The following is a 72,089-nucleotide window of genomic DNA, read 5'->3' on the forward strand; positions in this document are numbered from 1 at the left end:
AATAATAATATATAAAAGGGGGTTTTTACCGTTTAATGACTGGTTTGTTGATTTGAAATAAAACGTAAAGATAAATGACGATGATATAAATGACAGAATTTAAATTGCGATAAAGTAAATTGAAGTAATTAAAATGACAGTAAATAAAGGTACGATGAAATATGAAATAAAAGTATTATGCTTATTTAAACTTCCGTAATCATGATGTTTGACGTTTTGATTTTAATTAATTGTTACCCGGGTTAATTGTCCTTTGTCCTGGTTTATTTGATACCTATCTGGTTTTTGTCCATAATAGTCCATCGGTCATAATTATAAAATGCTCGTCAAATTAACCTTATTCCCGAAGTCAAACATTCCAACTAATTAGGGATTCGAACTGTAACAAGGTTTTAATACTTTGTTAACAATTACACCAATTATCCTTGTATGTAATCCACCCCTGTTTTAATTAGTCCACGATATATTAATTTATCCGCTTAGCCAAAATGAATAATAAATTTCCTAATCCAGTTGATTAATTAAATGATTGTAAACGATGTCGTATAAACGTCACTAAATAGGACATTCGTAATCAATTTAATAATTATTAGTTTAAATAATTTGAAGATAGGTTTGACAGGTTCCAATGAGTTGTCGTTCAATTAGACAATACCCCCTACCTATTAATAGTCAATAGTCCAATGTTTACAAGTGTCGGTCTTTTGTCCAAACCTTAATTATGGTACAAAATCTAATAACCCCGTCTTAATATTTAGGGTAACATCACGATTACTTTGGCTCAAATAAGCATAATAATAACTTAGTTACGAGACATTAAATTAAAAAGGAAGAACATAGCTTACAGTGATGATTAATTGCGTAGCGTTGCACGGACAGAATTTTGACTTACAAAACCTTAAAACATTTCTTACATTAATCCAATTATTATTAAACTTAATTTAAACTTAATATTATAAATATATATATATATATGTTTTCGTTATAGAGAAGGAAAAGAAAAAGATGTTAAAAACTCATCGAATTCGCTGGCTTTTATAGGACCTGGCCACCATTTCCCTGCCATGCGATCACATGGGAATAAGGCAGCCAGGCCATGCAATCGCATGGCCAGCTGGATCCTGCTCAATCACTTTGTTTTCTAGTTTTACCGATGTTTTATTTAAATATATATAATATATATAATTTATATTAATTATATATATATTATATTATATTTTTGTGGATAGTTGACTTGTAATTTTAGATTCATTGCGTAGCACGTTGATAGTTGGCTCAGGTCATGGTTCCAGATTTTCGAACGTCCTTTCGTACGCGGAGATATCTTGTACTTTGCGTTTCGCGGCTTGCACTCTTATAATTTTTAGACGTTTCTCATCATTAAATTGAACCACTTGAATTATATCTTGTACATTTGAGATTTTTGGTCATTTGCGTCTTCAAATCGTCGTTTTCTTCTTTTGTCTTCGCACTTATTTATTTAAACGAATATTACATAAAAATAGAACAATTACAACTAAAAGCTTTACATATTGGAAGGATATTGTGCCTAAATATATGTTCATTAGGAGCACTATCAAATATCCCCACACTTGAGCGTTGCTTGTCCTCAAGCAATACAAAACTTAAAATAAAATCACACTTCACTCGAATCACTTTTTTTTTATTCTCACACTTTATACATCAGTGATTTTGATACGGCGGTATGAACAATGATAGTAACGATGTGGTTTACAGTCCCACATGACTATGAAAATTTAGATCCTGTAACATCCCGCATTTTTCCGTTAAATTATTTTAACGCCCGTCTTTTTATTGTAATATTATCCTCAGTATCTCGATTCATAGCCTCCATTAGCTAACCTTCTTAAATATTTTCGTTATTGGATTTTAACATCTCTCGTACTCTCGTGTAATTCAAAATAATTCGTTTGGTTAATTCACGCACCCGCACCCGAACTAGAGGGACTAAACTTGCAAAGAGGCCAAAGATTTGACTAGGTCAACTAGTCAAACCTTCAACCTCCTCCTCTCATTTTCTCTCTTTCTCTCTTTTCATACTTCCATTTTCCTCTCAAGAACTCAACCAAGATTCATCATCTAATTTCGGATTTGGAGGCTAACATCAAAACAAATTACATATTTGGAATCCTCTCTTCATCCTCTTCGACTTGATACCAATTTCATCTCATTTGGGTAACTTTCTAAAATTACTAGATTTTGTGTTCTTGATGTTTTTGAATTATAAAAGTGTTAATTAGTGTCTATGGCTCGTGTATAACATGAATATATGTTTTGTTTGTTCGATTTGTTGTTTTGAGTAACTAGTTTGAACACTTGAAAATGGGTTTGCTTAATCTTTGATTTTGGAAGATTAAATGTTGTTAAATCGTTAAAGTTCATGTTTTAATTGTGTTACTAGTATCACTAGCTTCATTTTGATGTGTAGGTTGATTTGTAAAACTTCAAAAACATGATTATTGATTTTTGTGAACTTGGATTAGGGTTTGATAAGCTTTAGATGAACTTTTGATGCACCAAATGCTATGAAATATTGTAGATAAGAATTTTGTTGCAATGTGTGTATGATTACCTTCGAAACGGCATATCATACATGTAAATTGGTTGCCCGAATCATAAAATGCGTTTTAGAACTTGAAACTTTGATTATGAACGTTTAATGCGGTTTTTGGTTGTTGTTAGTGATGAATTGCTTGATGAAATGTGCTTAGTTGTTTTCCTTGTCAAATTACCTTTCCAACGATATATAGTATGCATTTTGGATGTTTTCGGTTCATAAAATATGTTAATTTGAGTTTTGGTTCGTGACTTGGACCATTTTTCTGCAAACTGCATGTTTCCCAGGTATTGCGCGCCGCGCATATACCCGCGCGCCGCGCAGAATTAGAAATCCCAGATGTTTGCCTTCGTGGTTAAGTTCTGACCAGGATTAACACTTGGGTGCGCGCCGCGCAACCCATTGCGCGCCGCGCATATGCCCAGCTCATTTTTGTTTTTATTTTTCCTTTCACAAAATGTTTTCCGCTTAACCGTAACTCCGATTAACATGAAACTTGGCCATTCTGCTCATAAATGATTTCTCATCATGGGAAAATTGTCGGATACCCGACCCGACCCCGTTGACCTTGACTTTGACCAAGTTTGACTTTTAGTCAAACTTAACCAAACAATTATACGATCGTTCTAACATGCTTAGTTACTTGTATCGTGCATGAAACTTGACTAATTGATTCACATGCTATATTAATCGAGTCGTAACGAGCCATAGGACTAATTGAACATCTTTGACCGTTTGTGTTTACCGTTATTGATACAACCTATATGTTTAGGTCAAGACTAGCTTTGTCTTTGCACGCGTCTACTTGTTGAAGTACTTTATTAACTCTCGCGCTCAAGGTGAGATCATAGTCCCACCTTTTCAACAACTTTTATACTTTTAAATTGTGGGCTGAGAAAACATATACTTTGTTACATCTTGTACTACTTACTTTTATGTTTTGAACACAAGTGTGAAAACAAACATTCCACGTGCGAGTTAGAACAAAAATGCCTCAATTCGATTATCATTAGTTACACTTGCAGGGTGTAAGCGAGAACTTATATTGTGTGGCCATACGGGTTTAACAAACCCTCATTCGGACGGTTCGCTACCGTTATGCGGATGAAATATATTTTTGAGTTTTAGTGCGGGTTCTAGCACTGTGTGATGGGGTAACGTTGGTTAAGTTTTGATAATTGAGTGCTCGCGTATAACAACACTTTTGGAATGCAAATGATTTGGATAATCTACGTTATGGAAATACAAAATCTTGTGGTTCAAAAACAACGTTTAATACTTACTAAACCTATGATTTCACCAACGTTTTCGTTGACAGATTTCTATGTTTTTCTCAGGTCTTGCACGATATGTGATACATGCTTCCGCTCACTATTTGATACTTGCATTGGATGTCGAGTATACATGCATTACTTGGAGCGTCTTTTGACTTTACTTTAAACCGTGTCGCCTAGATTTCAAATGTACTTATAACCTTGTAACTTAACTTTTGGTTGAACAATTCTTGTAAACTTTGAAAACAATCTTTATTTTGAAATGAGGGTGACATATTTTGGTCAAACATTGTCATAAAGACTTATGACCAGGTAATGGGACCCACGTAGTCGACGCCGTCACTTGACGATTTGTCGGGGTCGCTACAAGTGGTATCAGAGCTTTGGTTGTAGGGATTTAGAGTTCATTTGTGTCCACCCCGAGTCATAGGGTACATAGGTGAATCTAGACTACAACCGGCATATAGACTGAAGTAGGAATTATTTGACTAATTGTGCATTTATACTCGAACTCTTCTATCATATCTAACTCGTATTCGATCTTGATCTTACGTTGATAAATTTTGTTGATGCGCCACCTTGACTTTATGAAGTAATGTTAAATGCACATGAGAATCAGGGTAATATAATTTCCGGGATTATATTACGGTGATTCACATGGACGTTCCGACATTATGACATAGAGAATTTAAGGCGAGTCAAGGAAAATTTTCTCTCTATCCTTATTCCATGCCACGGTTAGTATTGTTGAAAATACTAACCAACGATATTCTTGTCTCATGAAGGAACAATGGCTCACCAAGGTCAACACAACACTCCTCTCGAAACTCTAGAACAAGCTCTTCAACGAATGATAACCACCGCCGTGGGTACGGCCGTGGCCAATCACTTTTCTAACAACAACAATCATGGAGCCGGTAATTCAATCGAAGGTTGCTCCTACAAGGACTTCATGAAGTACAATCCTCCCGCTTTCGATGGAACCGGGGGACCGGTTACTCTCACCCGATGGTTTGAACAAACAGAATCTGTTTTTAACATAAGCGGTTGTCAGGACCAAGACAAAGTCAAATATTCCACCCACACTTTTGCCGGTATCGCCCTCACATGGTGGAATACGTATGTGCTGTCGGTGGGTATCGATGAAGCTTACACTCTCTTGGACCGAATTAAGAGAAAGAATGATCACCGAATACTTCCCGCGCGACGAGACTCGGAGGCTCGAACAGGGTCTAAGGAATTTAAAAACGGTCGGGAATGACCTCGAAGCTTATAATCAACGGTTTACCGAACTAGTCTTAATGTGTCCAAATCTCATGACTCCCGAATCCCTAAGAGTCGAACTTTACATGGATGGCCTCCCGAAGAGCGTTCAACACGGGTTAATGTCATCCAAACCCGCCAACCTACAAGAGGCTTTAACGATGGCCCGCCAATCTATAAAAACAGTGAATGAAATTGAAGCGCCGACACCTACGGCCGAGGACCAACCGGGTAACAACAAAAGAAAATGGGAAGCCTCTCCATCGAGCAACTACAACAACAACTTCACCAAGAAGTCCTTCACCTCCGACGGCAAGAAAGGGTATGCCGGAAACCTGCCCTACTGTAACGAATGTCGCAAACATCATTTGGGTGAATGTGGCAAACCATTTTGCATCAGGTGTCAAAGAAGTGGCCATGTGGCCCATATTTGTAAAAGTACCATTACCGTCGCTCAAAAGACGCCCAATGCGCCAAGGGCGGTTGTTTGTTTCGAATGTGGCCAACCGGGTCATTATAGGAATGCGTGCCCAAAGAAGAAAGCCAACCCCAACGCCCGCCGTTGAACTTTCAACATCAACACCTAGGATGCCCAAGACGACGATGGACTAGTCACGGGTACGTTTCTTCACAACAAACCGTATACTTCAAACTTGTTCGATTCGATTACCGCTAGACGTTTTACAACCAAGACTTTGACTTGTACTCATTACCTTCCATCTTTTCCCCTAGATACTATTTAGGCGATTTAAGCGACCAACGGAAAAATGTTGTGTGCCTATAAATATTATCGGGGGATATACGTTAAGAAATTGAACTCGACACCAATAGAACTAAGGAACTCAAAACCTATTCATTAAGGAGAAATTGTTGCCCTACATTTATGTATAGATTATTGTGAACTAAGAAATTTTCGGTTGGAAACCGATACCCTCTCCCTCGCATCCATGACCTCATGATTATTTGCACGAATCCCGTATGTTCCAAATCGACCTCCGTTCTGGTTATCATCAATTGGGGGTTAAGGGAGACGATGTCTCCTAAGCCATTTCCGAACTCGCAACGTTAGTTGTAAATCTCTCTTAGTACCGTTTGATTTATTTAGGACTCCGTCCGTATTCATGAACCTCCTAAACCACGTATGCAACTTATCTAGACAAATCTGTTATCGTATTTATAGATGACATCTTAACTTATTTAAGTAAAGAAGAAAAACGAACAACATCACCATCTTACGCTCGAACTTTTGAGAAAAGAGCAACTTTATACCAAATTCTCCGAGCGAGAATTTCTGTTAAACGAAGTCCAATTTTCTAGACCATGATGTTAATGGTCAAGGCATTACAATCAATCTCGAAATCAAGCCACATGTAATCAGGAAACTCTCCCAACTCAGACTTGTATTCGTAAAATCTTAGATCTCGTCTATTTTTACCGAAGATTCATTTCTGACTTTTCTCGTGTTGCACGACCTTTAAACTCGTTAACTCACTGAGGGAAAAATTTAAACCTCTCCGTGTCTGAACTTTGAACATGATCTTTCACACAAACCTTACTAGCTAAATTCGTTTAGCACACTGGAACTCAAATATGGAAATATTTCTACTTGAACGCCCGAAAGACATACTCTCTCGACTCGAAATCAAGGAAACTGAAATTCGTTAATTTGCTCGATAAATTTGAATACTTAATCATGGACCCGATCAACCTTCTCATCAACACGTGCCACGTTACATAGCCCTGTTATTTCACCATTTTCCACCTGATATTACTGGAACTTAAGATAACACCCAATCCAAGGATGCTTCACTCCTCTTTGACTTATCATACAACTACGTGTACTATCTCGTTATCCCACCAAGCCTCAACATTCGACCACTAAGTGCGCGACATGGTTACCTCAAGGTGTGAACTCCTCCTATTCTAAGTTCTCATTTCACTCCTGTCTTATTGCTCGCATTTCCGTGTAAGGAAACTTTTTATAAAACTTCTCAATGGAGAGAGAAACTCTTCACATTATATTAGTATTCGCCACGATGGTGAATAGTCCTAACAACCACTTTCGGGAACCGATGGATCTTCTGCGGTGCGGACCTCTTGAGAAACGAAACCTGTTCAAACGTGTATTAAAGAAAATTCTAGCTCGGCACGGCGTACCATCTCCATTAAAATTTCAGATCGGGATACTCGTCTCACTTCTAAATTCGGGATGCCTTACAAGGAACTGTAGGGACACGTTTAAACATGAATGCCGTGTATCATCCACAATCAACGGACCAAACAAACGTACGTTTCACATCTTGGAAAGACATGTTACAAACTTGTATTGTTGCCTTTAGTTGTCTCCTCTCACACAGCAATTACCATTCGTGTATTAACGCCGCACTTCCGAAACCCTATATGACCGCAAATGTCATACCCCTATTCGTTGGATCAAAGCATGTGGCAAGCATCAACCACCGAAATCTGAACTCCATCAAGAAACAACAATTGAGATCGTTCAAGTCCGAGAAGGGCTCGAGACAACCCATTGTCGCCAGAAGAGTTATACCAAACTTAGATGAAAACCTCACAAATCCCAGTGTGTAACCGCGTAATATTGAGAAACCGCACCTTGGAAAGGTGTAATCCATTTTGGGAAATTGAGAAAGGCTATAGCCGCAATATTGAACCTTTTGAAACCTTGGGGCGTATTGGAACCGCTTCCTACCGTTTAGAACTTCCGACTCAATTAAGTTTCCGTTTACCTTACATTTCGTGTAACAAACTTAGAGACGTGTCCTACGGAACAGGAACGTGCTACTCTCCTAGATAAACTTACTATTGATGGCAAACTCCCCTTCATGGGAAACTGGTTGAAATTTTGGATCGTAAAACCAAGTCTTAATACAAACTGAAATCTCGACTGTCAAAATTTGTGGGAATGCCCAAGGATGTATCTTCACTTATTCATAGCATTGGCAACGTAAGGTCTCGAGTAAGAAGCAACGACTATTGCTTCCAACTAAATTTCGGGACGAAATTTCTTTTAAGGTGTGGGTAATCTAACATCCCGCATTTTTCCGTTAAATTATTTTAACGCCCGTCTTTTTATTGTAATATTATCCTCAGTATCTCGATTCATAGCCTCCATTAGCTAACCTTCTTAAAATATTTTCGTTATTGGATTTTAACATCTCTCGTACTCTCGTGTAATTCAAAATAATTCGTTTGGTTAATTCACGCACCCGCACCCGAACTAGAGGGACTAAACTTGCAAAGAGGCCAAAGATTTGACTAGGTCAACTAGTCAAACCTTCAACCTCCTCCTCTCATTTTCTCTCTTTCTCTCTTTTCATACTTCCATTTTCCTCTCAAGAACTCAACCAAGATTCATCATCTAATTTCGGATTTGGAGGCTAACATCAAAACAAATTACATATTTGGAATCCTCTCTTCATCCTCTTCGACTTGATACCAATTTCATCTCATTTAGGTAACTTTCTAAAATTACTAGATTTTGTGTTCTTGATGTTTTTGAATTATAAAAGTGTTAATTAGTGTCTATGGCTCGTGTATAACATGAATATATGTTTTGTTTGTTCGATTTGTTGTTTTGAGTAACTAGTTTGAACACTTGAAAATGGGTTTGCTTAATCTTTGATTTTGGAAGATTAAATGTTGTTAAATCGTTAAAGTTCATGTTTTAATTGTGTTACTAGTATCACTAGCTTCATTTTGATGTGTAGGTTGATTTGTAAAACTTCAAAAACATGATTATTGATTTTTGTGAACTTGGATTAGGGTTTGATAAGCTTTAGATGAACTTTTGATGCACCAAATGCTATGAAATATTGTAGATAAGAATTTTGTTGCAATGTGTGTATGATTACCTTCGAAACGGCATATCATACATGTAAATTGGTTGCCCGAATCATAAAATGCGTTTTAGAACTTGAAACTTTGATTATGAACGTTTAATGCGGTTTTTGGTTGTTGTTAGTGATGAATTGCTTGATGAAATGTGCTTAGTTGTTTTCCTTGTCAAATTACCTTTCCAACGATATATAGTATGCATTTTGGATGTTTTCGGTTCATAAAATATGTTAATTTGAGTTTTGGTTCGTGACTTGGACCATTTTTCTGCAAACTGCATGTTTCCCAGGTATTGCGCGCCGCGCATATACCCGCGCGCCGCGCAGAATTAGAAATCCCAGATGTTTGCCTTCGTGGTTAAGTTCTGACCAGGATTAACACTTGGGTGCGCGCCGCGCAACCCATTGCGCGCCGCGCATATGCCCAGCTCATTTTTGTTTTTATTTTTCCTTTCACAAAATGTTTCCCGCTTAACCGTAACTCCGATTAACATGAAACTTGGCCATTCTGCTCATAAATGATTTCTCATCATGGGAAAATTGTCGGATACCCGACCCGACCCCGTTGACCTTGACTTTGACCAAGTTTGACTTTTAGTCAAACTTAACCAAACAATTATACGATCGTTCTAACATGCTTAGTTACTTGTATCGTGCATGAAACTTGACTAATTGATTCACATGCTATATTAATCGAGTCGTAACGAGCCATAGGACTAATTGAACATCTTTGACCGTTTGTGTTTACCGTTATTGATACAACCTATATGTTTAGGTCAAGACTAGCTTTGTCTTTGCACGCGTCTACTTGTTGAAGTACTTTATTAACTCTCGCGCTCAAGGTGAGATCATAGTCCCACCTTTTCAACAACTTTTATACTTTTAAATTGTGGGCTGAGAAAACATATACTTTGTTACATCTTGTACTACTTACTTTTATGTTTTGAACACAAGTGTGAAAACAAACATTCCACGTGCGAGTTAGAACAAAAATGCCTCAATTCGATTATCATTAGTTACACTTGCAGGGTGTTAGCGAGAACTTATATTGTGTGGCCATACGGGTTTAACAAACCCTCATTCGGACGGTTCACTACCGTTATGCGGATGAAATATATTTTTGAGTTTTAGTGCGGGTTCTAGCACTGTGTGATGGGGTAACATTGGTTAAGTTTTGATAATTGAGTGCTCGCGTATAACAACACTTTTGGAATGCAAATGATTTGGATAATCTACGTTATGGAAATACAAAATCTTGTGGTTCAAAAACAACGTTTAATACTTACTAAACCTATGATTTCACCAACGTTTTCGTTGACAGATTTCTATGTTTTTCTCAGGTCTTGCACGATATGTGATACATGCTTCCGCTCACTATTTGATACTTGCATTGGATGTCGAGTATACATGCATTACTTGGAGCGTCTTTTGACTTTACTTTAAACCGTGTCGCCTAGATTTCAAATGTACTTATAACCTTGTAACTTAACTTTTGGTTGAACAATTCTTGTAAACTTTGAAAACAATCTTTATTTTGAAATGAGGGTGACATATTTTGGTCAAACATTGTCATAAAGACTTATGACCAGGTAATGGGACCCACGTAGTCGACGCCGTCACTTGACGATTTGTCGGGGTCGCTACAAGGAAATTGGATCTTTATGAAAACATTTGATCTTTTGAAAATTCATTCTAGCTTTTACCCTAGATAAGTTTTCCGGAATAACCCTTCACCGGTGTTTGCAAATTATTTTTGTGGGTTTTGTGGGTTTCAGTTTTGAAAATTTTAGCTCAAAAACTTGTGGTTTTGTGTCACCCACTTGCTAATCCTTGTATTAGGAAAGCAACACGTCCAGTATACTTGTTCCGTATATTACCTTTTGGTAAACTACCATTCGGTTGTAAAGGAAAGCGTTGAACAAGCAACTGTTAAGGCAATGTCCCGTGACATGCTTTTGATTATGGTCTATAAAGTGTTGGATGCAATTACTATCCTTTGTAGGAGCAATAGTAAAGATCACCCTATAGTTTTTTGGTCTGGCACAAGGTCCTGTCTTCGACCATGCTATGCAACCACCGTTCTTACGGTTGACACCCGATTTGGTTAAGGTGACCTAATGTATTCTGGTGAATTCTTAGGATTTTACGTTCAATGGTAATGAACGCATTGAAAATAGGTTTTCAGAAAACAAATTGGTTTGTAATTTTGATCAAAATACTTTCTCGTTCAAGCTCGAGTTTAGATATCATCGAATTCCATGAGTTTGTAATTCTCAATCTTTAAAGTCAATCTCAAGGATTGAGTAATATCAGGCTTAAAAGCTGATTTTTAATCTTTAAGGAGATTATCCTTTCTGGGGGTCTGAGTCATTAGTCTTATCAAGCTAATTTGCACGGCGCCCTCCCCATTTTACGAGACAGATCCTCTCATGGTTAGGATAAGTCTGACCACTTGGCGACCCTGTTTGATGCTGAGGTCCGTGGATTTCCTGCTGATTTTAGAGATGACTTTTCTAGATTTTTTGTCAACCTACAGCTGGTCTGGATGACAACTTTCTGACCTAAATCAAGAAGCGCGTGTCTTTTTTGGAAGACTTTACTTCTTTTTAATGATGGAATTGATTCATCGTGTAGATTCATCTATTCTTTCAAAGGTATTACAATAAATTGGGTAAAACCGATTAGTTTAGTCCAAAGCAAAAGTTCCTGCAATAATCTGTACCAAATATGTGATATGTGTTTTAAAGAACTTGGTAAATTCTTCCCACACTTAGCTTTTATTTATTCTTTTCTTTGCCATTTTATTTTCTTCTATTCCATTTTAAATGAATTCAAGCGTTTTGGGCTGTTTCTCCATTTATGTTCTCTCCGAGGTAACAATAATTTCGGTATTAACACCTAATTTTATCGTTCATAAATATGTATAAACATGATTTTGAATTCATTTAGTTGAAATTTTTTCAAATTTTCACAAAATTTGGCAAATAAACTAAGTGTAAACTCGAGAGAATTTATAACCCTTCCCCACACTTGAGATCATGTAATGCCCTTATTTGCAAGAAATCATAATATAATTATAAATTCATGAGGGTGATTAGTGTAGAAAAGTGATTAAAAATACCGAGTTTGCAAACATATTATTTTATATCACATTTGATATTTTACATCTTGTCGTCAAAATTAGTAGCTTTTGCTGAACTTTAATGTCAGTCTTTGAAAGTGCGCTGTTTTACCCTGTTTTATACATAAGATAAACTACAAACATACATAATATTTTTATTATATATATATATATATATATATATATATATATATATATATATATATATATATATATATATATGTATTTGTTTCCTTTTACTTTAGGTAGTTTCGGTATGTTTACCTAGTCCGTCCCTCGACAAAATTTTAAAATTTTTCGTTTTAAAGCTATTGTTTTAAAAGCAAAGATTTTTGGGTTTTTTAAATTTTTTTTGGTATACTTTAGATCAATAAAATTAAAAATAATGATAACAAAATTTTTCGCCCCGCCCTCGGGTAAAGTAATTTCGGTTCCATGACATAGTCTTTAACTTACGATGAATTTTAGAAATCATTTTTTAAACTTAATGAAATAAAGTAAATTTTGTTTTTAAATTCACACAAATTTATTTTTAAAAGCGTATTAATTTCTTACAAAACCTACAAAATAAAAAATTCAGAATGTGGTGAGAAAACTAGTTCTTTAGTGTCTGCTAGTGGAAAAGACCAATCAGATTCCATTCTCGGAACTACACGAGAACAGGACAACTAACCCTAGACAGCATTATTTCTTAGAACATTTGAATCTCCCCACACTTAGATAGTTGTGGTGTCGAATTTGTGATTAACTTCATTGTCAATTTCTCTTGGACCATAAGCAACTTGCATATCTGTGACTTTTGCTTTAAGCCATTGGTCGAATTCCTGTGTAATATCTACAAATTCAACTAGTTTCGCCTTTTCTTTAGGCGATAGATTGGATACTAACCGGTTACATAACTTAAAATTTCCCTTGGTTCTAGCATCGCGAATTCGTTTAATAAGTTTCTTCATTGAACTATTAGTAACGGGGTCATTTATTTTTGTATCAACAACGGGGTTCTTTGTTATCAGGTCATCATTAGGTTTTACTTCATCTTCCCCACACTTAGGCGTTTTATTATTGTTAAGCACTACCGTTGGAGTTGGTAAAACAATGTGGTTTTTACCAATCGTCTTTGTTGGTTCAACGGTTTTGGTTGGTGGAGATTTAGTCTTTCGACAAACAAAGGTGACCGATTTTTCACCATCACTAAGTGTAGTGACCCGAACTTTTCCATGTTTATATATATTAATTGAGATTGATATTTACATGATTAAATGTTTCCAACATGTTAAGCAATCAAACTTGTTAAGACTTGATTAATTGAAATATGTTTCATATAGACAATTGACCACCCAAGTTGACCGGTGATTCACGAACGTTAAAACTTGTAAAAACTATATGATGACATATATATGGATATATATATAGTTAACATGATACTTTGATAAGTAAACATATCATTAAGTATATTAACAATGAACTACATATGTAAAAACAAGACTACTAACTTAATGATTTTTAAACGAGATATATATGTAACGATTATCGTTGTAAAGACATTTAATGTATATATATCATATTAAGAGATATTCATACATGATAATATCATGTCATGATAATATAATAATTTAAAATCTCATTTGATATTATAAACATTGGGTTAACAACATTTAACAAGATCGTTAACCTAAAGGTTTCAAAACAACACTTACATGTAACGACTAACGATGACTTAACGACTCAGTTAAAATGTATATACATGTAGTGTTTTAATATGTATTTATACACTTTTGAAAGACTTCAATACACTTATCAAAATACTTCTACTTAACAAAAATGCTTACAATTACATCCTCGTTCAGTTTCATCAACAATTCTACTCGTATGCACCCGTATTCATACTCGTACAATACACAGCTTTTAGATGTATGTACTATTGGTATATACACTCCAATAATCAGCTCTTAGCAGCCCATGTGAGTCACCTAACACATGTGAGAACCATCATTTGGCAACTAGCATGAAATATCTCATAAAATTACAAAAATATGAGTAATCATTCATGACTTATTTACATGAAAACAAAATTACATATCCTTTATATCTAATCCATACACCAACGACCAAAAACACCTACAAACACTTTCATTCTTCAATTTTCTTCATCTACTTGATCTCTCTCAAGTTCTATCTTCAAGTTCTAAGTGTTCTTCATAAATTCTACAAGTTCTAGTTACATAAAATCAAGAATACTTTCAAGTTTGCTAGCTCACTTCCAATATTGTAAGGTGATCATCCAACCTCAAGAAATCTTTGTTTCTTATAGTAGGTTATGATTCTAATACAAGGTAATAATCATATTCAAACTTTGGTTCAATTTCTATAACTATAACAATCTTATTTCAAGTGATGATCTTACTTGAACTTGTTTTCGTGTCATGATTCTGCTTCAAGAACTTCGAGCCATCCAAGGATCCGTTGAAGCTAGATCCATTTTTCTCTTTTCCAGTAGGTTTATCCAAGGAACTTAAGGTAGTAATGATGTTCATAACATCATTCGATTCATACATATAAAGCTATCTTATTCGAAGGTTTAAACTTGTAATCACTAGAACATAGTTTAGTTAATTCTAAACTTGTTCGCAAACAAAAGTTAATCCTTTAACTTGACTTTTAAAATCAACTAAACACATGTTCTATATCTATATGATATGCTAACTTAATGATTTAAAACCTGGAAACACGAAAAACACCGTAAAACCGGATTTACGCCGTCGTAGTAACACCGCGGGCTGTTTTGGGTTAGTTAATTAAAAACTATGATAAACTTTGATTTAAAAGTTGTTATTCTGAGAAAATGATTTTTATTATGAACATGAAACTATATTCAAAAATTATGGTTAAACTCAAAGTGGAAGTATGTTTTCTAAAATGGTCATCTAGACGTCGTTCTTTCGACTGAAATGACTACCTTTACAAAAATGACTTGTAACTTATTTTTTTGACTATAAACCTATACTTTTTCTGTTTAGATTCATAAAATAGAGTTCAATATGAAACCATAGCAATTTGATTCACTCAAAACGGATTTAAAATGAAGAAGTTATGGGTAAAACAAGATTGGATAATTTTTCTCATTTTAGCTACGTGAAAATTGGTAGCAAATCTATTCCAACCATAACTTAATCAACTTGTATTGTATATTATGTAATCTTGAGATACCATAGACACGTATACAATGTTTCGACCTATCATGTCGACACATCTATATATATTTCGGAACAACCATATACACTCTATATGTGAATGTTGGAGTTAGCTATACAGGGTTGAGGTTGATTCCAAAATATATATAGTTTGAGTTGTGATCAATACTGAGATACGTATACACTGGGTCGTGGATTGATTCAAGATAATATTTATCGATTTATTTCTGTACATCTAACTATGGACAACTAGTTGTAGGTTACTAACGAGGACAGCTGACTTAATAAACTTAAAACATCCAAATATATTAAAAGTGTTGTAAATATATTTTGAACATACTTTGATATATATGTATATATTGTTATAGATTCGTGAATCAACCAGTGGCCAAGTCTTACTTCCTGACGAAGTAAAAATCTGTGAAAGTGAGTTATAGTCCCACTTTTAAAATCTAATATTTTGGGATGAGAATACATGCAGGTTTTATAAATGATTTACAAAATAGACACAAGTACGTGAAACTACATTCTATGGTTGAATTATCGAAATCGAATATGCCCCTTTTTTTTAAGTCTGGTAATCTAAGAATTAAGGAACATACACCCTAATTGACGCGAATCCTAAAGATAGATCTATTGGGCCTAACAAACCCCATCCAAAGTACCTGATGCTTTAGTACTTCGAAATTTATATCATATCCGAAGGGTGTCCCGGAATGATGGGGATATTCATATATATGCATCTTGTTAATGTCGGTTACCAGGTGTTCACCATATGAATGATTTTTATCTCTATGTATGGGATGTGTATTGAAATATGAAATCTTGTGGTCTATTATTATGATTTGATATATATAGGTTAAACCTATAACTCACCAACATTTTTGTTGACGTTTTAAGCATGTTTATTCTCAGGTGATTATTAAGAGCTTCCGCTGTCGCATACTTAAATAAGGACGAGATTTGGAGTCCATGCTTGTATTATATTGTGTAAAAACTGCATTCAAGAAACTTATTTTGTTGTAACATATTTGTATTGTAAACCATTATGTAATGGTCGTGTGTAAACAGTATATTTTAGATTATCATTATTTGATAATCTACGTAAAGCTTTTTAAACCTTTATTGATGAAATAAAGGTTATGGTTTGTTTTAAAATGAATGCAGTCTTTGAAAAACGTCTCATATAGAGGTCAAAACCTCACAACGAAATCAATTAATATGGAACGTTTTTAATCAATAAGAACGGGACATTTCAGTTGGTATCCGAGCGTTGGTCTTAGAGAACCAGAATTTTGCATTAGTGTGTCTTATCGAGTTTGTTAGGATGCATTAGTGAGTCTGGACTTCGACCGTGTTTACTTGAAAAATGATTGCTTAACAAATTTTGTTGGAAATTATATATTTTTAACATGTGAATATTATGTGATATATTAATCTCTTAACGCGTTTGATATTATGTGATAGATGTCTACCTCTAGAACAAGTCCCATTGACTCACCTAATAATAATGAAGAGTCAAATGTAAATTGGAATGATTCGTGGACTGATTCACAAGTTTCCGAAGAGGAACCGGAAGAAGAGTTGGAACCGGAAGAAGAGTTGGAACCGGAAGAAGAGTTGGAACCGGAAGAAGAATCGAAACCGGATGAAGAAATAGAACCGGTGGGGGAAATAATAAAATGGTTAAGTAAAAGAAAATCCTCAACCAACCGACCAAGGTTAATTATGGTCAATGGTGTTTCCGCCAAGGAAGCAAAATATTGGGAGGATTACCAATTCTCCGATGAATCGGATTTTGACGAGAATTCCGATGATGTTATAGAAATTACCCCAACTGAATTTAAAAAGGCAAAAGAAAATAATAAGGGAAAGGGCATAAAAATAGAGAAATCTAATTCCAACCCCGATGAACTTTATATGTATCGTCAACCCCCGAAGTCCTTAAGTTGTAACAATGACCCGGGAACCTCTAAACCACCAGGTTTTTCTAAACCAATGTGGAAAACGACGGCTCGTATTAGGGGAACATCATATATCCCTAGAAACTTGGCAAAATGAACCAAAACGGAAGAAGAAGAAACAAGCGAGTCGGAATAAGATAGTTGTATTCGTGTGGTGTAATATATGTAATATAGTGTGCTTATGCTTTATGATATATGTAAAAATTGCTTGTATTAATAAGTATTTTTTTTATGAATCTAACTCTTGTCTATTTTACAGTATAAAAACACAAAATGGATAGACAATCCAATATTTTAAGAGACCTACCCGGAGACATGATTGATGAAATCTTGTCTAGAGTCGGTCAGAATTCTTCGGCACAACTATGTAAGGCGAGATCAGTTTGTAAGACATTCGAAGAACGTTCCAAGAATGCCTTGGTTTATAAAAGGCTTTCGTTCGAAAGATGGGGGATATCACATTGGGAAATCCATAAGTTACGATGTGTTTACTTTGACGCATATATTGCGGGGAACCCAAATGCTATTTTACGCAATGGGTTAAGAAATTATTTTGACTTAATATATCCGAATATTGGACTTCGTGATTTAGAAAAAGCGGCTAACATGCAACATAAAGAAGCATGTTATGCTTACGGATTAGTAATGTTCGCTTCTCACCAAAGTGAGAACAAGAACATCGGGCTACAACTATTAAACAAAACATTTCCACAAGTGACGGAGTCGGTAATTGGGGTAAGAAATGAGGTTTTTAGATTGTTACGGGACTGTTGGACATTACGTAACCCTCGTCCCTTTGACGACGTTACAACACGCTGTCTTATCAACGGCCATAGCGGTTATGTTCCACAAAACCAAGGATGGGAAGTAATCCTAGTAAAACCAGAATGCATGACTTGTTTCTGGACGTATGAATTACGTGTCTTTATTGCCTTTACCGAACGACTTGTGTACTAGCTAGAATTATCTTCACAACCATCTTGTATCAAATTTATTGTGTGCTATATTTCATGCTATATGTAAAATAAGCGGTATTGTAAGTTTGTAAAATATTGTGTAAAAGTTTGAACGCGAAATATTATTATAATCAGTTTTTCATATAGAATTGTAGTAGTTGAATTGTATATTAGCTACTAAGTATGAAATTAACGGGTAGGTACTACCCAAATTTAAACTTATAAAACGCTAATATGAAGAAAAAGCTTTTATAAATGAGTTCATATTATGCTACGAAATACTATTAACTACTCTTAATATTCTGTATGATTAACTTGTTCCATTTGACTCTTTTGAAGGAAATGGCACCGACTACTCGACACACCGTAAATATGAATGAAGAGGAATTCCGTACTTTTCTAGCTTCAAACATAGCCGCAGTACAGGCTGCGCTACATACCAACAATAACTTTGGATCTAGCAGTACAGGAAATCGTGTAAGATGCACCTACAAAGAATTCACTGCCTGCAAACCTTTGGAATTTGATGGAACCGAAGGACCGATCGGATTGAAACGGTGGACCGAGAAGGTCGAATCGGTGTTTGCCATAAGTAAGTGTACTGAAGAGGACAAAGTGAAGTACGCTACGCATACCTTCACAGGTTTTGTGTTAACATAGTGGAATACCTATCTAGAGCAAGTGGGACAAGACGATGCGTACGCACTACCGTGGTCAGCATTCAAGCACTTGATGAACGAGAAGTACCATCCCAGAACTGAGGTCAATAAGCTCAAGACAGAACTTAGAGGGTTACGAACCCAAGGATTTGATATTACCACGTATGAAAGACGATTCACAGAATTGTGCCTATTGTGTCCGGGAGCATTCGAAGATGAGGAAGAGAAGATCGACGCGTTTGTGAAAGGATTACCGGAAAGAATCCAAGAAGATATAAGTTCACACGAGCCCTCCTCCATACAACAGGCATGTAGAATGGCTCACAAACTAGTGAACCAGATTGAAGAAAGAATTAAAGAACAGACTGCTGAAGAGGCCAATGTGAAGCAAGTCAAAAGAAAGTGGGAGGAAAACGGTGATAAGAATCACCAATACAACAACAACAGCAATTACAACAATAATCGCAACAATTATCCCAACAATCGCAACATCAATCGCAACTACAACAAACGGCCCAACAACAACAACAACAGCAACTATAACAATCATCCCAACAACAATAATAACCGCAACAACAACAACAATCAGAAGCAGCTATGCCAAAGGTGTGAAAAGTATCACTCGGGGTTCTGCACCAAATTTTGCAACAAGTGTAAAAGAAATGGTCATAGCGCGGCGAAGTGTGAGGTCTACGGACCAGGGGTTAATAGAACAAAAGGAACAAATGGTGTCGGAACGAGTAATGGCGGAGCAAGTAGTGTCGGAGCAAGTTATGCCAATGTAGTTTGTTATAAATGTGGAAAACCGGGCCACATTATTAGAAATTGCCTGAACCAGGAGAACACGAATGGACAAGGCCGCGGAAGAGTTTTCAATATTAATACGGCAGAGGTACAGGAAGACCCGGAGCTTGTTACGGGTACGTTTCTTATTGACAATAAATCTGCTTACATTTTATTTGATTCGGGTGCAGATAGAAGCTATATGAGTAGAGATTTTTGTGCTAAATTAAGTTGTCCATTGACGCCTTTGGATAGTAAATTTTTACTCGAATTAGCAAATGGTAAATTAATTTCAGCAGATAATATATGTCGGAATCGAGAAATTAAACTGGTTAGCTAAACATTTAAGATTGATTTGATACCAGTAGAGTTAGGGAGTTTTGATGTGATAATTGGTATGGACTGGTTGAAAGAAGTGAATGCAGAGATCGTTTGTTACAAAAATGTAATTCGCATTATACGAGAAAAAGGAAAACCCTTAATGGTGTACGGAGAAAAGGGCAACACGAAGCTACATCTTATTAGTAATTTGAAGGCACAAAAACTAATAAGAAAAGGTTGCTATGCTGTTCTAGCACACGTCGAGAAAGTACAAACTGAAGAAAAGAGCATCAATGATGTTCCCATTGCAAAAGAATTTCCCGATGTATTTCCGAAAGAATTACCGGGATTACCCCCACATCGATCCGTTGAATTTCAAATAGATCTTGTACCAGGAGCTGCACCAATAGCTCGTGCTCCTTACAGACTCGCACCCAGCGAGATGAAAGAACTGCAAAGCCAATTACAATAACTTTTAGAGCGTGGTTTCATTCGACCAAGCACATCACCGTGGGGAGCTCCTGTTTTGTTTGTCAAGAAGAAAGATGGTACATTCAGGTTGTGTATCGACTACCGAGAGTTGAACAAACTTACCATCAAGAACCGCTACCCACTACCGAGAATCGACGACTTATTTGATCAACTACAAGGCTCATCTGTTTATTCAAAGATTAACTTACGTTCCGGGTATCATCAAATGCGGGTGAAAGAAGATGATATTCCAAAGACTGCTTTCAGAACATGTTACGGTCATTACAAGTTTATGGTCATGCTGTTTGGTTTAACTAATGCACCAGCCATGTTCATGGACCTTATGAACCGAGTGTGTGGACCATACCTTGACAAGTTTGTCATTGTTTTCATTGATGACATACTTATTTACTCAAAGAATGACCAAGAACACGATGAACATTTGAGAAAGGTGTTAGAAGTATTGAGGAAGGAAGAATTGTACGCTAAGTTTTCAAAATGTGCATTTTGGTTGGAAGAAGTTCAATTCCTCGGTCACATAGTGAACAAAGAAGGTATTAAGGTGGATCCGGCAAAGATAGAAACTGTTGAAAAGTGGGAAACCCCGAAAACTCCGAAACACATACGCCAGTTTTTAGGACTAGCTGGTTACTACAGAAGGTTCATCCAAGACTTTTCCAGAATAGCAAAACCCTTGACTGCATTAACGCATAAAGGGAAGAAATTTGAATGGAATGATGAACAAGAGAAAGCGTTTCAGTTATTGAAGAAAAAGCTAACTACGGCACCTATATTGTCATTGCCTGAAGGGAATGATGATTTTGTGATTTATTGTGACGCATCAAAGCAAGGTCTCGGTTGTGTATTAATGCAATGAATGAAGGTGATTGCTTATGCGTCTAGACAATTGAAGATTCACGAACAAAATTATACGAAGCATGATTTGGAATTAGGCGCGGTTGTTTTGGCATTAAAGACTTGGAGGCACTACTTATATGGGGTCAAAAGTATTATATATACCGACCACAAAAGTCTTCAACACATATTTAATCAGAAACAACTGAATATGAGGCAGCGTAGGTGGATTGAATTATTGAATGATTACGACTTTGAGATTCGTTACCACCCGGGGAAGGCAAATGTGGTAGCCGATGCCTTGAGCAGGAAGGACAGAGAACCCATTCGAGTAAAATCTATGAATATAATGATTCATAATAACCTTACTACTCAAATAAAGGAGGCGCAACAAGGAGTTTTAAAAAAGGAAAATTTAAAGGATGAAATACCCAAAGGATCGGAGAAGCATCTTAATATTCGGGAAGACGGAACCCGGTATAGGGCTGAAAGGATTTGGGTACCAAAATTTGGAGATATGAGAGAAATGGTACTTAGAGAAGCTCATAAAACCAGATACTCAATACATCCTGGAACGGGGAAGATGTACAAGGATCTCAAGAAACATTTTTGGTGGCCGGGTATGAAAGCCGATGTTGCTAAATATGTAGGAGAATGTTTGACGTGTTCTAAGGTCAAAGCTGAGCATCAGAAACCATCAGGTCTACTTCAACAACCCGAAATCCCAGAATGGAAATGGGAAAACATTACCATGGATTTCATCACTAAATTGCCAAGGACTGCAAGTGGTTTTGATACTATTTGGGTAATAGTTGATCGTCTCACCAAATCAGCACACTTCCTGCCAATAAGAGAAGATGACAAGATGGAGAAGTTAGCACGACTGTATTTGAAGGAAGTCGTCTCCAGACATGGAATACCAATCTCTATTATCTCTGATAGGGATGTCAGATTTATTTCAAGATTCTGGCAGACATTACAGCAAGCATTAGCAACTCGTCTAGACTTGAGTACTGCCTATCATCCACAAACTGATGGGCAGAGTGAAAGGACGATACAAACGCTTGAAGACATGCTACGAGCATGTGTTATTGATTTCGGAAACAGTTGGGATCGACATCTACCGTTAGTAGAATTTTCCTACAACAACAGCTACCATTCAAGCATTGAGATGGCGCCGTTTGAAGCACTTTATGGTAGAAAGTGCAGGTCTCCGATTTGTTGGAGTGAAGTGGGGGATAGACAGATTACGGGTCCGGAGATTATACAAGAAACTACCGAGAAGATCATCCAAATTCAACAACGGTTGAAAACCGCCCAAAGTCGACAAAAGAGCTACGCTGATATTAAAAGAAAAGATATAGAATTTGAAATTAGAGAGATGGTCATGCTTAAAGTTGCACCTTGGAAAGGCGTTGTTCGATTTGGTAAACGAGGGAAATTAAATCCAAGGTATATTGGACCATTCAAGATTATTGATCGTGTCGGACCAGTAGCTTACCGACTTGAGTTACCTCAACAACTCGCGGCTGTACATAACACTTTCCACGTCTTGAATTTGAAGAAATGTTTTGCTAAAGAAGATCTCACTATTCCGTTAGATGAAATCCAAATCAACGAAAAACTTCAATTCATCGACGAACCCGTCAAAATAATGGATCGTGAGGTTAAAAGACTTAAGCAAAACAAGATACCAATTGTTAAGGTTCGATGGAATGCTCATAGAGGACCCGAGTTCACCTGGGAGCGTGAAGATCAGATGAAGAAGAAATACCAGCATCTATTTCCAGAAGATTCGTCAACACCTTCAACAGCTTAAAATTTCGGGACGAAATTTATTTAACGGGTAGGTACTGTAGTGACCCGAACTTTTCCATGTTTATATATATTAGTTGAGATTGATATTTACATGATTAAATGTTTCCAACATGTTAAGCAATCAAACTTGTTAAGACTTGATTAATTGAAATATGTTTCATATAGACAATTGACCACCCAAGTTGACCGGTGATTCACGAACGTTAAAACTTGTAAAAACTATATGATGACATATATATGGATATATATATAGTTAACATGATACTTTGATAAGTAAACATATCATTAAGTATATTAACAATGAACAACATATGTAAAAACAAGACTACTAACTTAATGATTTTTAAACGAGACATATATGTAACTATTATCGTTGTAAAGACATTTAATGTATATATATCATATTAAGAGATATTCATACATGATAATATCATGATAATATAATAATTTAAAATCTCATTTGATATTATAAACATTGGGTTAACAACATTTAACAAGATCGTTAACCTAAAGGTTTCAAAACAACACTTACATGTAACGACTAACGATGACTTAACGACTCAGATAAAATGTATATACATGTAGTGTTTTAATATGTATTTATACACTTTTGAAAGACTTCAATACACTTATCAAAATACTTCTACTTAACAAAAATGCTTACAATTACATCCTCGTTCAGTTTCATCAACAATTCTACTTGTATGCACCCGTATTCGTACTCGTACAATACACAGCTTTTAGATGTATGTACTATTGGTATATACACTCTAATGATCAGCTCTTAGCAGCCCATGTGAGTCACCTAACACATGTGGGAACCATCATTTGGCAACTAGCATGAAATATCTCATAAAATTACAAAAATATGAGTAATCATTCATGACTTATTTACATGAAAACAAAATAACATATCCTTTATATCTAATCCATACACCAACGACCAAAAACACCTACAAACACTTTCATTCTTCAATTTTATTCATCTAATTGATCTCTCTCAAGTTCTATCTTCAAGTGCTAAGTGTTCTTCATAAATTCTACAAGTTCTAGTTACATAAAATCAAGAATACTTTCAAGTTTGCTAGATCACTTCCAATCTTGTAAGGTGATCATCCAACCTCAAGAAATCTTTGTTTCTTACAGTAGGTTATCATTCTAATACAAGGTAATAATCATATTCAAACTTTGATTCAATTTCTATAACTATAACAATCTTATTTCAAGTGATGATCCTACTTGAACTTGTTTTCGTGTCATGATTCTGCTTCAAGAACTTCGAGCCATCCAAGGATCCGTTGAAGCTAGATCCATTTTTCTATTTTCCAGTAGGTTTATCCAAGGAACTTAAGGTAGTAATGATGTTCATAACATCATTCGATACATACATATAAAGCTATCTTATTCGAAGGTTTAAACTTGTAATCACTAGAACATAGTTTAGTTAATTCTAAACTTGTTCGCAAACAAAAGTTAATCCTTCTAACTTGAATTTTAAAATCAACTAAACACATGTTCTATATCTATATGATATGCTAACTTAATGATTTAAAACCTGGAAACACGAAAAACACCGTAAAACCGGATTTACGCCGTCGTAGTAACACCGCGGGCTGTTTTGGGTTAGTTAATTAAAAACTATGATAAACTTTGATTTAAAAGTTGTTATTCTGAGAAAATGATTTTTATTATGAACATGAAACTATATCCAAAAATTATGGTTAAACTCAAAGTGGAAGTATGTTTTCTAAAATGGTCATCTAGACGTCGTTCTTTCGACTGAAATGACAACCTTTACAAAAATGACTTGTAATTTATTTTTCTGACTATAAAACTATACTTTTTTTGTTTAGATTCATAAAATAGAGTTCAATATGAAACCATAGCAATTTGATTCACTCAAAACGTATTTAAAATGAAGAAGTTATGGGTAAAACAAGATTGGATAATTTTTCTCATTTTAGCTACGTGAAAATTGGTAACAAATCTATTCCAACCATAACTTAATCAACTTGTATTGTATATTATATAATCTTGAGATACCATAGACACGTATACAATGTTTCAACCTATCATGTCGACACATCTATATATATTTCAGAACAACCATAAACACTCTATATGTGAATGTTGGAGTTAGCTATACAGGGTTGAGGTTGATTCCAAAATATATATAGTTTGAGTTGTGATCAATACGAGATACGTATACACTGGGTCATGGATTGATTCAAGATAATATTTATCGATTTATTTCTGTACATCTAACTGTGGACAACTAGTTGTAGGTTACTAACGAGGACAGCTGACTTAATAAACTTAAAACATCAAAATATATTAAAAGTGTTGTAAATATATTTTGAACATACTTTGATATATATGTATATATTGTTATAGGTTCGTGAATCAACCAGTGGCCAAGTCTTACTTCCCGACGAAGTAAAAATCTGTGAAAGTGAGTTATAGTCCCGCTTTTAAAATCTAATATTTTGGGATGAGAATACATGCAGGTTTTATAAATGATTTACAAAATAGACACAAGTACGTGAAACTACATTCTATGGTTGAATTATCGAAATCGAATATGCCCCTTTTTATTAAGTCTGGTAATCTAAGAATTAGGGAACAGACACCCTAATTGACGCGAATCCTAAAGATAGATCTATTGGGCCTAACAAACCCCATCCAAAGTACCAGATGCTTTAGTACTTCGAAATTTATATCATATCCGAAGGGTGTCCCAGAATGATGGAGATATTCTTATATATGCATCTTGTTAATGTCGGTTACCAGGTGTTCACCATATGAATGATTTTTATCTCTATGTATGGGATGTGTATTGAAATATGAAATCTTGTGGTCTATTATTATGATTTGATATATATAGGTTAAACCTATAACTCACCAACATTTTTGTTGACGTTTTAAGCATGTTTATTCTCAGGTGATTATTAAGAGCTTCCGCTGTCGCATACTTAAATAAGGACGGGATTTGGAGTCCATGCTTGTATGATATTGTGTAAAAACTGCATTCAAGAAACTTATTTTGTTGTAACATATTTGTATTGTAAACCATTATGTAATGGTCGTGTGTAAACAGGATATTTTAGATTATCATTATTTGATAATCTACGTAAAGCTTTTTAAACCTTTATTGATGAAATAAAGGTTATGGTTTGTTTTAAAATGAATGCAGTCTTTGAAAAACGTCTCATATAGAGGTCAAAACCTCGCAACGAAATCAATTAATATGGAACGTTTTTAATCAATAAGAACGGGACATTTCAGTTGGTATCCGAGCGTTGGTCTTAGAGAACCAGAATTTTGCATTAGTGTGTCTTATCGAGTTTGTTAGGATGCATTAACGAGTCTGGACTTCGACCGTGTTTACTTAAAAAATGATTTCTTAACAAATTTTGTTGGAAACTATATATTTTTAACATGTGAATATTATGTGATATATTAATCTCTTAACGCGTTTGATATTATGTGATAGATGTCTACCTCTAGAACAAGTCCCATTGACTCACCTAATAATAAGGAAGAGTCAAATGTAAATTGGAATGATTCGTGGACTGATTCACAAGTTCCCGAAGAGGAACCGGAAGAAGAGTCGGAACCGGAAGAAGAATCGGAACCGGAAGAAGAATCAGAACCGGATGAAGAAATAGAACCGGTGGGGGAAATAATAAAACGGTTAAGTAAAAGAAAATCCTCAACCAACCGACCAAGGTTAATTATGGTCAATGGTGTTTCCGCCAAGGAAGCAAAATATTGGGAGGATTACCAATTCTCCGATGAATCTGATTCCGACGAGAATTCCGATGATGTTATAGAAATTACCCCAACTGAATTTAAAAAGGCAAAAGAAAATAATAAGGGAAAGGGCATAAAAATAGAGAAATCTAATTCCAACCCCGATGAACTTTATATGTATCGTCAACCCCCGAAGTCCTTAAGTTGTAACAATGACCCGGGAACCTCTAAACCACCAGGTTTTTCTAAACCAATGTGGAAAACGACGACTCGTATTAGGGGAACATCATATATCCCTAGAAACTTGGCAAAACGAACCAAAACCGAAGAAGAAGAAACAAGCGAGTCGGAATAAGATAGTTGTATTCGCGTGGTGTAATATATGTAATATAGTGTGCTTATGCTTTATAATATATGTAAAAATTGCTTGTATTAATAAGTATTTTTTTTATGAATCTAACTCTTGTCTATTTTACAGTATAAAAACACAAAATGGATAGACAACCCAATATTTTAAGAGACCTACCCGGAGACATGATTGATGAAATCTTGTCTAGAGTCGGTCAGAATTCTTCGGCACAACTATTTAAGGCGAGATCAGTTTGTAAGACATTCGAAGAACGTTCCAAGAATGCCTTGGTTTATAAAAGGCTTTCGTTCGAAAGATGGGGGATATCACATTGGGAAATCCATAAGTTACGATGTGTTTACTTTGACGCATATATTGCGGGGAACCCAAATGCTATTTTACGCAATGGGTTAAGAAATTATTTTGACTCAATATATCCGAATATTGGACTTTGTGATTTAGAAAAAGCGGCTAACATGCAACATAAAGAAGCATGTTATGCTTACGGATTAGTAATGTTCGCTTCTCACCAAAGTGAGAACAAGAACATCGGGCTACAACTATTAAACAAAACGTTTCCACAAGTGACGGAGTCGGTAATTGGGGTAAGAAATGAGGTTTTTAGATTGTTACGGGACTGTTGGACATTACGTAACCCTCGTCCCTTTGACGACGTTACAACACGCTGTCTTATCAACGGCCATAGCGGTTATGTTCCACAAGACCAAGGATGGGAAGTAATCCTAGTAAAACCAGAATGCATGACTTGTTTCTGGACGTATGAATTACGTGTCTTTATTGCCTTTACTGAACGACTTGTGTACTAGCTAGAATTATCTTCACAACCATCTTGTATCAAATTTATTGTGTGCTATATTTCATGCTATATGTAAAATAAGCGGTATTGTAACTTTGTAAAATATTGTGTAAAAGTTTGAACGCGAAATATTATTATAATCAGTTTTTCATATAGAATTGTAGTAGTTGAATTGTATATTAGCTACTAAGTATGAACTTAACGGGTAGGTACTACCCGAATTTAAACTTATAAAACGCTAATATGAAGAAAAAGCTTTTATAAATGAGTTCATATTATGCTACGAAATACTATTAACTACTCTTAATATTCTGTATGGTTAACTTGTTCCATTTGACTCTTTTGAAGGAAATGGCACCGACTACTCGACACACCGTGAATATGAATGAAGAGGAATTCCGTACTTTTCTAGCTTCAAACATAGCCGCAGTACAGGCTGCGCTACATACCAACAATAACCTTGGATCTAGCAGGACAGGAAATCGTGTAGGATGCACCTACAAAGAATTCACTGCCTGCAAACCTTTGGAATTTGATGGAACCAAAGGACCGATCGGATTGAAACGGTGGACCGAGAAGGTCGAATCGGTGTTTGCCATAAGTAAGTGTACTGAAGAGGACAAAGTGAAGTACGCTACGCATACCTTCACAGGTTTTGCGTTAACATGGTGGAATACCTATCTAGAGCAAGTGGGACAAGACGATGCGTACGCACTACCGTGGTCAGCATTCAAGCACTTGATGAACGAGAAGTACCGTCCCAGAACTGAGGTCAATAAGCTCAGGACAGAACTTAGAGGGTTACGAACCTAAGGATTTGATATTACCACGTACGAAAGACGATTCACAGAATTGTGCCTATTGTGTCCGGGAGCATTCGAAGATGAGGAAGAGAAGATCGACGCATTTGTGAAAGGATTACCGAAAAGAATCCAAGAAGATATAAGTTCACATGAGCCCGCCTCCATACAACAGGCATGTAGAATGGCTTACAAACTAGTGAACCAGATTGAAGAAAGAATTAAAGAATAGACTGCTGAAGAGGCCAATGTGAAGCAAGTCAAAAGAAAGTGGGAGGAAAACGGTGATAAGAATCACCAATACAACAACAACAGCAATTACAACAATAATCGCAACAATTATCCCAACAATCGCAACATCAATCGCAACTACAACAAACGGTCCAACAACAACAACAACAACAACAACAACAACAACAGCAACTACAACAATCATTCCAACAACAATAATAACCACAATAACAACAACAATCAGAAGCAGCTATGCCAAAGGTGTGAAAAGTATCACTCGGGGTTCTGCACCAAATTTTGCAACAAGTGTAAAAGAAATGGTCATAGCGCGGCGAAGTGTGAGGTCTACGGACCAGGGGTTAATAGAACGAAAGGAACAAATGGTGTCGGAACGAGTAATGGCGGAGCAAGTAGTGTCGGAGCAAGTTATGCCAATGTAGTTTATTATAAATGTGGAAAACTGGGCCACATTATTAGAAATTGCCCGAACCAGGAGAACACGAATGGACAAGGCCGCGGAAGAGTTTTCAATATTAATGCGGCAGAGGCACAGGAAGACCCGGAGCTTGTTACGAGTACGTTTCTTATTGACCATAAATCTGCTTACGTTTTATTTGATTCGGGTGCGGATAGAAGCTATATGAGTAGAGATTTTTGTGCTAAATTAAGTTGTCTATTGACGCCTTTGGATAGTAAATTTTTACTCGAATTAGCAAATGGTAAATTAATTTCAGCAGATAATATATATCGGAATCGAGAAATTAAACTGGTTAGCGAAACATTTAAGATTAATTTGATACCAGTAGAATTAGGGAGTTTTGATGTGATAATCGGTATGGACTGGTTGAAAGAAGTGAAAGCAGAGATCGTTTGTTACAAAAATGCAATTCGCATTATACGAGAAAAAGGAAAACCCTTAATGGTGTACGGAGAAAAGGGCAACACGAAGATACATCTTATTAGTAATTTGAAGGCACAAAAACTAATAAGAAAAGGTTGCTATGCTGTTCTAGCACACGTCGAGAAAGTACAAACTGAAGAAAAGAGCATCAATGATGTTCCCATTGCAAAAGAATTTCCCGATGTATTTCCGAAAGAATTACCGGGATTACCCCCACATCGATCCGTTGAATTTCAAATAGATCTTGTACCAGGATTTGCACCAATAGCTCGTGCTCCTTACAGACTCGCACCCAGCGAGATGAAAGAACTGCAAAGCCAATTACAAGAACTTTTAGAGCGTGGTTTCATTCGACCAAGCACATCACCGTGGGGAGCTCCTGTTTTGTTTGCCAAGAAGAAAGATGGTACATTCAGGTTGTGTATCGACTACCAATAGTTGAACAAACTTACCATCAAGAACCGCTACCCACTACCGAGAATCGACGACTTATTTGATCAACTACAAGGCTCGTCTGTTTATTCAAAGATTGACTTACGTTCCGGGTATCATCAAATGCGGGTGAAAGAAGATGATATTCCAAAGACTGCTTTCAGAACACGTTACGGTCATTACGAGTTTATGGTCATGCCGTTTGGTTTAACTAATGCACCAGCTATGTTCATGGAATTTATGAACCGAGTGTGTGGACCATACCTTGACAAGTTTGTCATTGTTTTCATTGATGACATACTTATTTACTCAAAGAATGACCAAGAACACGATGAACATTTGAGAAAGGTGTTAGAAGTATTGAGGAAGGAAGAATTGTACGCTAAGTTTTCAAAGTGTGCATTTTGGTTGGAAGAAGTTCAATTCCTCGGTCACATAGTGAACAAAGAAGGTATTAAGGTGGATCCGGCAAAGATAGAAACTGTTGAAAAGTGGAAAACCCCGAAAACTCCGAAACACATACGCCAGTTTTTAGGACTAGCTGGTTACTACAGAAGGTTCATCCATGACTTTTCCAGAATAGCAAAACCCTTGACTGCATTAACGCATAAAGGGAAGAAATTTGAATGGAATGATGAACAAGAGAAAGCGTTTCAGTTATTGAAGAAAAAGCTAACTACGGCACCTATATTGTCATTGCCTGAAGGGAATGATGATTTTGTGATTTATTGTGACGCATCAAAGCAAGGTCTCGGTTGTATATTAATGCAACGAACGAAGGTGATTGCTTATGCGTCTAGACAATTGAAGATTCGCGAACAAAATTATACGACGCATGATTTGGAATTAGGCGCGGTTGTTTTTGCATTAAAGACTTGGAGGCACTACTTATATGGGGTCAAAAGTATTATATATACCGACCACAAAAGTCTTCAACACATATTTAATCATAAACAACTGAATATGAGGCAGCGTAGGTGGATTGAATTATTGAATGATTACGACTTTGAGATTCGTTACCACCCGGGGAAGGAAATGTGGTAGCCGATGCCTTGAGCAGGAAGGACAGAGAACCCATTCCAGTAAAATCTATGAATATAATGATTCATAATAACCTTACTACTCAAATAAAGGAGGCGCAACAAGGAGTTTTAAAAAAGGGAAATTTAAAGGATGAAATACCCAAAGGATCGGAGAAGCATCTTAATATTCGGGAAGACGGAACCCGGTATAGGGCTGAAAGGATTTGGGTACCAAAATTTGGAGATATGAGAGAAATGGTACTTAGAGAAGCTCATAAAACCAGATACTCAATACATCCTGGAACGGGGAAGATGTACAAGGATCTCAAGAAACATTTTTGGTGGCCGGGTATGAAAGCCGATGTTGCTAAATACGTAGGAGAATGTTTGACGTGTTCTAAGGTCAAAGCTGAGCATCAGAAACCATCAGGTCTACTTCAACAACCCGAAATCCCGGAATGGAAATGGGAAAACATTACTATGGATTTCATCACTAAATTGCCAAGGACTGCAAGTGGTTTTGATACTATTTGGGTAATAGTTGATCGTCTCACCAAATCAGCACACTTCCTGCCAATAAGAGAAGATGACAAGATGGAGAATTTAGCGCGACTGTATTTGAAGGAAGTCGTCTCCAGACATGGAATACCAATCTCTATTATCTCTGATAGGGATGGCAGATTTATTTCAAGATTCTGGCAGACATTACAGCAAGCATTAGGAACTCGTCTAGACATGAGTACTGCCTATCATCCACAAACTGATGGGCAAAGTGAAAGGACGATACAAACGCTTGAAGACATGCTACGAGCATGTGTTATTGATTTCGGAAACAGTTGGGATCGACATCTACCGTTAGCAGAATTTTCCTACAACAACAGCTACCATTCAAGCATTGAGATGGCGCCGTTTGAAGCACTTTATGGTAGAAAGTGCAGGTCTCCGATTTGTTGGAGTGAAGTGGGGGATAGACAGATTACGGGTCCGGAGATTATACAAGAAACTACCGAGAAGATCATCCAAATTCAACAACGGTTGAAAACCGCCCAAAGTCGACAAAAGAGCTACGCTGACATTAAAAGAAAAGATATAGAATTTGAAATTGGAGAGATGGTCATGCTTAAAGTTGCACCTTGGAAAGGCGTTGTTCGATTTGGTAAACAAGGGAAATTAAATTCAAGGTATATTGGACCATTCAAGATTATTGATCGTGTCGGACCAGTAGCTTACCGACTTGAGTTACCTCAACAACTCGCGGCTGTACATAACACTTTCCACGTCTCGAATTTGAAGAAATGTTTTGCTAAAGAAGATCTCACTATTCCGTTAGATGAAATCCAAATCAACAAAAAACTTCAATTCATCGACGAACCCGTCGAAATAATGGATCGTGAGGTTAAAAGACTTAAGCAAAACAAGATACCAATTGTTAAGGTTCGATGGAATGCTCGTAGAGGACCCGAGTTCACCTGGGAGCGTGAAGATCAGATGAAGAAGAAATACCCGCATCTATTTCCAGAAGATTCGTCAACACCTTCAACAGCTTAAAATTTCGGGACGAAATTTATTTAACGGGTAGGTACTGTAGTGACCCGAACTTTTCCATGTTTATATATATTAATTGAGATTGATATTTACATGATTAAATGTTTCCAACATGTTAAGCAATCAAACTTTTTAAGACTTGATTAATTGAAATATGTTTCATATAGACAATTGACCACCCAAGTTGACCGGTGATTCACGAACGTTAAAACTTGTAAAAACTATATGATGACATATATATGGATATATATATATATATAGTTAACATGATACTTTGATAAGTAAACATATCATTAAGTATATTAATAATGAACTACATAGGTAAAAACAAGACTACTAACTTAATGATTTTTAAACGAGACATATATGTAACGATTATCGTTGTAAAGACATTTAATGTATATATATCATATTAAGAGATATTCATATATGATAATATCTTGATAATATAATAATTTAAAATCTCATTTGATATTATAAACATTGGGTTAACAACATTTAACAAGATCGTTAACCTAAAGGTTTCAAAACAACACTTACATGTAACGACTAACGATGACTTAACGACTCAGTTAAAATGTATATACATGTAGTGTTTTAATATGTATTTATACACTTTTGAAAGACTTCAATACACTTATCAAAATACTTCTACTTAACAAAAATGCTTACAATTACATCCTCGTTTAGTTTCATCAACAATTCTACTCGTATGCACCCGTATTTGTACTCGTACAATACACAGCTTTTAGATGTATGTACTATTGGTATATACACTCCAATGATCAGCTCTTAGCAGCCTATGTGAGTCACCTAACACATGTGGGAACCATCATTTGGCAACTAGCATGAAATATCTCATAAAATTAAAAAAATATGAGTAATCATTCATGACTTATTTACATGAAAACAAAATTACATATCCTTTATATCTAATCCATACACCAACGACCAAAAACACCTACAAACACTTTCATTCTTCAATTTTCTTCATCTAATTGATCTCTCTCAAGTTCTATCTTCAAGTTCTAAGTGTTCTTCATAAATTCTACAAGTTCTAGTTACATAAAATCAAGAATACTTTCAAGTTTGCTAGCTCACTTCCAATCTTGTAAGGTTATCATCCAACCTCAAGAAATATTTGTTTCTTACAGTAGGTTATCATTCTAATACAAGGTAATAATCATATTCAAACTTTGGTTCAATTTCTATAACTATAACAATCTTATTTCAAGTGATGATCTTACTTGAACTTGTTTTCGTGTCATGATTCTGCTTCAAGAACTTCGAGCCATCCAAGGATCCGTTGAAGCTAGATCCATTTTTCTCTTTTCCAGTAGGTTTATCCAAGGAACTTAAGGTAGTAATGATGTTCATAACATCATTCGATTCATACATATAAAGCTATCTTATTCGAAGATTTAAACTTGTAATCACTAGAACATAGTTTAGTTAATTCTAAACTTGTTCGCAAACAAAAGTTAATCCTTTAACTTGACTTTTAAAATCAACTAAAAACATGTTCTATATCTATATGATATGCTAACTTAATGATTTAAAACCTGGAAACACAAAAAATACCGTAAAACCGGATTTACGCCGTCGTAGTAACACTGCGGGCTGTTTTGGGTTAGTTAATTAAAAACTATGATAAACTTTGATTTAAAAGTTGTTATTCTGAGAAAATGATTTTTATTATGAACATGAAACTATATCCAAAAATTATGGTTAAACTCAAAGTGGAAGTATGTTTTCTAAAATGGTCATCTAGACGTCGTTCTTTCGACTGAAATGACTACCTTTACAAAAACGACTTGTAACTTATTTGTTTGGCTATAAACCTATACTTTTTCTGTTTAGATTCATAAAATAGAGTTCAATATGAAACCATAGCAATTTGATTCACTCAAAACGGATTTAAAATGAAGAAGTTATGGGTAAAACAAGATTGGATAATTTTTCTCATTTTAGCTACGTGAAAATTGGTAACAAATCTATTCCAACCATAACTTAATCAACTTGTATTGTATATTATGTAATCTTGAGATACCATAGACACCTATACAATGTTTTGACCTATCATGTCGACACATCTATATATATTTCGGAACAACCATATACACTCTATATGTGAATGTTGGAGTTAGCTATACAGGGTTGAGGTTGATTCCAAAATATATATAGTTTGAGTTGTGATCAATACTGAGATACGTATACACTGGGTCGTGGATTGATTCAAGATAATATTTATCGATTTATTTCTGTACATCTAACTGTGGACAACTAGTTGTAGGTTACTAACGAGGACAGCTGACTTAATAAACTTAAAACATCAAAATATATTAAAAGTGTTGTAAATATATTTTGAACATACTTTGATATATATGTATATATTGTTATAGGTTCGTGAATCAACCAGTGGCCAAGTCTTACTTCCCGACGAAGTAAAAATCTGTGAAAGTGAGTTATAGTCCCACTTTTAAAATCTAATATTTTGGGATGAGAATACATGCAGGTTTTATAAATGATTTACAAAATAGACACAAGTACGTGAAACTACATTCTATGGTTGAATTATCGAAATCGAATATGCCCCTTTTTATTAAGTCTGATAATCTAAGAATTAGGGAACAGACACCCTAATTGACGCGAATCCTAAAGATAGATCTATTGGGCCTAACAAACCTCATCCAAAGTACCAGATGCTTTAGTACTTCGAAATTTATATCATATCCGAAGGGTGTCCCGGAATGATGGGGATATTCTTATATATGCATCTTGTTAATGTCGGTTACCAGGTGTTCACCATATGAATGATTTTTATCTCTATGTATGGGATGTGTATTGAAATATGAAATCTTGTGGTCTATTATTATGATTTGATATATATAGGTTAAACCTATAACTCAACAACATTTTTGTTGACGTTTTAAGCATGTTTATTCTCAGGTGATTATTAAGAGCTTCCGCTGTCGCATACTTAAATAAGGACGGGATTTGGAGTCCATGCTTGTATGATATTGTGTAAAAACTGCATTCAAGAAACTTATTTTATTGTAACATATTTGTATTGTAAACCATTATGTAATGGTCGTGTGTAAACAGGGTATTTTAGATTATCATTATTTGATAATCTACGTAAAGCTTTTTAAACCTTTATTGATGAAATAAAGGTTATGGTTTGTTTTAAAATGAATGCAGTCTTTGAAAAACGTCTCATATAGAGGTCAAAACCTCGCAACGAAATCAATTAATATGGAACGTTTTTAATCAATAAGAACGGGACATTTCACTAAGTGTCATTCTACCCTCTCTTACATCAAATAAAGCCCTGGTGGATGCTAAGAATGGTCGACCTAAAATTAGAGGAATGCTTGAGTCCTCTTCTATGTCAATGACAATAAATTCGACTAAAAAGGTTAAATTACTCACTTGAACGGGTAGGTTGTCAGCGATTCCAACTGGGTGCCTAATGGTTTGATCAAAGAGCCGAACACTCATCTCCGTTGGGCTTAACTCACCTACCCCTAAGCTCTTATATAATGAAAGAGGAATAACACTCACACTCGCACCTAAATCTGCTAGTGCATCATACATGACACAATCACTAAGTAGACAAGGAACAATAAATTCATCCGGATCACCCAACCTTGGTGGAAGTTTTGGTGGAACTGTCTTCACCGGGTTTATTTTTACGGTTTTTGTTTCTTGCACTTTCTTATTCTTCTTCTTCTTTCTAGAGGTATCACAAACTTTATTACCTATTACTTGCTCATACCCAACTCTTTTTCTTGGAAACGGGATAGGTGGTCTGTAGGGTGCCACCACTGGCTTTACATACTCGGGTGGTGGTGGTGTTGTAACTTCTTTATTGTTACGCACATCTAAAACCTTCCCATCTTCTGGTGTTGTTTTTTCAGAATTCGTTGAAACCATATTAACATTCTCATTTTGAGGATTTACTTCAGTATTACTCGGTAGCTTTCCTTGTTCCCTCTCACTCATCATGCTAGCAAGAGTACCTACGTGTTTTTCTAGATTAAAAATGGAAGCTTGTTGAGTTCTTAATGACTGATCAGACCTCTCATTTGTTTGGGTTTGAGATGTAATAAATTGTGTTTGAGATTCCATTAGTTTTGCCATCATTTCTTCCAGATTTGGCTTTTTTCTTCGGTTTGTTGTGGTGGTTTATACAAGCTAGGTTTTTGTTGATTGAAAGTGTTGTTTTGAGTTGGTTGGTTATTCGGACCTTGTTGGTTGTATGAGTTATTGTTAGGTCCATTTGGATTGTAAAGAATGTTTTGATTTCGATTGAAGTTTGGCCTTGGAGGTTGATAATTATTTCCCGGCCTTTGGTTCATGTAGAAAACATTCTCACGTTGTTCCATCGTTTGCTCAATGTGACAATCTTTCATTAAGTGTGGTCCACCGCATTGCTCACAACTGATTCGTATTGCGTGAATATCTTTAGTCATCTTTTCCATTCGTCTCTCGAAAGCATCTATTTTTGCATAAATGGAATCAAAGTCATGGCTAGAATCGGCTCTAGCTGCTTTAGATGAACGAAAGATATCTTTTTCCTGATGCCACTCATGTGAGTGGGAGGCTGTGTTATCAATAATTTTGTGAGCTTCGGTTGCAGTTTTCTTCATAATGGAATCACCAGCTGCTGTGTCGATGTCTTTTCGTGTAGCAACGTCGCATCCTTGGTAGAATATTTGTACTATTTGATAAGTATCTAAACCGTGTTGAGGACATCCTCTCAACAATTTTCCAAATCTTGTCCACGCCTCATATAGAGTTTCATTTGGCTTTTGTGTGAACGTAACAATTTCTCCTTGAAGTCTCACGGCTTTAGATGCCGGAAAGAATTGTTTAAAAAAATTTTCAACTAAAACATCCCATGTTTCAATCGCCCCTTCAGGTAATGATTCTAGCCAATATTTGGCTTCTCCCTTTAAAGTCCAGGAAAATAACATGAGATATATCTGTTCATCCTCAACTTCTCTTATTTTGAATAGAGTACAAATCCTATTAAAGGTTCGAAGATGTTCGTTTGGATCTTCTTTTGGCGTACCACTATAATGGCATTGATTAGTTACATGTGTAGGATTTGTCCTTTGATTAAATGTCCCGTTCATATTGATTATAAACGTTCCATATTAATTAATTTCGTTGCGAGGTTTTGACCTCTATATGAGACGTTTTTCAAAGACTCCATTCATTTTTAAAACAACCATAACCTTTATTTTATCAATAAAGGTTTTAAAAACATTACGTAGATTATCAAATAATGATAATTTAAAATATACTGTTTACACACGACCATTACATAATGGTTTACAATAGAAATATATTACATCGACATATGTTTCTTGAATGCAGTTTTTACACAATATCATACAAACATGGACTCCAAATCTTGTCCTTATTTTAGTATGCAACATCGGAAGCTCTTAGTATTCACCTGAGAATAAACATGCTTTAAACGTCAACAAAAATATTGGTGAGTTATAGGTTTAACCTATATATATCAAATCGTAACAATAGACCACAAGATTTCATATTTCAATACACATCCCATACATAGAGATAAAAATCATTCATATGGTGAACACCTGGTAACCGACATTAACAAGATGCATATATAAGAATATCCCCATCATTCCGTGACACCCTTCGGATATGATATAAATTTCTTAGTACTAAAGCATCCGGTACTTTGGATGAGGTTTGTTAGGCCCAATAGATCTATCTTTAGGATTCGCGTCAATTAGGGTGTCTGTTCCCTAATTCTTAGATTACCAGACTTAATAAAAAGGGGCATATTCGATTTCGATAATTCAACCATAGAATGTAGTTTCACGTACTTGTGTCTATATTGTAAATCATTTATAAAACCTGCATGTATTCTCATCCCAAAAATATTAGATTTTAAAAGTGGGACTATAACTCACCAACATTTTTGTTGACGTTTAAAGCATGTTTATTCTCAGGTGAATACTAAGAGCTTCCGATGTTGCATACTAAAATAAGGACAAGATTTGGAGTCCATGTTTGTATGATATTGTGTAAAAACTGCATTCAAGAAACATATATCGATGTAATATATTTCTATTGTAAACCATTATGTAATGGTCGTGTGTAAACAATATATTCTAGATTATCATTATTTGATAATCTACGTAATGTTTTTAAAACCTTTATTGATAAGATAAAGGTTATGGTTGTTTTAAAAATGAATGCAGCCTTTGAAAAACGTCTCATATAGAGGTCAAAACCTCGCAACGAAATCAATTAATATGGAACGTTTATAATCAATATGAACGGGAAATTTCAGTTGGTATCCGAGCGTTGGTCTTAGAGAACCAGAAAATTTGCATTAGTGTGTCTTATCGAGTTTGTTAGGATGCATTAGTGAGTCTGGACTTCGACCGTGTTTTCTTTAAAAATGATTGCTTAACATTTTTGTTGGAAACTATATATTATTAACATGTAAATATTATGTGATATATTAATCTCTTAACATGTTTGATATTGTGTGATAGATGTCTACCTCTAGCACAAATCCCATTGACTCACCTAATAATAACGAAGAGTCGAATATATATTGGCAAGATTCACAAGTTCCCGAAGAACCGGAAGAAGAGGAAACGGAACCGGAAGAAGAGGAACCGGAAGAAGAGGAACCAGAAGAAGAGGAACCGGAAGAAGAAGAGGTTCCGGAGGGGGAATAGTAGGAACCACAGAAAACCGGTCAAATAAAAGAAAATCCTCAACCAATGGACCAAAGTTAATAATGGCCAATGGTGTTTCCGCTAAGGAAGCAAAATATTGGGAAAATTACCAATTTTCCGATGAATCGGATCCTGATGAGGATTCCGATGATGTTATAGAAATTACCCCGACCCAATTTAATGAGGCAAAAGAAAATAATAAGGGAAAAGGCATCAAAATAGAGAAATCTGATTCCGACCCCGATGAACTTTATATGTACCGTCAACACCCGTATTTTCAATATCGTGACAATAACCCGGGAACCTCTAAACCACCAGGTTTTTCTAAACCAATGTGGAAAATGATGACTCGTATTAGAGGAACATCATATATCCCTAGAAGATTAGGAAAAAGAACCAAGTCTGAAGAAGAAGAAACCAGTGATTCAGATTAGAGGGGTGTGAGCATGTTGTGTAATAAATGTATTGTAGTGTGCTTGTACTTTTATGTTCTATGTATAAATTGCTTGTATTGTTTGTTATTACGAATCTAATCCTTGTCTATTTTACAGTATAAAAACAAAATGGACGTTAAGGGTAGACAACAGAATATTTTAGAAGACCTACCAGAGGATATGATTGAGGAAATCTTGTCTAGAGTCGGTCAAAATTCATCAGCACATTTAGTTATGGCGAAATTAACTTGTCAAACATTTGAAAGACTTTCCAGAAATGCCTTAGTTTATAAAAGGATTTCCTTTGATAGGTGGGGTATATCACATTGGGGAGACCGTAAGTTACGCCGTGTTTTCTTTAAAGAATTAAATACGGGGATCCCAAATGCAATTTTACGCTACGGGTTAAGAACCTATTTTGACTCAACATATCCCAACATAGAATTTCGTGAATTAGAAAGAGCTTCTAACATGCAACATAAAGAAGCATGTTATGCTTACGGGTTAGTGATGTTCGCTTCTTACCAAGGTGAGAAAAAGAACATCGGATTGCAGCTTTTAAATAAAACTTTCCCACAAGTGACGGATTCAGTAGTTGGGGTGAGAAACAAGGTTTTTAGATTATTACGGGGCTGTTGGACATTACGAAACCCTCGTCCTTTTGACGACATTACAACATGCTGCCTAGCTAATGGTCATAACGGTTATTTTTCACAAGACCAAGGATGGGAAGTCGTCTTAGTAAAACCAGAATGCAAGACTTGTTTCTGGACTTATGAATTACGTGTCCTTATTTCCTTTGCTGAACAACTTGCGTATTAACTAGATTTATCTTCAAAACCGTCCTGTATCATAGTGTACTATATTTCATGTTATATGTAATATAGCGAAGTTGTAAGTTTGAAGAATATTTGTATGTGATATATTATTATAATCAGTTTTTCATATGGAATTGTAGTAGTTGAATTGTATATTAGCTACTAAGTATGAACTTAACGGGTAGGTAGTACCCGAATTTAAACTTATAAAACGCTAATATGAAGAAAAAGCTTTTATAAATGAGTTCATATTATGCTACGAGATACTATTGACTACTCTTAATATTCTGTATGATTAAATTGTTTCATTTAACTATTTTGAAGGAAATGGCACCGACTACTCGACACACCTTGAATATGAGCGAAGACGAATTTCGTGCCTTTCTTGCTTCAAACATAGCCGCAGTACAGGCCGCGCTACATACCAACAATAACTCTGAATCTAGCAATACAGCTAACGGCGCAAGAAATCGTGTAGGATGCTCCTACAAGGAATTCACTGCCTGCAAACCTTCAGAATTTGATGGGACCGAAGGACCAATCGGATTGAAACGATGGACCGAGAAAGTTGAATCGGTGTTTGCCATAAGTAAGTGTGCTGAAGGATACAAAGTGAAGTACGCTACGCATACCTTCACAGGTATTGCGTTAACATGGTGGAATACCTATCTAGAGCAAGTGGGACAAGATGCTGCTTACGCGCTACCGTGGTCAGCATTCAAGCACTTGATGAACGAGAAGTACCGTCCGAGAACCGAGGTCAATAAGATCAAGTCAGAACTTAGAGGGTTACGAACACAGGGATTCGATATTACTTCGTTCGAAAGACGATTCACAGAATTGTGCCTATTGTGTCCGAGAGCGTTCGAAGATGAGGAAGAGAAGATCGACGCATTTGTGAAAGGGTTACCGGAGAGAATCCAAGAAGATATAAGTTCACACGAGCCTGCCTCCATACAAAAGGCATGTAGAATGGCTCACAAACTAGTAAACTAGATTGAGGGAAGAATTAAAGAACAGGCGGCCGAAGAGGCCAACGTGAAGCTAGTCAAAAGAAAGTGGGAGGAAAACGGTGATAAGAGTCACCAAAACAACACCAACTATCCCAAAAATCGCAACATCAATCGCAACTACAACAAAAGGCAAAACAACAACAACAACAACAACAACAACAACAACAACAACAACTACAACAATCATCACAACAACAATAACAATCGCAACAACAACAACAATCAGAAGCAGCTATGCCAAAGTTGTGAAAAGTATCACTCGGGGTTCTGCACTAAATTTTGCAACAAGTGTAAAAGAAATGGTCATAGCGCGGCGAAGTGTGAGGTCTACGGACCAGGGGTTAACAGAACGAAAGGAACAAATGGTGTCGGAACGAGTAATGACGGAGCAAGTAGTGTCGGATCAAGTTATGCCAATCTAGTTTGTTATAAATGTGGAAAACCGGGCCACATTATTAGAAATTGCCCGAACCAGGAGAACACGAATGGACAAGGCCGCGGAAGAGTTTTCAATATTAATGCGGCAGAGGCACAGGAAGACCCGGAGCTTGTTACGGGTACGTTTCTTATTGACAATAAATCTGCTTACGTTTTATTTGATTCGGGTGCGGATAGAAGCTATATGAGTAGAGATTTTTGTGCTAAATTAAGTTGTCCATTGACACCGTTGGATAGTAAATTTTTACTTGAATTAGCAAACGGTAAATTAATTTCAGCAGATTATATATGCCGGAATCGAGAAATTAAACTGGGTAGCGAAATATTTAAGATTGATTTGATACCAGTAGAGTTAGGGAGTTTTGATGTAATAGTTGGCATGGACTGGCTGAAGGAGATGAAAGCAGAGATCGTATGTTTCAAAAATGCAATTCGCATTGTACGAGAAGAAGGAGAACCCTTAATGGTGTACGGAGAAAAGGGCAACACGAAGCTACATCTTATTAGTAATTTGAAGGCACAAAAACTAATAAGAAAAGGTTGCTATGCTGTTCTAGCACACGTCGAGAAAGTACAAACTGAAGAAAAGAGCATCAATGATGTTCCCGTCGCAAAAGAATTTCCCGATGTATTTCCGAAAGAATTACCGGGACTACCTCCACATCGATCTGTTGAATTTCAAATAGATCTTGTACTAGGAGCTGCACCAATAGCTCGTGCTCCTTACAGACTCGCACCCAGCGAGATGAAAGAACTGTAAAGCCAACTGCAAGAACTATTAGAACGTGGTTTCATTCGACCAAGCACATCACCATGGGGAGCTCCTGTTTTGTTTGTCAAGAAGAAGGATGGTACATTTAGGTTGTGTATTAACTACAGAGAGTTGAATAAACTTACCATCAAAAACCGTTGTCCACTGCCAAGAATTGACGACTTATTTGATCAACTACAAGGCTCGTCGGTTTATTCGAAAATCGATTTATGTTCTGGATATCATCAAATGCAAGTAAAGGAGGATGATATTCCAAAAACTGCTTTTAGGACGCGTTATGGTCATTACGAGTTTATGGTTATGCCGTTTGGATTGACTAACGCACCAGCTGTGTTCATGGACCTTATGAACCGAGTGTGTGGGCCATATCTTGACAAGTTTGTCATTGTTTTCATCGATGACATACTTATTTACTCAAAGAATGATCAAGAGCACGAAGAACATTTGAGAAAAGTGCTAGAAGTATTGAGGAAAGAAAAACTATACGCTAAGTTTTCAAAGTGTGCATTTTGGTTGGAAGAAGTTCAATTCCTCAGTCACATAGTGAACAAAGAAGGTATCCAGGTAGACCCGGCAAAGATCGAAACCGTTGAAAAGTGGGAAACCCCAAAAACTCTGAAGCATATACGTCAATTTTTAGGATTGGCTGGTTACTACAGAAGATTCATCTAAGATTTCTTTAAAATAGCAAAACCCTTGACTGCATTAACGCATAAAGGGAAGAAATTTGAATGGAAGGATGAACAAGAGAAGGCATTTCAGTTATTGAAGCAAAAGCTAACTACGGCACCTATATTGTCATTGCCTGAAGGGAATGATGATTTTGTGATTTATTGTGACGCATCAAAGCAAGGTCTCGGTTGTGTATTAATGCAACAAACGAAGGTGATTGCTTATCTGTCTAGACAATTGAAGATTTACGAGCAAAATTATACGACTAACGATTTGGAATTGGGTGCTGTTGTTTTTGCATTAAAGACTTGGAGGCATTATTTGTATGGGGTCAAAAGTACTATATATACCGACCACAAAAGTCTCCAACATATATTTAATCAGAAGCAACTGAATATGAGACAACGCAGGTGGATTGAACTGTTGAATGATTATGATTTTGAGTTTCGATACCACCCGGGGAAGGCGAATGTGGTAGCCGACGCTTTTAGTAGAAAGGACAGAGAACCTATACGGGTAAAAGCTATGAATATAATTATTCGTACTAACCTTACTACTCAAATAAAGGAGGCGCAGCAGGGGGTTGTAAAAGAAGGAAAGTTGAAGAATGAGATACCCAAAGGATCAGAGAAACATCTTAATATTCGGGAAGACGGAACCCGATATAGGGCTGATAGAATTTGGGTACCAAGGTTTGGAGATGTGAGAGAAATGGTACTTAAAGAAGCACATAAAACCAGATATTCAATACATCCCGGAGCGGGGAAGATGTATAAAGATCTCCAGAAACACTTTTGGTGGCCGGGTATGAAAGCCGATATTGCTAAATATGTAGGAGAATGTTTGACGTGTTCTAAGGTCAAAGCTGAACATCTGAAACCATCAGGTCTACTACAACAACTTGAAATCCCAGAATGGTAATGGGAAAACATTACCATGGATTTCATTACTAAATTGCCAAGGACTGCAAGTGGTTATGATACTATTTGGGTTATAGTTGATCGTCTCACCAAGTCAGCATACTTCCTGCCAATGTGAGAAGATGACAAAATGGAGAAATTGGCGGGATTGTATTTGAAGGAGGTTGTCTCCAGACATGGAATACCTGTCTCTATTATCTCTGATAGGGATGGTAGATTTGTTTCAAGGTTCTGGCAGACATTGCAACAAGCATTGGGGACTCGTCTAGACATGAGTACTGCCTATCATCCACAAACTGATGGGCAGAGCGAAAGGACGATACAAACACTTGAATACATGCTACGAGCATGTGTTATTAATTTCGGAAACAGTTAGGATCGACACCTACCGTTAGCAGAATTTTCCTACAACAACAGTTATCATTCTAGTATTGAGATGGCGCCGTTTGAGGCACTTTATGGTAGAAAGTGCAGGTCTCCGATTTGTTGGAATGAAGTGGGGGATAGACAGATTACGGGTCCGGAGATAATACAAGAAACTACCGAGAAAATCATCCAAATTCAACAACGATTGAAAACCGTCCAGAGTCGACAAAAAAAGCTACGCGGACAGTAAAAGAAAAGATATAGAGTTTGAAATTGGAGAAATGGTAATGCTTAAGGTTTCACCTTGGAAAGGCGTTGTTCGATTTGGTAAACGGGGGAAACTAAATCCAAGGTACATTGGACCATTCAAGATTATAGATCGTGTCGGACCAGTAGCTTACCAACTGGAGCTACCTCAACAACTCGCGGCTGTACATAACACTTTCCACGTCTCAAATTTGAAGAAATGTTTTGCTAAAGAAGATCTCACTATTCCGTTGGACGAAATCAAAATCAATGAAAAACTTCAGTTCATTGAAGAACCCGTCGAAATAATGGATCGTGAGGTTAAGAGACTTAAGCAAAACAAGATACCGATTGTTAAGGTTCGATAGAATGCTCGTAGAGGACCCGAGTTCACCTGGGAGCGTGAAGATCAGATGAAGAAGAAATACCCGCATTTATTTCCAGAAGATACGTCAACACCTTCAACAGCTTAAAATTTCGGGACGAAATTTATTTAACGGGTAGGTACTGTAGTGACCCGAACTTTTCCATGTTTATATATATTAATTGAGATTGATATTTACATGACTAAATGTTTCCAACATGTTAAGCAATCAAACTTGTTAAGACTTGATTAATTGAAATAGGTTTCATATAGACAATTGACCACCCAAGTTGACCGTTGATTCACGAACGTTAAAACTTGTAAAAAACTATACGATGACATATATGTGGTTATATATATAGTTAACATGATTTTATTATAAGTAAGTATCTCATTTGGTATTTTAACAATGAGTTATATACATAAAAATGAGACTATTAAATTAAGAAACTCGAAAACAATATATATAACGATTATCGTTATAACAACGTCTTACTAGGTACATATGAATCATATTAAGATATTGATACACTTGGTTAATTATGTTAAATGATAACTAAATATATCATTAAGTGTATTAACAATGAACTACATATGTAAAAATAAGACTACTAACTTAATGATTTCGAAACGAGACATATATGTAACGATTATCGTTGTAACGACATTTAACTGTATATATATCATACTAAGATATATTATATATCATAATATCATGATAATGTAATAATTTAACATCTCATTTGATATAATAAACAATGGGTTAACAACATTTAACAAGATCGTTAACCTAAAGGATTCAAAACAACATTTACATGTAACGACTAATGATGACTTAACGACTCAGTTAAAATGTATATACATGTAGTGTTTTAATATGTACTCATACACTTTTTAAAGACTTCAAGACACTTATCAAAATACTTCTACTTAATGAAAATGCTTACAATTACATCCTCGTTCAGTTTCATCAACAATTCTACTCGTATGCACCCGTATTCGTACTCGTACAATACACAGCTTTTAGATGTATGTACTATTGGTATATACACTCCAATAATCAGCTGTTAGCAGACCATGTGAGTCACCTAACACATGTGGGAACCATCATTTGGCAACTAGCATGAAATATCTCATAAAATTACAAAAATATGAGTAATCATTCATGACTTATTTACATGAAAATAAAATTACATATCCTTTATATCTAATCCATATATCAACGACCAAAAACACCTACAAACACTTTCATTCTTCAATTTTCTTCATCTAATTGATCTCTTTCAAGTTCCATCTTCAAGTTCTAAGTGTTCTTCATAAATTCCATAAGTATAGTTTCATAAAAATCAAGAATACTTTCAAGTTTGCAAGTCTACTTCCAAGCTTTCTAATCCATTCCAAGTAATCATCTAAGATTAAGGAACATTTGTTATTTATAGTAGGTTATCTTTCTAATTCAAGGTAATATTTATATTCAAACTTTGATTTAATTTCTACAACTATAACAATCTTATTTCGAGTGAAAATCTTACTTGAACTGTTTTCGTGTCATGATTCTGCTTCAAGAACTTTCAAGCCATCCAAGGATCCTTTGAAGCTAGATCCATTTTTCTCATTTCCAGTAGTTTTATCCAGAAAACTTGAGGTAGTAATGATGTTCATAACATCATTCGATTCATACATATAAAGCTATCTTATTCGAAGGTTTAAACTTGTAATCACTAGAACATAGTTTAGTTAATTCTAAACTTGTTCGCAAATAAAAGTTAATCCTTCTAACTTGACTTTTAAAATCAACTAAACACATGTTCTATATCTATATTATATGCTAACTTAATGATTTAAAACCTGGAAACACGATGAACACCATCAAATCGGATATACGCTGTCGTAGTGAAACCGGGGGCTGTTTTGGTTTGGATAATTAAAAACTATGATAAACTTTGATTTAAAAGTTGTTCTTCTGGGAAAATGAATTTTCATATGAACATGAAATTATATCCAAAAATCTTGGTTAAACTCAAAGTGAAAGTATGTTTTTCAAAATGGTCATCAAGATGTCGTTCTTTCGACGGAAATGACTACCTCTTTAGTAATTGACATGTAACTTAAATTTCTGACTATAAACCTATACTTTTTCTGTTTGGATTCTTAAATTATAGTTCAATATAAAACCATAGCAATTTGATTCACTCAAAACGGATTTAAAATGAAGAAGTTATGGGTAAAACAAGATTGGATATTTTTGATCTTTTTAGCTACGGGAAATGTTTAACAAATCTATACAAATCATATCCTAGCTAACTTATATTATATTATACATGTATTCTAATATATTATGTAATCTTGGGATACCATAGACACGTATGCAAATGTTTTGACATATCATATCGACCCATGTATATATACACTCAAATCTTTAAAACATAATAAAAATGATTGTAATTATATTTTGATCATACTTTGATATATATGTACATATTTGTATAGGTTCGTGAATCGATCCGTGGCCAAGTCTTATTTTCGAGGAAGGAAATATCTGTGAAAGTGAGTTATAGTCCCACTTTTAAAATCTAATATTTTTGGGATGAGAATACATGCAGGTTTTATAAATAATTTACAAAATAGACACAAGTACGTGAAACTACATACTATGGTTGAATTATCAAAATCGAATATGCCCCTTTTTATTAAGTCTGGTAATCTAAGAATTAGGGAACAGACACCCTAATTGACGCGAATCCTAAAGATAGATCTATTGGGCCTAACAAACCTCATCCAAAGTACCGGATGCTTTAGTACTTCGAAATTTATATCATATCCGAAGGGTGTCCCGGAATGATGCGGATATTCTTATATATGCATCTTGTTAATGTAGGTTACCAGGTGTTCACCATATGAATGATTTTTATCTCTATGTATGGGATGTGTATTGAAATATGAAATCTTGTGGTCTATTGTTACGATTTGATATATATAGGTTAAACCTATAACTCACCAACATTTTTGTTAACGTTTAAAGCATGTTTATTCTCAGGTGAATAATAAGAGCTTCCGATGTTGCATACTAAAATAAGGACAAGATTTGGAGTCTATGTTTGTATGATATTGTGTAAAAACTGCATTCGAGAAACATATGTCGATGTAATATATTTCTATTGTAAACCATTATGTAATGGTCGTGTGTAAACAGTATATTTTAGATTATCATTATTTGATAATCTACGTAATGTTTTTAAAACCTTTATTGATAAAATAAAGGTTATGGTTGTTTTAAAAATGAATGCAGTCTTTGAAAAACGTCTCATATAGAGGTCAAAACCTCGTAACGAAATCAATTAATATGGAACGTTTATAATCAATATGAACGGGACATTTCATTTGATTTCATAATCTGGCACATTAATGTCTGGCTTAATAATGGCGTGTCCTTGGCCAGTGCGTTTAGCCCTCATTCGATCTTCCATACTTAGAGGTTCCGGATTTTCTATGATTGAATTTGTTGAATCTGAATCACTAGAGGAATCTGACTTAATGGTTTCTTCCTCGACAATTTCTGGATGAGTAATTTGTGGTTCAGGAGGAATGATTAGTGGTTCAGGATCTCTGAATTGTCCCTGAATATCCTTCGGATTCTCAATTGTGAGGTCGGGTTCAAAAAATGGATTATCGGAAATTTGAATTGGAGTACTTGGTTGTCTAGATGATGATTCTAAAGAAAAATCAACGGCGACAATGTTGGCTAGATGTCTTGATCGAGTTACATGTGGTGAACGTATGAAAGGCGGTGAACGTTTTGCTCGGTGCATTCACTGAATATCCTATTAGTTATAAAAGATAAAAATTATATAAGTTATCAAATTAATAGACTTTTCTGATTTTGCCCACGTTTCGAATAGCCAATAGATGCAGCAGGTAGCCAGGACCCTTTAAATCGGAAGCCCACAACTCGCGACTAACAAATCCAACTATTACTACGAACCAGAAAATTTTGATGTCTATCAATTTAACCGCTTAAAATAATTTTTCGTCAAAATTTAAAGAAAAAAAAGAAAATTCTATGTCCTATAAACTAGAGCGTAGAAATGAGAAAGAAAAAGAGCGCGCCGAAAAACGTCAAAAAATAAAAATAGGAAAGAAAAATGTCGAAACATTCTCACGTTGGATTCGATTGAAGTTTGGCCTTGGAGGTTGATAATTATTTTGATAATTATTTCCCGGCCTTTGGTTCATGTAGGAAACATTCTCACGTTGTTCCATCATTTGCTCAATGTGACAATCTTTCGTTAAGTGTGGTCCACCGCATTGCTCACAACTGATTCGTATTGCGTGAATATCTTTAGTCATCTTTTCCATTCGTCTCTCGAAAGCATCTATTTTTGCGGAAACGGAATCAAAGTCATGGCTAGAATCGGCTCTAGCTGCTTTAGATGAACAAAAGATATCTTTTTCTTGATGCCACTCATGTGAGTGGGAGGCTGTGTTATCAATAATTTTGTGAGCTTCGGTTGCGGTTTTCTTCATAATGGAACCACCAGCTGATGTGTCGATGTCTTTTCGTGTAGCAACGTCGCATCCTTGGTAGAATATTTGTACTATTTGATAAGTATCTAAACCGTGTTGAGGACATCCTCTCAAAAATTTTCCAAATCTTGTCCACGCCTCATATAGAGTTTCATTTGGCTTTTGCGTGAACGTAACAATTTCTCCTTGAAGTCTCACGGCTTTAGATGCCGGAAAGAATTGTTTAAGAAATTTTTCAACTAAAACATCCCATGTATCAATCGCCCCTTCAGGTAATGATTCTAACCAATCTTTGGCTTCTCCCTTTAAAGTCCAGGGAAATAACATGAGATAGATCTGTTCATCCTCAACTTCTCTTATTTTGAATAGAGTACAAATCCTATTAAAAGTTCGAAGATGTTTGTTTGGATCTTCTTTTGGCGTACCACTATATTGGCATTGATTAGTTACCATGTATTGGATTTTTCCTTTGATTTCATAATCTGGCACATTAATGTCTGGCTTAATAATGGCGTGTCCCTGGCCAGTGCGTTTAGCCCTCATTCGGTCTTCCATACTTAGAGGTTCCGGATTTTCCATGATTGAATTTGTTGAATCTGAATCACTAGAGGGTTCTGACTTAATGGTTTCTTCCTCGACAATTTCTGGATGAGTAATTTGTCAGGAGGAATGATTAGTGGTTCAGGATCTCTGAATTGTCCCTGAATATCCTCCGGATTCTCAATTGTGAGGTCGGTTTCAAAAAATGGATTATCGGAAATTTGAATTGGAGTACTTGGTCATCTAGACGATGATTCTAAAGAAAAATCAACGGCGACAATATTGGCTAGATGTCTTGATCGAGTTACAGGTGGTGAAAGTATGAAAGGTGGTGAACGTTTTGCTCGGTGCATTCACTGAATATCCTATTAGTTATAAAAGATAAAAATTATATAGGTTATCAAATTAATAGACTTTTCTGATTTTGCCCACGTTTCGAATAGCCAATAGATGCAGCAGGTAGCCAGGACCCTTTAAATCAGAAGCCCACAACTCGCCACTAACAAATCCAACTATTACTACGAACCAGAAAATTTGGATGTCTATCAATTTAAACGTTTAAAATAACTTTTCGTCAAAATTTAAAGAAAAAAAAAGAAAATTCTATGTCCTATAAACTAGAGCGTAGAAATGAGAAAGAAAAAGAGCGCGTCAAAAAATGTCGAAAAATAAAAATAGGAAAGAAAAATGTCGATAACTTAATTAGGCATTAAAATCTATTTAAAACTAAAGCGATAAGCGACGTCGTAAAATTCTATAGCGCCTAAATCTTAATCTAAAGAAAAAGCACTTAAGGGAATTTACGACAAAGCCTAAAAATCTAGAAATAAAAATTAACTACGGCAAAATACTAAACATAAAACTAATTACGAACGATAAATATACAATTTAGGAATTAAACGATTAAAATATATAATTTATAAAAAGATATAAAAAGTGACAAAATTACTTATTTTTATAAAAATATTATTTTTATATTATTATTTTATAAAAGTATTAATTTATATATTAATAAAACTAATTAAAATTTAAAAATACAAAATTAATTTAAAACTAAAACTAATTATTATTAAATTAAACCCTAACTATAATTAATAATAATAATAATAATAATAATTAAAACCTAACCCTAATCCGTACGACTAAGGTACCAGATCTGTCACCTCACCTCATGCGATCGCATGAGGTTGAGGTTAAACAGCCATGCGGTCGCATGGCCTGCAATTCCAGAAGTGGTTTTGGGCTGCTACAGTTCGGACCGATTTATATATATATATATATATATATATATATATATATATATATATATATATATATATATATATATATATATATATATATATATATATATATATTAGTTTTACAAAATTAATATATAGGTTATATTTAAAATTATATTTTTAAAAATACTTCCATTCTATAAATAAATAAAAAAATATAAAATTTTTAAACACTTAAATACATAAATATACTTTTTTTTTATATTTTTGTATTTTAAAACTTATATAAAATTATATTTTTACAAAAATAGCTTAAAAACTAATATATATATATATATATATATATATATATATATATATATATATATATATATATATATATATATATATATTTTAGAATATAGCATAAAAATATAGCGTTTTGCTTTCGCTTCCCCGGCAGCGGAGCCAAAAACTGATGTGTGCGAGGTGTAGTACGAAATACTATTATTTTTATTGCGAAATACTATTAAATACGATACAATTTTACAAAAGTTATTTATTTATTTATAGAGTGGATATACCTAAACCTTGCTAGAACATTTATAGGCAGTGTACCTAATTGTAGAGTAGTGTAGTTTTTAGTAAGTCTGGTTCGTTCCACAGGGAGCTAGCGATTACGTACTATATTTTTAACAACTATATTTGTATAAAATATATATAATTATATATAGTAAAAATAATATATAAAAGGGGGTTTTTACAGTTTAATGACTGGTTTGTCGATTTTAAATAAAGCGTAAAGATAAATGACGATAATATAAATGACAGAATTTAAATTGCGCTAAAGTAAATTGCAGTAACTAAAATGACAGTAAATAAAGGTAAGATTAAATATGAAATAAAAGTATTATGCTTATTTAAACTTCCGTAATCATGATGTTTGACGTTTTGATTTTAATTAATTGTTACCCGAGTTAATTGTCCTTTGTCCTGGTTTATTTGATACCTATCTGGTTTTTGTCCATAATAGTCCATCGGTCATAATTATAAAATGCTCGTCAAATTAACCTTATTCCCGAAGTCAAATATTCCAACTAATTAGGGATTCGAACTGTAACAAGGTTTTAATACTTTGTTAACAATTACACCAATTATCCTTGTATGTAATCCACCCCTGTTTTAATTAGTCCACGATATATTAATCATCCACTTGGCCAAAATGAATAATAAATTACCTAATCCAATTGATTAATTAAATGATTGTAAACGATGTCGTATAAACGTCACTAAATAGAACATTCGTAATCAATTTAATAATTATTAGTTTAACTAATTTGAAGATAGGTTTGATAGGTTCCAATGAGTTGTCGTTCAATTAGACAATACCCCCTACCTATTAATAGTCAATAGTCCAATGTTCACAAGTGTCGGTCTTTTGTCCAAACCTTAATTATGGTACAAAATCTAATAACCCCGTCTTAATATTTAGTCTAATATCACGATTACTTTGGCTCAAATAAGCATAATAATAACTTAGTTACGAGACCTTAAATTAAAAAGGAAGAACATAGCTTACAGTGGTGATTAATTGCGTAGCGTTGCACGGACAGAATTTCGACTTACAAAACCTTAAAACATTTCTTACATTAACCCAATTATTATTAAACTTAATTTAAACTTAATATTGTAAATATATATATATATATATATATATATATATATATATATATATATATATATATATATATATATATATATATGTTTTCGTTACAGAGAAGAAAAAGAAAAAGATGTTAAAAACTCGTCGAATTCGCTGGATTTTATAGGACCTGGCCACTATTTCCCTGCCATGCGATCGCATGGGAATAAGGTAGCCAGGCCATGCGATCGCATGGCCAGCTGAATCCAGCTCAATCACTTTGTTTTCTAGTTTTGCCGACGTTTTATTTAAATATATATAATATATATAATTTATATTAATTATATATATTATATTATATTCTTGTGCATAGTTGACTTGTAATTTTAGGTCTGTTGCGTCGCGCGTTGATAGTTGGCTCAGGTCCCGGTTCTGAATTTTCGAACGTCCTTTCGTACGCGAAGATATCTTGTACTTTGCGTTTCGCGGCTTGCACTCTTGTAATTTTTAGACGTTTCTCATCATTAAATTAAACCACTTGAATTATATCTTGTACATTTGAGCTTTTTGGTCATTTGCGTCTTCAAATCGTCATTTTCTTCTTTTGTCTTCACACTTATTTATTTAAACGAATATTACATAAAAATAGAACAATTACAACTAAAAGCTTTACATATTGGAAGGATATTGTGCCTAAATATATGTTCATTTGGAGTACTATCACCTAGGGTCGTGTTTTTGAATGGTTTAATGAATTGAATTTCAAAGGGATAACTGTTCTTGGTTAAATTATCTAGATAAAAGAGTAGTTGAGTTTTTATCTAGCAGGTTCCTAAATACTGGAAAAGTAAAAAGACGGAGGAATACCAGAGTGTGCAGATCAAGGAAATGATGTCCATGATATACGTTTAGGCTAGGGAAAGGTAGCCATGAGGATGAGCCTCTAAATAGGATAGTATGGATCCGATCTAATGAGCCAATCGTACAGACCTACCAGTCTTCAAACTCTCGGATTTCTCTTTGAGTGAAGGCCGGTATGTCACTAGGGTTGCACTATCGGAGTGTGTCTAAACCTAGGGGGTTATCCTTAGTTAAGCACTATGTCATGTCAGAAGTTGAGCTCTAATCCTAACCCTAGTTATCTGTTAGGAAACAGAATAACGACATGCCGTGTCGAGTGGACACAGTCACAATAGGAGGGGACCTACCGGGCTAAGTTGGCAACAACAGTAGAAACTAACTAACCTATCATCATTCTACAAAGATCCTACTATACTACTTATTATACAGTATTACAGTGTTATTCTGAAAATGATACAGATAGAAATCTGCCAGATGCACTCAATAGATAGTAAGACCAGTCCTAAAGCAACAATCAAACAAGAACATGCAATGGGGGATGGAACATATAATTGGGTACAACTAAGTGGATCATAACAGGCCCTAAGATGTCTCCTTGGGTCAGTTATCAGGCATACTAGGTCATTCATGTCTCAATTCCTAGGTTCCGTGTCCCATAAGGCCGAGCCTCTCGGGAACACCGGCCATACCGAGTTCATAGATGCTTCAGGTATAGAATAAATGAGGTTCTTAGTCCTATGAAGTAGCTAATTCGATATATGGGGACAAGTCTCATTCACAACCCAGGTTGGTCAATCCCTAAGATACTAGCATACAAGCCTTACTATAATCAGAGGTTCAACGTAACAACGGTAAACATACTAAAAAGTCATAACTACTCTAGCCTAGGTTTCTATCATGGCAACATACGAATACTCCAAGCTATCATGGTAATATCATAACGCATATTCAAACATGGATAATAATAACACATATTTAAATATAAAAGAAAAGCGTTTAGATTAAAACCTGAAATGTGATTACAGATTCGCCCGAGATCGCTACAACTCCGAAAGTTCCTCCGTAAAAACTAACTAACTAACTACTAACTAAACTACTACTAAAAAGTAAAATTGAGTGTGTCTTCAATGTGTGAAAGTTGAAGTCTGTTCAAATGGAGAGAAATGGCTCCTATTTATAGGGCCTTCTGGCCTGGCTGGCCGTCCAGAATCATGGCAGGCATTTCAATTTATGGTCAGCCGTTTAATTAGCCCGTGTAATTGGTTGTTGGGCCGTCCAATTTGGTGGTGGCCCGTTTAATTAGCCCGTGTAAATGGCAGGCCGTTTTCAATCAGGCAGGCCGTCCACATACAGTAGCAGGCCGTTTTTCTTAAACTTTGGCAGGCCATTTTTCTTGTGTCTTCTGTCATTTTACTGTTTTCACTGTGGATTCTTCGTTTTAAGTCAGTTTTCTTCGATTCTTTTTGCATTGCCTTCGTAATTACTAAACCAACAAAATGAAGCAAATACTTGCCACTTTTGGCGATAAAGTTTGAACCTTTATGGTTTTCGTGCTTAATATCGGGGGTAAAAACGTAACTTTTTGAGCGATATCAAATTATCCCACACTTAGGCTTTGCCTGTCCTCAAACAATAAAGCCGGAAAAATGGGTTTATTCTACTAGATTATATATCCCATAATACATCAACCTCTTTTATTTATGCCTAAAATTAGAAATTTGGAACATTGTTCAAACGTATTTGAAAAAGTTTTCAACTTTAAGTTTTAAACGCAAGATTTTAGATTGTTTTCATGTTTGAAAAAGGCGTACTTCACAACTCTCTTAGCAAAGTAGAGTATACATGACCATGCTTCTCACAACGGATCACTCATATCACTCAAGTGTTTAGGGTGTCCTATTCTAGTTGTATTGTCGCTCAGAAGCCAGTCGTATAACGGTCGTCATCATTAGGCTTGTCTGAGAATCGATATCTCAACCAGTTAAATGAGGACGACACTGATTTCCTTGCTAATCAATCTTTCAAGAGAAGATGGGTTTAAAAGGTAGGATGATGGAGAAAGGTGAAGATTTATGAGGTAGGGAATTTCATCGAATCTTTTAGATATTCGATAGATTTAAATTTTTTGGGAATAACCTGTTTCTATAATAAGATGGAACTCTATTTTTGGTGAAGAGTTTCCGAAGAGGAGCGCGATTTTCACGAAGAATTTGTCTAGAATTTTTCCTTGCTAGATGGCTCTTCTGGGTCACAACTTCTTTTTCGGGATTTCTATGTCTTTATTATAGACTTTACTCTTTCACAAATATATATATATATATATATATATATATATATATATATATATATATATATATATATATATATATATATATATATATATATATATATATATATATTTGGCATCCCTTTTTCATGACTTTTGTCTAATTTTCTTGTGCCCAGAGAGACGATGGTATTTTTACTAAAAATAGGCCTTTGGCCTATCAAAAACAATCCGGAATTCGAAATTTTCAGAAAGTATTTTGAAGTAAACTTGATCTATCTTCGTGAATTTCTAAGATTTTTAGAAATGAGAAAGGAATGAAAGTGATTGGGTTACGTATTTTGGGGGTGAAAATTTTATGATTCATCGACTCTTTTGAGTTGGTCAAGTTTAAGCATTTGGGAGTGGAAACGAAAATGGAAGGTTTTTGTCTTTTCTATCCAGAATGGTTTTGGAAAGGGAATCACACCTACACTACGTATGGCGCTCATTAACCATTGGTTTTGAAATGTATATCAAGGACAAGTTCTAATTCGAACCGTATACCGGCACGCTCATCAAACGAAATAGCAAAGTATTGTAAATTTGATGGTTCTTACAATAACTTTGGGTGTAAGGCAATCCTCACTATTTGTTGGTGGGGGTCGTGCTTGATTATGCGTAGACTTTCTACAAAATTTTTCAAAATAAAATCCTTTGTTTGAAAACATAGGTTTTGACTGATTCGTTGTGTTTTTAATAGATGCGAAAAGATCTGATTTATACAATATTTATTAAGGTGTTTTTGGTAAAATGGGGTAATAATTCTTTCATATTTACCCATACTTCCTTTGCTAAATCTTTTGAAGACAGAGAATTTTTGAAAACTTGAGCGTTTTTCAGTAACTTTTTCTTAATATCCCTTAACCCTAATTACATCTCACACTTAGAAGAACATTGTCCCTAATGTTCTCTTTTAAAGAAAGTTTTAAAAATTTTATATATTAAGGACAATAATTTTCTAAAATTCTCTAAGGTCGGAATTGGTATCCCACACTTAGAGCTTTTATTGTGTTTGTAATATTGTATATCTAAAAGTGATGGGGTAATCCCACACTTAGAGATTTTAACAGTTTTTAAATATGAGAAAAGGTTACTAAGGATAAGTCACTCCCCTATGGTCAGGTCTCTTTTGAGAAGTTCCTAGGGCTGTGATATCTGTCAAAAAGTCACATTTTTACCCCCAATATTAAGCCCTAGAACAATAAAGATTCAAACTTTGTCGTCAAAATTATCACTTTTTTGGTTGATTTTGTAGATTAAGTAATTACGAAGTCGATGCAAAAAGAATCAAGTAAAACGGAGCTAAAACGATGATTCTAGAGCGAAAATGGTGAAAGACAAGAAATCAAGTTACGATTCAGTGAATATCAGCTGACCAGACAGACCAAATGGCTTGGCAAATGGCCTGCCAGGCTCACAAACGGCCTGCCAAACGGCCAGGATAAACGGCTCCTGTAAAAGGCTTGACTTGCCAAACGGCCCCTGCAAACGGCCTGCCAAACGGCTTGCCAAACGGCCTGCTAGTCGTTTGCAGGCAAAATCCAAGTCTATTTAAAGGGCTTTCTCCATCCATTTCAACATACACTCAATTTGCAATTCACTTTATATTTTCAAGATTTTAGTTAGTTTTTAGTAGTAGTTATCTTAGCTTTTATTTTTCGGAGGATATCCCGGCGAGTCCCTGCGATCTAGGGCAGATTTCTTCGGCCTTTTCAGGTTTTTATCCGAAACGCTTGTCTTTTGTATTAATCATGTGTTCTTACTTTTTATGTTTGATAATGCGTTCCGATATTACCATGATAGCTTAATTAATCTGTATGTTGCCATGATAGAAGTTTGGGTTAGCATAATTATGTTAATTTAGTACGATTACTGTCGTAATACTGAGCTAGGAAGTCTGATAGATTTGTATGCTAGCATCTTAAGGATTGACCAACCTAGGTTGTGATCAGGACTTTTCCACCTATATGAAATAAACTACTTCATAGTATTAAGACCCCTAGTTATACTGTATCTGAAGATTCTATGAACTCGGTATGGCCGGAGTTCCCGAGAGGTATCTAATGCGCTTTTAAGACACGGAACTTAGGAATTGAGACATGAAAGACCTAGTATGCCTATTGACTGTTCTGAAGAGACTTCTTAGGAGCTGTTAAGATCTAGTTAGTGCCTTCACTGTGTGGCCCAAGCTTATTGCATGTTCTTGTTTGATTGTTTCCTTAGGACTTAGTCATATCAACTGTTTAGGTATTTATTAGGTTTCTATCTGCTTTACTTTAAGTATATCAACTGTAATGTTGTATAATGCTTGAACTGATATGATCTCATTAGTATGATGGAAAGGTTGTTAGTTTTCATTTAAGGTTTTGCCAACTTAAACCGACGGACTCCTTCCGTTTGTGATCAGTGTTCAATCAACACAGCACGTTGTTATTCAGTTAACCAAGCTGATAACGAGGGTTAGGATTAGAGCTCAACTCACTAATAAACCTAGTACTTTACTGAGGATAACCTCCGAGGTATAGCTACCTTTTAATTATACAACGAAGTCACATACTTCTCACTGCTCAAAGAGAACTCCGAGAGTTCAGAGACAAGTAGGTCTGTGTAATTGGCTCATCCAACCAGATCTACATCATTCCAAGCATAGTCTTAAAATAAGCATAATTACCTTTCCCTAACCCAACACTGATATCTTGGTTAACATTTCCCTGATCTGCATACTCCGGATATCCTTCCACTTATTTATTTTTCTGCACTTAGGACTTTCAGCTTAAACCAACTACTATCCTTATCTAGGTAATTTAAATAAAAGACAATTATCCACTTGATTTTCAATTTGTTAATCTATTCAAAAATACGACACTAGGTTAACTTACACCTTCTACACCTTAGAAAGTAAAAGTAAATTTAGGCTCCGCATAATATAAATAAACAAAACCACTGTGTACTACCCTGATCAACTGAATCTGACGTCCTGCGGCATAACGACACCGTACAAATAAAACCGTCCTGTTCAACCGTACCTTTGTAGTCACATCAGAGTTTTCTGGCACCGCTGCCGGGGATCGAATATTTTGATTGAGAAAGATTTTACACAGACAAAAGTATTGTTTGGTGGTGTCTAAGAAAGACAATTATACACGAACTTGGTTGTTGGATTTTTTGAACAGTCTCCAATTATATTGGAACCAAAAGGATCCTACCTCTCCGTAGTTGGCCTGGCCACCTAGATACAAGTAATCTATAAGAAATCCTATCAGTTGATATATCCGATAAGGTTAGCGACCGAATTTCAAGAATAATTGTTTTTATTAAATTATCGAACCTTTTAGTCAATTAATATTTTCTGAAAGTTACTTTTAAGTTTTTTTAAACAGAAAACCTAAAAAATGGAACAACAAGATAGCCTTGCTTCTATGCATAAGTCGTGCTTAGAAGAAAGAGGAGGACCAATCAGCTTAGGAACCGAAGGAATTTCTGAAATCAGTTCACACATGATTAAATTAGTCAGTATGATCTGTAAATTTCAAGGATTACCGACTGATGATCTAAACTTTCACTTAAACAAATTTATCAGTCTAGTTGACTCTTTTAAGAAGAAAGAAAGCAAGAAAAACCTTTTAAAACCTCATCTTTTCCAATATTCACTTTCTGCACACGCTTTGGCATGGTTTGACGAAGTTAACCCGAATTCAATACATTCATGGGAGGAACTAGCCACTAAATTTCTAAACAAATTTTATCCACCCTTCCTACAAATCTGTTTAAGAAATGACATCACAAACTTTTCTCAAAAAGAAAACGAGTCATTGTGTCTAGCATGGAATAGAATAAAGATGATGCTTAAAAGATGTTCGAATCATTCGCTTTACAATGGTTTGACCAAGGATGATAAGTCTCTCCTAGACATGGCCTCGCAAGGCAATTTCATGTCCCGAATAGCAGACGAAGCATGGAATCTCTTGGATACAATAGCTGTGCAACAGGAAGATTAGAGCAATGAAGTTGCTGAGAAGGATGACGTCTTCGCTCATACGATAAAAATGCTGGAAACCAGGTTACAAGATTTCACTCTCACTCTTCAAAGTTTACCAATTCCTAGAAACTCTGATGCTACTAGAACCAATCTAAGGTATCCTTACCCTAGATGGGCACATAAACAACAAAATAGCTCGGACCATAATATAATCTTCCCGTTACACAAACCTACTCTCCACTCTAAGGAAATTTTAGTTGAAATTATGAAAAAGCAATACATGATAAACCTTCAAGTCATAGAATGTCAAAATAAGTTCGACACTTTGATAAAGACTTTTGAAGAATTAATCACCAATTTCCAGCTTATGCTTAAACGTTTAACCACTAAAGTTGATACAGAGTGTAGTGAGTTTAATGCCGTTGTAATCACTAGAGGAGGGAAGGAAACAACTGTCAATATACCCATACAAGATTTTTCCGATAAGGAACCTGTGTCAATTGACCCAGTTGTCAATCCACCGGAACCTATCTCTCCTAAGGCCCCGGAATTTATTCCACGCGCCCACATACCTTTCCCAGGTAGGCTTAGGAAGGAAAAACAAGAAGCACAATTTGCTAAGTATTGGGATATTATAAAGAATTTGCATTTGAATGTACGACTAGTAGATGGTTTAGTAGAAATGCTAAACTACGCTAAATTTTTCAAAGAACTACTTTCAAATAAAGAGAGATTAAGAGAGATAGTTAGCTTGCCCTTAAGTGAAGAATGCTCATTAGTGTTACAACATGGTATTCCCCCTAAGTTAGGAGATACAGGAAGATTTACGGTACCTTGCTACATGCAAGATGTCCAAATTAGCAATGCATTAGCAGACTTAGGAGCTAGTGTAAACCTAATGCCCTATTCGTTATTCAAAAAGCTAGGAATAAATGACTTAAGGCCTACAAAAATGACTATCCAACTTGCGGACATATCAATTAAGATTCCTCGAGGAATAGTTGAAGATGTCCTAGTTAGAGTGGATAAGTTCGCATTTCCCGTTGATTCGTCATTATGGATATTGAGGAAGACACAAAGGTCTCACTCATTCTTGGCAGACCATTCCTGAATACTGCCAAGGACGTAATTGATGTGCACGAGAAATCATTGAAACTAAGGGTTGGAGGAGAAGAAATCACATTCAATGTTGAACGTTTCATGAACCATCCTCGCGAAGAAGATGTGAACCTCTCTGATTCTTTTCAAGAAGTCATCAACGAATACATGGAAGAAACCATGGCTATATGTAGTCAAGATCAAATTTCTAAGGATCTGTTCTTTACACCTCCTAAAGGAAATCTCGATATTCATTCAGCCATAAACCTTAGTCAACACAAATCTCCCCTCTCTGAATGTAATTTTCTTGGAAAGACTATCCGCATAGCACCGCTAGGACTGTAGTGACCCGAACTTTTCCATGATTATATATTAAATGAAAACTATATTTGCATGATTAAATGTTTCTAACATGTTAAGCAATCAAACTTGTTAAGACTTTATTTATTGAAATGAGTTTCATGTAGACAATTGACCACCCAAGTTGACCGGCGATTCACGAACGTTAAAACTTGTAAAAACAACATGATATATATATATATATATATATATATATATATATATATATATATATATATATATATATATATATATATATATATATATATATATATATATATATATATATATATATATATATATATATATATATATATATATATATTTAACATGATATTATGATGAGTAAGTATCTTACCAAGTACATTAACAATGAGTTATATACATAAAATGAAAGTAGTGAATTAAGAAACGCGAAACGATATATATAACGGCTATCGTTACAATAACGTCTTACTAAATACATATGTATCATGTTAAGATATTAATACACTATGTTTAACATCATGAAATGATAATTACATATATCATTAAGCGTATTAACAATGAACTACATGAGTAAGATGAGACTACTAACTTAAGGATTTCGAAACAATACATATATGTAACGATTATCGTTGTAATAGTATTTTACACATATTTATATGATATTAAGATATATTAATACACCATGTTAACATGTTAACATAACAATTTAACATCTCATTTAAGTGTAATAACAATGGATCAATTACATTTAACAAGATCGTTAACTTAAAGGTTCCGAAACAACACTTACATATAACGACTAACGATGACTTAACGACTCAGTTAAATGTATATACATGTAGTGTATTAAGATGTATTAATACACTTTTGGAAGACTTCATGAAATGTATGAAAGTACTTCTACTTAACAAAAATGCTTACAATTACATCCTCATTCATTTTCATCAATAATTTTACTCGTACGCACCCGTATTCGTACTCGTACAATACACAACTTCTAAGATGTATATACTATTGGTATATACACTCAATCATTATCTCCTTAGCAGCCCATGTGAGTCATTAAACATGTAGGAATGTCATTTGGTAACTAGCATAAAATATCTCACAAAATTACAAAAAATATTATAAATCATTCATGAATTATTTACATGAAAACAAACTTACACATCCTTTATATCTAATCCATATACCAACGGCCAAAAACACCTACAAACACTTTTATTCTTCAATTTTATTCATCTAATTGATCTCTCTCAATTTCTATCTTCAAGTTCTAAGTGTTCTTCATAAGTTCTATAAGTTCTAGTTTCATAAAATCAAGAATACTATCAAGTTTGCAAGATTACTTCCAAGCTTTCTAATTCAATTCAAGTAATCATCTAAGCTCAAGAAATCTTTCTTATTTATAGTAAGATATCTTTATAATACAAGGTAATACTCATATTCAAACTTTGATTCAATTTCTATAACTATAACTATCTTATTTCGAGTGGAAATCTTACTTGAACTTGTTTTCATGTCATGATTCTACTTCAAGAACTTTCAAGCCATCCAAGAATCCTTTGAAGCTAGATCAATTTTTGTCACTTCCAGTAGGTTTACCTACTAAACTTGAGGTAGTAATGATGTTCATAACATCATTCGATTCATATATATAAAACTATATTATTCGAAGATTTGAACATGTAATCACTAGAACATAGTTTAGTTAATTCTAAACTTGTTCGCAAACAAAAGTTAATTCTTCTAACTTGACTTTTAAAATCAACTAGACACATGTTCTATATCTTTATGATATGCTAACTTAATGATTTAAACTTGAAAACACGAAGAACAACGTAAAACCGGATATACGCCGTCGTAGTAAAACCGGGGGCTGTTTTGGTTTGGATAATTAAAAACTATGATAAACTTTGATTTAAAAGCTATTCTTCTGGGAAAATGATTTTTCTTATGAACATGAAACTATATCCAAAAATCATGGTTAAACTCAAAGTGGAAGTATGTTTTCCAAAATGGTCATCTAGACGTCGTTCTTTCGACTGAAATGTCTACCTTTACAAAAACAACTTGTAACCTGTATTTCTGACTATAAACTTATACTTTTTCTGTTTAGATTCATAAACTTAAGTTCAATATGAAACCATAGCAACTTGAATCACTCGAAACGGATTTAAAACGAAGAAGTTATGGGTAAAACAAGATTGGATAATTTTCCTTGTTGTAGCTACGTGAAATTTGTAACAAATTTATACAAATCATAACTTAACTAACTTATATTGTATTATACATGTATTCTAATATATATTATGTAATCTTGGGATCCCATAGACACGAATACAATATTTTGACATATCATATCGACCCATCTATATATATATATATATACATATATATATATATATATACATATATATATATATATATATATACATATATATATATATATATTTCGGAACAATCATAGACAGTCTATATGCAGTAATGTTGGAGTTAGCTATACAGGGTTGAGGTTGATTCCAAAATATTATATATACTTTGAGTTGTGATCTAGCCTGAGACTTTTATACATGAGGTCGTGGATTGATTCGAGATAATATATATTGCTTTATTTCTGTACATCTAACTGTGGACAACTAGTTGTAGGTTACTAAAGAGGACTGCTGACTTAACAAACTCAAATCATTAAAACGTAATAAAAAATATTGTAATTATATTTTGATCATACTTTGATACATATGTACATATTTGTTATAGGTTCGTGAATCGACCAGTGGCCAAGTCTTACTTCCCGACGAAGTAAAAATATGTGAAAGTGAGTTATAGTCCCACTTTTAAATCTAATATTTTTGGGATGAGAATACATGCAGTTTTGTAAATGTTTTACAAAATAGACACAAGTACTTGAAATTACATTCTATGTTGGATTATGAATACCGAATATCACTCTTTTAGCTTGGTAACCTAAGAATTAGGGAACAGACACCCTAATTGACGCGAATCCTAAAGGTAGATCTATGGGCCCTAACTCCCCCCATACTGGAAAATGGTATGCTTTAGTACTTCGAGTTATTAATACAGATGGATTTCTGTTTTGGGGATATTCTATATGCATTTTGTTAATGTCGGTTACCAGGTGTTCAACATATGAATGATTTTTATACAGATTGTATGTTATTGAAAGATGAAATCTTGTGGTCTATTATTACGATTTGATATATAGGTTAAACCTATAACTCATCAACATTTTTGTTGACATTTAAAGCATGTTTATTCTCAGGTGATTATTAAGAGCTTCCGCTGTTGCATGCTAATTTATGGACAAGAGTTGGAGTCAGCATGCTTGTATAATAATGTTTAAAAACTGCATTCGAAGATTTAAATTGATGTGTAATATTATTGTAAACCATTATGTAATAATCGTGTGAAAACGCTATATTTTAGATTATCATTATTTGATAATCGTCGTAATATTTTTAAACCTTTATTGATTAAATAAAGGTTATGGTTTGTTTAAAAATCAAATGCAGTCTTTGAAAAACGTCTCATATAGAGGTCAAAACCTCGCAACGAAATCAATTAATATGGAACGTTTATAATCGATATGAACGGGACATTTCAGTTGGTATCCGAGTGTTGGTCTTAGAGAACCAGAATTTTGCATTAGTGTGTCTTACCGAGTTGTTAGGATGCATTAGTGAGTCTGGACTTCGACCGTATTTTCTTCAAAAACGATTGCTTAACACTTTTTGTTGGAAACTATATATTATTAACATGTAAATATTATGTGATATATTATTCTCTTAACGTGTTTGATATTGTGTGATAGATGTCTACTTCTAATGCAAATCCCATCGACTCACCTAATAATAATGAAGAGTCGAATATATTTTGGGAAGATTCACAAAATCCCGAGGAGGAACCGGAAGAGGAGGAACCGGAAGAGGAGGAACCAGAAGAGGAGGAACCGGAAGAAGAAGAGGTTTCGGAGGAAGAATTATTAATACCTACAATTAAACGATTAAATAAAAAAAAATCCTCAACCAACGGACCAAAGTTAATAATGGTCAATGGCGTTTTCACCGAGGAAACAAAATATTGGGAAAATTACCAATTTTCTGATGAATCGGATCCCGACGAGGATTCCGATGATGTTATAGAAATTACCTCGACCCAATTTGAAAAAGCAAAACAAAACAATAAGGGAAAATGTATCAAAATAGAGAAACCTGATTACAACCCCGATGAACTTTATATATATCGTAAACACCCGTACTTCTTAAATTTTAATAATAACCCGGGAACCTCTAAGCCACCAGGTTTTTCTAAACTATTTGTGAAAATGATGGCTCGTATTAGGGGAGCACCATATATCCCTAGGAAATTAGCAAAACAAACCAAGTTCGAAGAAGAAGAAACAAGTGAGTCGGAATAAAGAGTTGTAATCATGTGATGTAATATATGTAATATAGTATGCTTGTGCTTTTATGATAAATGTAAAAATTGCTTGTATTATTTGTTAAGTATCTTTTATGAATCTAACCCTCGTCTATTTTTACAGTATAAAAACACAAAATAGATGTTAAGGATAGACAACCAAAAATTTTAGAAGACCTACCCGGGGACATGATTGATGAAATCTTGTCTAGAGTCGGTCAGAATTTGTCGACACAATTTTTTACGACAAAATTAGTTTGTAGAACATTTGAAGAACGTTCCAGGGATGCCTTAGTTTATAAAAGGCTTTCTTTTGAAAGATGGGGTATATCGCATTGGGGAGACCTTAAGTTATGCCATGTTTTCTTTAAAGCGTTAAATGCGGGGAACCCAAGTGCAATTTACCGCTACGGGTTAAGAACCTATTTTGACTCAACATATCCCAACATAGGACTTCGTGCTTTAGAAAGAGCTTCTAACATGCAACATAAAGAAGCATGCTATGCTTATGGGTTAGTGATGTTCGCTTCTCACCAAAGTGAGAAAAAGAACATCGGATTACAACTTTTAAATAAAACCTTCCCACTAGTGATGGATTCGGTAGTTTGGGTGAGAAACAAGGTTTTTAGATTGTTATGGGGCTGTTGGGCATTACAAAACCCTCGTCCTTTTGATGATGTTACAACATGCTGCCTAGCTAACGGTCATAATGTTTATCTGCCACATAACCAAGGATGGGAAATAATATTAGTACAACCAGAATGCATGACTTGTTTCTGGACTTATGAATTATGTGTTTTTATTGCCTTTGCTGAACGACTTGCGTATTAACTAGGATTGTTGTCACAACTGTTTTGTATCAAAATTATTGTGTGCTATATTTTATGCTATATGTAAAATAGCGGTATTGTAAATTTGTAAAATATTGTATAAAAGTTTGAACGTGAAATTTATTGTAATCAGTTTTTCATATAGAATTGTAGTAGTTAAATTGTATGCTAGCTACTAAGTATGAGCTTAACGGGTAGGTACTACCCGAATTAAAACTTATAAAAAGCTAATATGAAGAAAAAGCTTTTATAAATAAGTTCATTTTATGCTATGAAATATTATTGACTACTCTTAATATTCTATATGATTAACTTAATTCTTTTGGCTATTTTTGAAGGAAATGGCACCGACTACTCGTCAGAACTTGAACATGAGCGAGGAAGACTTCCGTGTTTTCCTTGCTGCGAACATAGCCGCCGTGCAGGCCGCAATGCAAAATAACAACAATAACTATGGTTCTAGCAGTGGAACTAATTCCACAAGAAATCGTGTAGGATGCTACTACAAAGAATTCACTGCCTGCAAACCTTTGAAATTTGATGGAACCAAGGGTCCAATCGGATTGAAACGGTGGACCGAGAAGGTTGAATCGGTGTTTGCCATAAGTAAACGTACTGAAGAAGACAAAGTAAAGTACGCTACGCATACCTTCACAGGTACTGCGTTAACATGGTGGAATACCTATCTCGAGCAAGTGGGACAAGATACTGCCTACGCGTTACCGTGGTCAGCATTCAAGCACTTGATGAACGAGCAGTATCGTCCCAGAAACGAGGTCAATAAGCTCAAGGTAGAGCTTAGAGAGTTACGAACACAAGGGTTCGACATTACCACGTATGAACGACGATTCACAGAGTTGTGCCTATTGTGTCCGGGAGCGTTCGACGATGAAGAAGAGAAGATCAACGCATTTGTAAAAGGGTTACCAGAAAGGATTCAAGAAGATGTGAGTTCACACGAGCCCGCTTCCATACAAAAGGCAAGTCGAATGGCTCATAAACTCATAAATCAGATTGAGGGAAGAATTAAAGAGCAGGCGGCCGAAGAAGCCAACACGAAACAACTCAAGAGGAAGTGGGAGGAAAACGGTGACAAGAGTCACCAGTACAACAACAACAACAATTACAACCACAATCACAACAACTATCCCAACAACCGCAACAACAATCGCAACAATAACCGCAATCCTAACAATAACTACAACAAACATCCCAACAACAACAACCACAACAGCAACCATCCCAACAATAATAACAAAAGGCAAAAACCATGTCAGAGGTGTGAAGGATACCATCCAACTGGGTTCTGCACGACAACGTGTACTAAGTGTAAGAGAGGTGGTCATAGCGTGACGAAGTGTGAAATCTACGGACCGGTGATTAACAAAAATAATGCAACGAGTAATGTCGGGACAAGTAATGCCGCCTTTATTAGTTATGGATGTGGAAAACTGGGCCACGTCAAGAGTAAATGCCCAAACCAAGGAAATATAAATGGGCAAAGCCGTGGAAGAGTCTTCAACATTAATTCGGCAGAAGCGCAGGAAGACCCGGAGCTTGTTACGGGTACGTTTCTCATTAACAATAAATCTGCTTATGTTTTATTTGATTCGGGTGTGGATAGAAGCTATATGAGTGGAGATTTTTGTGCTAAATTAAGTTGTCCACTGACGCCTTTGGATAATAAATTTTTACTCGAATTAGTAAACGGTAAATTAATTACAGCAGATAATATATGTCAGAATCGAGAAACTAAGCTGGTTAGTGAAAAATTTAAGATTGATTTGATACCAGTAGAGTTAGGAAGTTTTGATGTGATAATTGGCATGGGCTGGTTGAAAAAGGATAGAGCAGAGATCGTATGTTACAAAAATGCAATTTGCGTTGTACGGGAAAAAGGAAAACCCTTAATGGTGTACGGAGAAAAGAGCAACGCGAAGCTAAATCTTATTAGTAATTTGAAGGCGCAAAATCTAATAAGAAAAGGTTGCTATGCTATTTTAGCACATGTCGAGAAAGTACAAACCGAAGAAAAGAACATCAATGATGTTCCCGTCGCAAAAGAATTTCCCGATGTATATCCGAAAGAATTACCGGGACTACCTCCACACCGATCCGTTGAATTTCAAATAGACCTTGTACCAGGAGCTGCACTAATAGCTCGTGCTCCATACAGACTCGCACCCAGCGAAATGAAGGAACTCCAAAGCTAATTACAAGAACTTTTAGAGCGTGGTTTCATTCGACAAAGCACATCACCATAGGGAGCTCCTATTTTGTTTGTCAAAAAGAAGGATGGTACATTCAGGTTGTGTATCGACTACAGAGAGTTGAACAAACTTACCATCAAGAACCGTTATCCACTACCGAGAATTGACGACTTATTTGATCAACTACAAGGCTCATTGGTTTATTCAAAGATCGATTTACGTTCTGGATATCATCAAATGCGGGTGAAGGAGGATGATATTCCGAAAACAGCTTTTAGGACGCGTTACAGTCATTACGAGTTTATGGTTATGCCATTTGGTTTGACTAATGCACCAGCTGTGTTCATGGACCTTATGAACCGAGTGTGTGGACCATATCTTGACAAGTTTGTCATTGTTTTCATCGATGACATACTTATCTACTCAAAGAATGATCAAGAGCACGAAGAACATTTGAGAAAAGTGCTAGAGTTGTTGAGGAAAGAAAAACTGTACGCTAAGTTTTCAAAGTGTGCATTTTGGTTGGAAGAAGTTCAATTCCTCGGTCACATAGTGAACAAAGAAGGTATTCAGGTGGATCCGGCAAAGATTGAAATCGTTGAAAAATGGGAAACCCAGAAAACTCCGAAACACATACACCAATTTTTAGGACTAGCTGGTTACTACAGAAGATTCATCCAAGATTTTTCTAAAATAGCAAAACCCTTAACTGCATTAACGCATAAAGGGAAGAAATTTGAATGGAAGGATGAACAAGAAAAAGCATTTCAATTGTTGAAGAAAAAGTTAACTACGACACATATATTGTCATTGCCTGAAGGGAATGATGATTTTGTGATATATTGTGACGCCTCAAAGCTAGGTCTCGGTTGTGTATTAATGCAACGAACGAAAGTAATTGCCTATGCGTCTAGACAATTGAAGATTCATGACCAAAATTATATGACACACGATTTGGAACTAGGTGCTATTGTTTTTGCATTAAAGACTTGGAGGCACTACTTATATGAGGTCAAAAGCATTATATATACCGACCACAAAAGTCTCCAACACATATTTAATCAGAAACAACTGAACATGAGGCAGCGTAGGTGGATTGAGTTATTGAATGATTACGATTTCAAAATTCGTTACCACCCGAGAAAGGCGAATGTGGTAGCCGATGTCTTGAGTAGAAAGGACAGAGAACCTATACGAGTAAAAGCTATGAATATAATTATTCGTACTAACCTTACTACTCAAATGAAGGAGGCGCAACAGGGAGTTGTAAAAGAAGGGAATTTGAAGAATGAAATACCCAAAAGATTGGAGAAACACCTTAATATTCAAGAAGACGGAACCCGGTATAGAGCAGAAAGAATTTGGGTACCAAAGTTTGGAGATGTGAGAGAAATGGTACTTGGGGAAGCACATAAAACCAGATACTCAATAGTTCCAGGAGCGGGAAAGATGTACAAGGACCTCAAGAAATATTTTTGGTGGCCGGGTATGAAAGCCGATATTGCTAGATATGTGGGAGAATGTTTGATGTGTTCTAAGGTCAAAGCTGAACATCAAAAACCATCAGGTTTACTTCAACAACCTGAAATCCTGGAATGGAAATGAGAAAACATTACCATGGATTTCATTACTAAATTGCCAAGGACTGCAAGTGGTTATGATACTATTTGGGTAATAGTCGATCGTCTCACCATATCAGCACATTTTCTGCCAATGAGAGAAGATGACAAAATGGAGAAGTTGGCGCGATTATACTTGAAAGAAGTTGTCTCCAGACATGGAATACCAATCTCTATTATCTCTGATAGGGATGGCAGATTTGTTTCAAGGTTTTGGCAGACATTACAGCAAGCATTGGGAACTTGTCTAGACATGAGTACTGCCTATCATCCACAAACTGATGGGCAGAGCAAAAGGACGATACAAATGCTTGAAGACATGTTACGAGCATGTGTTATTGATTTTGGAAACCGTTGGGATCGACATCTACCATTAGCAGAATTTTCCTACAACAACAGTTACCACTCAAGTATCGAAATGGCACCGTTCGAAGCACTTTATGAGAGAAAGTGCAGATCTCCGATTTGTTGGAATGAATTGGGGGATAGACAGATTACAGGTCCAGAGATAATCCAAGAAACTACCGAGAAAATTATCCAAATTCAACAACGTTTGAAAACCGCTCAGAGTCGACAAAAGAGCTACGCGGACCTTAAAAGGAAAGATATAGAATTTGAAATTGGAGAGATGGTCATGCTTAAGGTTTCGCCTTGGAAAGGCATTGTTCGATTTGGTAAACGGGGGAAACTAAATCCAAGATACATTGGACCATTCAAGATTTTAGATCGTGTCGGACCAGTAGCCTACCGACTTGAATTACCTCAACAACTCGC

The sequence above is a fragment of the Rutidosis leptorrhynchoides genome, chromosome 1 (genome assembly GCF_046630445.1).
Source record: "Rutidosis leptorrhynchoides isolate AG116_Rl617_1_P2 chromosome 1, CSIRO_AGI_Rlap_v1, whole genome shotgun sequence".
NCBI classification, from domain to species: domain Eukaryota; kingdom Viridiplantae; phylum Streptophyta; class Magnoliopsida; order Asterales; family Asteraceae; genus Rutidosis; species Rutidosis leptorrhynchoides.